Source organism: Mesoplodon densirostris, chromosome 11 (genome assembly GCF_025265405.1).
Source record: "Mesoplodon densirostris isolate mMesDen1 chromosome 11, mMesDen1 primary haplotype, whole genome shotgun sequence".
Taxonomy (NCBI): domain Eukaryota; kingdom Metazoa; phylum Chordata; class Mammalia; order Artiodactyla; family Ziphiidae; genus Mesoplodon; species Mesoplodon densirostris.
The window spans coordinates 11,697,052-11,768,571 of record NC_082671.1 but is presented as its reverse complement, the minus strand read 5'-3'; the positions used below and the strand labels follow the sequence as shown (position 1 = coordinate 11,768,571).

Genomic DNA, 71,520 nt, shown 5'->3' with positions numbered 1-71,520 from the left:
CAATGGTTCCCTAACAAAATTACTGGTCACCAGAAGGAGGGAACACAGCCCTTTGGCTCCCAGATAACTTGGGCAGGTTCCAAAACATTTCCAAGCTGTCATTTTTAAATTTGCACATACATAATTTTTTGAGATAATAATCCTATGAATGATTTGTAACGACAAGGATTATCCTTCGTATCTACTTTCCCATCGTTTCCATTGTGGTAATTGAGCCTATTCCTTCACAGGCTCGCTCCATTTTCCTCTTTTAGTGAGTCCCCTGCCAGCAGAGAAAACAGTCCTGGAATGTTGTGCTGAATGGAAAAGGCAGGAAAGCACTGTTTGACTTGGAATTCCATAACATGCGGCAGACAGGGTAGAGGACAGACTGGGCTCGCTGAACAGGGTGTTCTTTGGGGTCTAGGGAACTTGGTGAAAAACTCTAAGTTCAAAACAAATGGGAGGGAAGAGCAGAAGGGATGAGCAGGGACCAGCCTGGTGTCCCGATGTGCCTGGCGGAAAACAACGTTTGGGATACAGTTGCCTTGCCACGTGGCAGCCCTGCTTTGTTTCCCTTTGTGCCTTTTTTTTTTTTTTTTTTTTTTTTTTGCAGTACACGGGCCTCTCACTGTTGTGGCCTCTCCCACTGCGAGCACAGGCTCCGGACGCACAGGCTCAGCGGCCATGGCGCACGGGCCCAGCCGCTCCGCGGCATGTGGGATCCTCCCGGACCAGGGCACGAACCCGTGTCCCCTGCATCGGCAGGCGGACTCTCAACCACCGCGCCACCAGGGAAGCCCCTGTGCCTTTTTTTAAAAAAAAGAAAATACATCACAAGCCTAGGGACTAAAATAGTCATATTTAATTATAGTGTATAGGGAGGGAGGAATTAAGAGAAAAAACAAGCACAAAAGACAGTGAAAGACAGACTTATAAGAGACCTCAGGGAAAGAACACCATGTAGGAAAATGAAGTCAACAGATGGTAGGAAGATGAAGTAAAGAGATCTGCGCACAGTCTGGGTGCCAGGTCAATGCTACCTCAATCAGGGGGCTAGAGCAGAAGCTCGCTCAAGTTTCCTTCTAGGTTATGATACTTTGTTTATTGCAAAGAGGAATTTCAGCCCCATGCAGTGTGAGAGAGCAGGGAGCATGTAGCTGGAGCCACCTTGTCCCTTAAAGCCCCTCATCCTTTTGAGCCCCCAGGTCCACGTGTGTCCACATGAAACTCTTAGGACAGCGGTTTCCAAGGCCTCTACGGACTCTGAAGTTTGGTGATTCTGTGATTAAATTGTAAAGGAAGTTATAATTGCCCTGGAAATGTCTTTCTCCAGGTAAAGTGAGAAGTAGAGGGAGTAGCAGGCAGGGAATTTGTCCACGAGCGTCTTGGAGTATTTGTAAAAAGGAACAGAGCCAATGAGAAATGTAAGCAGGGAAGCCTCTAGACTTTTCCAGAGGGTCAATTACCTCCGTCTACTCACGTCTGATGATGACCAATGCGAGGGGCAAAAGCAACCTCAGATATACGCCTCTCTTTCGGCAATTTCCTCAAAAAATGAGGTGATGGGTAGTAATGGTCACAACTGATAATGTCCCTTCTCCTGAGGGACCTGAGGAGACATAATTGACCTATGATGCATCAGCCAAGGATTTCGTCATTGGCCAGGTCAGGTGTCATACTCCAAGGACGAGGTGTACAAGTGGGTCACTCAACCCACAAGAGTTAAAGCAAAGACTCTGGAAGGAGAAGTCTGGCAAAATGTGGAAATACTTATAGAAGACTCTGGACGCACCAGGAAGCCGGAACAGTGGGGGAATGGTTACCCTCCCACAAAGAAATTCTGTTCTGGGGTCCTTGACTGCACACCAAATACAGCCAGTTGCTGCCTAAATGTCTGCTCATGGCCGCAGGCAACTCTGGGCAGAACAGTGACTGGTCAGTGCTGACAAATGAGCGCTGGAGCTGGGGGAACAGATTCATGCACACCTCCTGCTTCTGGAGAGCCAGGTTTGGGCCCTGGTTGCTTTGGAGAAATTGACAGCACAGTCTGTGAGCTGGAGGCCGAGAGCCACTAAGGGGGCACAGCCCCTGAAGTGCTCTGGACAGCAACCTCTCCTGGAAGGCAGTGGAGTACTCGGTGCTTCAGATGTAGCTGATTGTCATCTCTGGGCAAGAAGCCACCAAAAAGACCCATGCCCGTAGGGGAGGGATGACATCATAATAGTACCTGTGTGCACCCAATCCCGTGCATCAGTGTTCATAGCTTTTATGTATGCCTTCTTGTCGGTGCTTAGGACAACCCCGTGAAGCAAATAGAACTGATATTATCACCCCATTTTACCTTCTTTTAAATTTTTTAAAATTAATTTTTATTGGAGTATAGTGGCTTTACAGTGTTGTGTCAGTTTCTGCTGTACAGCAAAGTGAATCAGCTCTATGTATACATATATCCCCTTTTTTGGATTTCCTTTCCATTTAGGTCACCACAGAGCACTGAGTAGAGTTCCCTGTGCTATACAGTAGCTTCTCAACCCCTGTTTTAAAAATAAGAAAATTGAGGCTCAAAGTGACCTAATGACACACTCCAGCTCCCACAGCTAGGAAGTATCAGAGCCTAGACTTTGGTGTCTAAATTAATGTAAGCCACTGCTTCAAAAGAGAAAGAAAGGAGCCATAACCAGTCCTCTGGGCTTTGCTTCAGAATTTACTTTCATTCATACTGCTGTGGATGTAAGCCCCAGGGAGAAAAGCATGTGGGCTCTCCTGAATAAGAGGTTCCCAATCCTGGCAAATCATTAGCATCTCCCCTGCTCCACGTCCCCTACGCGCAATGCCCCAGAATCACACTGGGTGGAAATGTGAACCATTCCTGCCCCAACACCGATTAGTACTTAATGTATTGAACACCCACGCCATCCTCACCAAGGCCCACCCAGCTCAATGGCCACCGAGAAAATGCTGTCTTTATTCTCAAGGAATTTACAGTCTTAGGAAGTAGAAGATGCATATCAAGTTACACATGGAGCAAAAGGCTTCACAAAATGCCAGGATTAGTAGGAATACCTGAAATCGAAATATTGGTGGACAATGTCTCAACTGGGGAAAAATCATTAGGGCTTGGTCGTACTTCTATGTCTAAAGCTAATTGTCCGAACAAGCATATTTGCCTTGCTCACCGTCATTAATAAATAAAAACGTATTTGCATATTTCACAGGCATGCTTAGATTTTGCGAGCCTTGTACCAACTACTACTGCAACTATCAGTAAGATGATGCACAGTTCCTTTTATCCTTTTAAATCACTTGTATGTCAATTATGACTCTTAATAATCAGAGCTTCTATGAATGAGATGTTTACTCTATGCCTGGCACTATTAAATGCTTTGTACTTGTTACCTCGTTTAATTTCCTCTAAGACCCTATGAAGTAGCTGCTATCTCCACAGTTCAGACATAGAAACTAGAGAGATTTTGAATAAACTAGTTCAAAGTTCTCTAAGTGGAAAAAGTAGATTAGAACCAAGATCTGTCTAAATCCAAAGCTCTTAAGAAGTTCACATTTCCTCATTTTAGCTTTACGACATCCTCATGAAATAACTAGGAAAGATTTGATTAACCCCATTCTAGAGATGAGGAAACAGATTTCTTCAAAGTTTCAATGACTTAACCTAAGAGTTTTGGCACTAACCCTGCAATTCCATTCTACCTACCATCCATCCCGTCATCTTTATATAGTGCCAGCAACTACTTATATCAAGAGAGAAAGCCAGAATATTATAATTGGCTTGGAGACTGAAGTATCAGTTGCATTTTTTAAACTGTTCTTTGCCACATGGGTAATATCACCTCCAAATGTTCAAATTCTACCCGTTACCCAGCAGAGAATGCAGATGGTTTAGAATCTTCACAGCCAAGATAGAAATGACCTACATTCAAGAAAACTCCTGTCCTGGACTCTCTCAAAGTCACATGATACCAGAGACAGTTGGAAACCTAAGCAGACTTAGTTATGTTGGAATCACTGATGACTCCACCAACTCCAAATTCCACCAGAATTCCTGTCTGCAAGCCCTGTCAATTCTGTTTGCCTCCATGGAGATTCACATTCTCTGAACTTCTGCCATATTTGCTAATCACCCCAGTAAGTTGGGCAAAATGTGTGTCCAGGACATGCTTGCATAGAACTCCCTTTAGATCTGCCATCCTACCATAACTTATCAGAAAGTCATGAATCATCATCTGTAAAGTCACATCCTCAAGGTCATCCTCATCAGTAAAATAATATTAATGAACCTACCTGGTTGCATTATGGGGATTAAATGAGACAATGAACCAAATTAATGATGAGGAGTTTAAGTGCATTAAATTTTATTAAGGGGAGTATGACTAATAAGTACATGCAATTGGATTTCTTTTTAAATTCTGAATTAGATCCTTTCTCAGCCAAATAATGACTTAAGAAAGAAAAAGACAAGAGGTAGGGTTATTCATATCGTCAATTTGGATCACCTTGTGCCTGTGATATCTGGATGGATCAGAGACAGATGGCAAGGCTGGGAACAACCTACCTTTCTGTATTAGAGGGAGGAAAGGCTTGCAGGATGAGGTTGTATTTTGCAGACCTTTGCTCCTTTACTCTCAGTATCCCTACCTATCCTATTTTTCTCTGTTGTAAATTAAAAGCAATAAGGCTCAGGCAGGACACACCTTCCTGAAAGAATATGTAATGGGCTGGAGGGTGAGGAGAGAAGTTGAAGAAAGTTCCGTTTCTACCACTGTGTTAGTTTCCTAAGACGCCTCCAACACGTTAACACGAAACTTGAGAGCTTAAAACAGCAGGGATTTACTTGCCCAGATTTCTGGAGGCCACAAGTCTGAAGGTTGTTTCACTAGGCCAAAATCAGGATGTCAGGGGCCCACGTTCCTTCTGGAGGCTCAGGGGAGAATCCTCCCCCACCTCTTCCAACTCCTGGTGTGACTGCCAGCATTCCTTGGCTTGTGGGACGTCACTCCAGTCTCTGCATCCACGGTCACATTGTCTCCTCTTCTCTTTGTGTCCAATCTCCCTCTATTCCCTCTTATAAGGATATATGCGATTGCATTTAGGGCCCCCCTGATGATCCAAGGTCATCTCCCTATCTCAAGGTCCTTAACTTCATCATACGTGAAAAGTCCTTTTTTAGCATATTAGGTAACATTCACAGGTTCCAGAGATTAGGATATCTAATATCCTCTTCTGGGGGGAGGAGTGCATGTTGAGGCGATCACAACCACTTTATCTGCTAAACACTGCCCCCAGCACTGTTTACACCACTTTCGCCAGATCTTGGAGCTGCTGAAGACTAGAGTACCCTCCTTGACTTGAAGAGGTTTTTCTCCAGACCACCACACAAAAGTCTCAGATACTATGACAAGCTGGGTTCGTTCAATCCATTTCAAGTCTGCAAATGATAACTGAGCAAGTACACTGCGGGGATTTCAGAGATGAGTAAGGTTTGTTCTTTGCCCCTAGGAATGAACCAGGTGAATTAGAAGAAACTGCGGTTCCACTTTGCTTTATGAACAATAACACAGTAAACGCGAGATAGATAAGAACGAAGACCAGGAGCCACACTGGGACAAAAGCCCTGGTCCCGAAAGGACTTAATGCCAGCTCTGGATGTGTTCACAACTATTCTATAAGCATAGCTGAGAACTGTTTAGGAGTCTCTAGACACTTTTAGTATTTTTTGGAGAGGTGAGGGCAGGGGACAGAAATAATTTAAAATTCATGGGAAAATTGCAATACAAATAATACAAAGAACTGTTATCCTTCCCCAAATTTATCTATTGTTACAACTTTACGTCATTTGCTGTATCATTTGTGCCCTCTCCCATTCTCTCTCTCATAGATAGATAAATTTTTCTGAACCTTCTGATAATAAATTGCTTACATCAGGGCCCGTTGCTCCTAAACACTTTATTGTTTATTTAGTAAGAATATGGATATTTTCTCACACAATCATAATGCAATTATCAACTTTAGTAAACAGTTAGCACTAATACAATACTTTTATTTAGTCAATTGGTATAAATTGACTCAATAAAATCCTTTATCTTTAGTTTTTTTCCTCCCTCCGTACAGAATCCAGCCTAGGATCAGGTATTTCCTTTAGTTGTCATGTGTTTGTTTTTTTTTTTAACATCTTTATTAGAGTATAATTGCTTTACAATGGTGTGTTAGTTTCTGCTTTATAACAAAGTGAATCAGTTATACATATACATATGTTCCCATATCTCTTCCCTCTTGCATCTCCCTCCCACCCTCCCTATCCCACTCCTCTAGGTGGTCACAAAGCACGGAGCTGATCTCCCTGTGCTATGCAGCTGCTTCCCACTAGCTATCTATTTTACATTTGGTAGTGTATATATGTCCATGCCACTCTCTCACTTTGTCCCAGCTTACCCTTCCCCCTCCCCATATCCTCAAGTCCATTCTCTACATCTGAGTCTTTACTCCTGTCCTGCCCCTAGGTTCTTCATAACCACTTTTTTTTTTTAGATTCCATATATATGTGTTAGCATATGGTATTTGTTTTTCTCTTTCTGACTTACTTCACTCTGTATGACAGACTCTAGGTCCATCCACCTCACTACAAATAATTCAATTTCGTTTCTTTTTATGGCTGAGTAATAGTCCATTGTATATATGTGCCACATCTTCTTTATCTATTCATCTGTCGATGGACACTTAGGCTGCTTCCATGTCCTGGCTATTGTAAACAGAGCTGCAATGTCATGTGTCTAATTCCTTTAATCTGAAATATTTCCCTAGCTTTTCTTTGATTTTTGTGACATTGACATTTTTTAGGAACACAGTTCAACTTTTTTAAGTAGAATGTTATATATTTATTTGTTTATCTATCTACCTACGTATTTATTAGTAGGGACTTATTAATTCCTACTTTTTTCAATGATTGGTTATTCAATGCTATTCTTAATTATTCTGGTGCTCGAACTGTACCAGATTTAACCAGTAGAAATCCCTTCAAGGTGGTTCCTGTGTCCTTGTGAATGCCCCTCATCATTTTTTTTTCATGCATTTCTTTACTTTCTGGCCAAATGTTCCAAGCTCATCATGTACCTACCTTGTCCCAGCTCTGGAACTGGCCATTTCTTTGAGGAGCTCTTGGAATTAGAGGCCAAGATTTGAGCTGTAGGTGTTCATTGCTACTGGCATGTCTCTGCTTCTAGGCCCTTTCAGTAGACAAAGCTAGAAAAAATATACATGTATTTATATACATACATACATAATACCATATACATATTATATTATATATACATACACATGCACAATACATATACATGTATACATATTTATGTGCACATGTATATGTATACATACATATGCATATGTGTGTATTGTATATGTATACATACATACGCATATGTGTGTATGTATACATGAAATCATGAGCTCACATTGATGCCTCTAATTCCAATCCAGCCCCACAAGGTTCCTTCTTGCCTTCCCCATTCCACATTTTGATGTCCATTTCCCATATAGGACTTCTCACTCCCAATAGCATCAACACATTCCTTCATTTGCCCAATGCCACAGTACATCTAAAATAGTTTCCAAATTTCTTGACACATCTTACCATGAGATGAATAAGATTATATACTAAGAAGAGTTCGGGAGTTGATTACAATTCTCCTCCACTCAACCTCAGCCAAGACAGAAGATAAACAGTCAAACAACGTGTTCATGAATTACTTAGATTTGTTCATTCTTTTGCTTTTTCTCCTTCAGTGTGGTTGAAATACAATTGGATTCATTCGTTTCAGTTTGTTTTGTTTTAGGCTTTTCTTTCCCTTCCCATCTTGTTTTAATTTTATTTTTGAATATGCGGAAGATTAACATGCTTCCAAAAGTCAAACTATACAAAAAGTATTATTCACATAGAAGGGTCACTCCCTCCTGAATCACTTCCATCCCCTCCCTCTGGTAAGTAATCAAGTTTATTGCTTTCTGATTTATCTTTCCTGTGCTTCTTTTGGTAACAATAAGATATATGTATGTTTCATTTCCGTTCCCTTTTTTACACAAAAGATGGATATATCTTCTTCTGTACTTCGCATTTTTTCAGTTAGTATTTCCTGGAAATCATTTGATACTAGTTCAGAGAAAACTCCCTTATTTTGTTTTTTGGGTTTTCTTCATACAGCTGCACAGTACTCCACTGCATGTATAGACCATATTTTATTCAACCCATCTCCTATGCTTGGAAATATAGGTAGTTTCCAATATTTTACAATTACAAAAAATGCTGCAGTGAATAACTTTGTGCATATATTTTTTCATACTGTTGGAGGTGCACCTTCAGGGTGAATTCCTAGAAGGTGGATTTCTGTGGTCAAGGGATAAAGCACATGCAATTTTGTTAAATACTGCCAAATTCTCCTCCACAGGGGTGGTACCATTTTGGATTCCTGCCAGCCATGAATGAAAGGACCTGTTTCCTCACAGCCTCATCAACAGAGTATATTGTCAAGCTTTATAGTTTTGCCAATCTGACAGATAAGAAATGATTTCTTTATAGTTTCAATTTGCATGGCTCTTAAATGAAGTTGAACGTCTTTTCATATGTTTAGGACCATTTATATTTCTCTTTTTGTGAACCACCTATTTCTGAATTTTGTGCTTTTCTATAGGAATTTTGGTCCTTTTCCCCCCTTAATTTTTAAAATTACTCTCTATATTAGGGATATTAGTCTTTTATCTGTCATACGTATTACAAATATTTTCTCCCAGTTTGTTTTGTTTGTTTGGCTTTTTAGTGTAGTCAAACTTATCAATCTTTTCTTATCTAGTATCTGGATTTTTAGATCATTAGGAAGCCTTTATTTACACCCAAGTTGTAGAGGAATTTACCCATGCTTTCTTCTGGTACTCGTATAATTTCATTTTTGCATTCAGATCTCTAGTTCATTTAGAGTTTGTTCTTATATAGGGTATAAAAATGAATCCAATTTATATTTTTCTAAATGGCTATCAGTTTGTGCCAACACCATTTGTTAAAAGATCATCTTTGCCCCAGTGATTATAGATATCACCCTTGTCAGATACTGGATGTCTACTTGTAGCTGTGTTTATTTCTGGACTTTCTCTTCTATTCCACTGGTCTGTTTGTCTAGCCATGCACCGGTAAATACCATATTGTTTTAGTTACAGAGGCTTAGCATGTTTTAATATGTTAGGGCTAATCCCCCCTCAGAGCTCCTTCTTTCCAGTGTTTTCCTAGCTAGTCTTGGGCATTTGTTTTTTCACAGGAACTTTAATATCAATCTGTCTCTTTTTAAATGCTCATTGGTATTTGTATTAGGGTTCCATTACATTTATAAATTAACTTAGGGAGAACTGACATCTTGATCAAATTGAGACGTTCTGAGAACGAGGCATACTATTCCTTTTGTTCAAGTTATTGGTACTTTGAGATCTGATGTTCTCTCTCGGACATTTACTCAGGTATCTTAGCTCATTAAATCAAATAATATTTATTGAGCAGCTATTACACCCTTAACACTATATTAAGCACAATAAAAATAAAGAAGTAGGTCTGTCCGCCAGCAGCTTAGAATCTCATGAGAGAGACAGGCTAACACACCTGAGGCATAGCAAGCAGCGCAAGAGCCCATGGAAAGAAGCTGGACCATAGTGTGCAGCTGGACCATCCATGCTATGCAAGCTCAAAGGAAAGGGAGAGAAATGAGGGCTAGAATAAAAAGGCAAGACTTTTGGCTGAATTGAGGCTGGAACTGTGTGCCCTGAAGGTCATGTAGGATTTACGTGGGGTGATAAGGAAGAAAAAGGAGTCCCAGCGAGGGGCACCCAAGTAAAAGCTCAGAGGTGGACTGAGCATGACACTTCACAGGGCAGAAAGTCCCCAGCCAGACCCTTGGCTGGAAAACTCTCTTCAAGCCTCAGAGTTACATCTCAGTGTTAACAGCCCCCAAATCCTCATTATGTACTTATTAAAATAATATTAGTGAACATCTACTAGTTTCCAGATACTAGTCCTTTAGAGTGCTAATTTCTGTACATCACTATCTTTTCTGGGAATAATGGTCTAGAGCTGAACTGTCCAGTAGCCCAGTTTAGCCACATGCAGCTACGCAGTCCTCAAAGCCCTCGGCGGAGTTCAACTGAGGCACTGGATTTCTAATTTTATTTCATTTTAATTTAAATTTTAAAAATGGAAGCAGGATTGCCCTGGCGGTCCAGTGGTTAAGACTCCGAACTTCCAGTGCAGGGGGCATGGGTTCAATCCTTGGTCAGGGAACTAAATCTTGCATGCCGCAAGGTGCGGCCAAAAATAGTAAATAAATAAATAAAAATAAATAAATAAAAATGGAAACAGTGTAAATTATTTTTCCATTGAACCCAACTTTATCGTTTGGGGGAAGACTGCACTTGACTTTGACGACAGCACTGCATAAGATATCATTGTTGTATTGCAGGGTGTATGTCCATTGAAAATTGTTAGTTATGTCATATCTCATTTCTCTTTGCCAGCACTGGTCTAGGGTCTTACAACCCCATGTGGTCTGGTCACTTTCACGTGGGACCCATCCCCAACCTTCAGAAGCTGATCGTTTACTAAGATGCCCAGGTGATTCTTATGCATAGTAATCAAAGCACTGATCCAGATGACAGAGAAGACACCTAGGCCTCCAACAGGTACCCCCGGAGTGGCCCCAGTCCTTCTGAGAGTGGGGGGATGAGGCAGAGGGAGCAGCAGGGAGACCCCTGCTGCCACTGTGATGTCACAGAGGCAGCCTCCTGTGTCAGCCAGCCCCACCTAATGGGTGTCCTGGCCGCAGGATATCCTCTTCATCATCTCCAGCCCACCTCACACCACCTGACCCCTCTGGGGGCAAGAGGGGCCTTGATTCATCTTCAACTCCATACTCATCCCATGCAACCGATTAAGCCAGAGCAGAAGAAACACTGAAACCCCTTTGCCTCAGAACTTCAAAAGTGAATGAGCAATTCCTCTCAGCTGACTCAAAATGTTTGTCCCACCCAGAAAGTAGGTACCTTGAATTCTGAAATCTCAGGACTATCTCATGTATAGTACTCTTACTGTTGGATTGGTAATAGGTGTTATACAAATTCATCAATTTATTTCACATGCTCAAGGTAAGGAGCTTGAGAACACATGGTAGGATTATCTGAAATGCAGTAAAAATTTGTTACTCTGGGGCTTCCCTGGTGGCGCAGTGGTTGAGAATCTGCCTGCTAATGCAGGGGACACGGGTTCGAGCCCTGGTCTGGGAGGATCCCACATGCCGCGGAGCAACTAGGCCCGTGAGCCACAACGACTGAGCCTGCGCGTCTGGAGCCTGTGCTCCGCAACAAGAGAGGCCGCGACAGTGAGAGGCCCGCGCACCGCGATGAAGAGTGGCCCCCGCTTGCCACAGCTAGAGAAAGCCCTCGCACAGAAACGAAGACCCAACACAGCCATAAATAAATAAATTAATTAATAAAGCCTACTTGGCTTTAAAAAAAAAATTAATTAATTAAAAAAAAAAAAAAAAAAAAAAAATTTGTTACTCAAGCCCAGTTTCTATTGATAAACCTGGTGATGTCCCTACCTTGGCCTCTTGTTTTCTCCTCATCTTCCATTAAAACTTCCATTTCTTCCTCCTTTGACTCTTATCACACTTTCCCTCTCTGCTCCCAGGGCAGCTTAGTGTCTTCTTCTTCTTTTTTTTTTTATTTATTTATTTTATTTTATTTATTTTTCCCTGTGTTGGGTCCTCATTTCTGTGCAAGGGCTTTCTCTAGTTGTGGCAAGCGGGGGCCACTCTTCATCGCGGTGCACGGGCCTTTCACTATCGCGGCCTCTCTTGTTGCGGAGCACAGGCTCCAGACGCGCAGGCTCAGTAGTCGTGGCTCACGGGCCTAGCCGCGGGGGATCCTCCCAGATCAGGGCTCGAACCCGTGTTCCCTGCATTAGCAGGCAGATTCTCAACCACTGCGCTACCAGGGAAGCCCTTCTTCTTCTTTTTTTTTTTAAGTTTTCTACATACAACAGCTTTCTTTTATTAATTAATTTATTCACTTTTGCTGTGTTGAGTCTTCGTTTCTGTGCGAGGGCTTTCTCTAGTTGCGGCGAGCGGGGGCCACTCTTCGTCGCGGTGTGCAGGCCCCTCGCTGTCGCGGCCTCTCTTGTTGTGGAGCACAGGCTCCAGACGCGCAGGCTCAGTAGTTGTGGCTCACGGGCCTAGTTGCTCCGCGGCATGTGGGATCCTCCCAGACCAGGGCTCGAACCCGTGTCCCCTGAATTGGCAGGCAGATTCTCAACCACTGCGCCACCAGGGAAGCCCAGCTTAGTGTCTTCTAGCTCTTCTTTTTTCCTCTCCATCTGTATGATTCCTGTTACAAAATCTGGTCCCCGGTAGAAGGCCCAATGACCATGGCAGCAATAAAGATGTGTATCACTCTAGTGAACAGAAAGAGATGATGAGGTAGCCCTATGGTCCCACTGAAAGCCAGCTCTGATTGGAAATCTGCTGCAACTAAGGAGGACAGCATGACCTTAGGTTCTTTCTGGTCTCAAAGAATCTGCAGAGATGCTTCCAGACCCAGAAAGACACTCACAGCCAGCAAAGATGTCTTGGCTTGTTTAGGGTAGAACCCACATCTGGAAGAGACTTGCCTCCCATTTTGAGAAAGTTGGGAACTACCAAATTGCAGCTCTCAGGGTTACTAAAAACAAAAGGCGACGTTCATTCTCCTATATCTTGCCTTTCTCAGGAAAGAAAAATGAAGCTTACAATTAGCCGGAGAAATAAAACACACAGAGCACTGTGGTGTGCTGTTCATGTCTCAGAAGAAAGGATAGGACGGGTTCTAGGAAAGAGACCCTTCTGGGGCCGCGGAGAAGAGCTCATGGTGGGCTCAGCCCACTTGCCTGGTTCAGAAGCTCCCTAAGTGAATAGAGCACAAATATGAGAACCCTCAGAAGTGGACAGGCATAAGACAGGAAAGCCAGCCACAGTGAAAAAACATGTTGTTGGTTTATGAGGAGAGATACAGAGGAAATATGGGAGAGTCTGTTTATCGGTATAAATCCGTGAAGTTTAAAGTACTCAATCCATCGCCTCATTCTGTGTGCGTTCTCATAACTGGGCCTCAATCTGGGCAATGGTTAAGGTGACTGGGCCTCCCCTTTGCTGCGGGGCGGCCAGGCCATGGCTCAGGACGTTTCCAATATTTACAGGCAGTGTGGCCTTGAGCGAGTCAGACTCTGGGAATCTGACTGGCGTCTAGAACGGAGCGGCCGCCTCTCCTTCGGGCTGGTTGTGAGGATTAAATGTCTGTGAAGGGTAAGCCGTCCAGGACACGGACGGGGTCCTTCCTCTTCCTTCCCACGTTCACTCCACCGCTTTTGATCTTCACAGCAGAACCGTGAAGGTCAAACTCTTTCTAATTCGCCTCTGAGAAAACAGTCGCTCGGGGAGATTAGGGAGCTTGGCCAAAATCTTTAGCCCCGTCCTGGGGTCGTGGGTGGAGCAGTGACTAGAACTCAGATCTGCTGAGGGTTCGTGGCCCCGAAGTTCAGCCTCTTGGACCCACGAAATGAGGCAAAGGCACGGCCTTCCTGCAGAACTGGAGCCGGGAGAGTAAGTTCAGGGGAAGGGCAGGGGGCGGGGAAAGCCTTGACTCTGGATTCCACGGCACCCGGCTCCTCCCGACCCTCGGCCCACCAGCCGGTGTTCGGAATTCAGGGGATGGGCAGGGTCTCCGCACTCCCTCCGCCCGCCCCGCCTGGGAGGGCCCCCGGGACGCCGCTCCCGTCCCCGCAGGAAGATGGAGAGCCCGAAGGGCCCTGGCGGGGCGCCCCACCCGCTCGGGACCTTCCGGGGCTCGGCCGCTGGGCGGAGCCTAGCCAAACAATCCAAAGCACGCTCCCGCGCGTCGCCATGGCAACGCGCGCCCGCTGCTAGGCGACCGGGAGGCGTAGTAAACCTTGGGCTGGGGTGTTACTCCGGGAGGGAGGGGGCTGCGGGGTGGCGGCGGGGACTCGCCTACGCTCGGGCCTCGCGCCTGCCGGGGGGGAGGAGGAGAGGCCAGGAGAGGAAGGAACGAGGGAGGCGCAGGCGGGATGGAAACGGGGCAGCCCAGTGCTGCCCGCCCGGGGCCGCGCCCTAAGCACCCCTCAAGAGGCCTCTCGCGTTAGACCCCCGCCCCACCCGTCGGTCCCCGAGACCCACCCCACCACCACCACCCTCACCCCCGCCCCAAGCAGGCCACGAGGGCTCTGTCACCCCAGCGTGAGCGATTGCCCCACAGGATGTGCAGATGGGCTGCCCCCCTGATTCACTCCAGCTGCTTGCGGCATGGAAGGAGGGCGGCTTCCTCTCCTGGAAATGACTGCATTAGCAAAAGCCCTCAAACAATTCCATTAAAAAGCGGAAAGGGAAAAGGCACAGAGGGGAGAGGCCCCCAGATGCTTTTCTTTGGGCCTTCCTACTGCACATAAGTAGGTGTTCCCAAAACTCCGGGACCCATGTTAGGAAGACAGGAGTCGTTTTTTATTCTGTGAGATCATAGGGTCATGTGGTTCCATGAGAATTAACCTGGCGCTAGGAAATCCCAGAGCTCAGTGTCCTAGAGTGGTGTTAGTATTTTGGATACTCGGCATGGGCATTTTAGTGGCATTAGTCCTCCCTTTAGGGCTGGGAGGCAGATATCAAAAATGTCCAGTGTGAACCTTCTTTATCTTCGTTAATAAATGAGTCACAGGTCAGGCATTGAAGTAAAAATTGTAATTTAGAGCTTCGAAAGCTGGGATGGTTCAAGATGTGTCAGCCGAAAGGGCTCCTATCAGTGGGGAATCACCGAGCTTGGGAAAGGACATAACATTTCCAATCTGTCACTGGCTTGTGAGCAATCTGATTGTACCCTGGTGTCTGTGGACTGAAGATAATACTGGTTCATGAGATCATTGCTGTTTTCTGGGCTTGGCTGGTCAAACAGCAGGAATGTTTCCACAGGTGGGAGGAAATGTATTGGCAGAGGGTCTGTGTGATGAAACTCTGGGTGCATCTGTGTAGAAAGGCATAGGGTGTTTCTGTGGACCTGTGGACCCTCTTTTTAGCTTCTCACTGCTCTTCTGTATGTGAGGCAGGAGGATTCATGTTTCCTCTACAATAGAAGGCTGTTTGGACACTTTTCTTCATTATCTTATCTTCACCCATAGTCTTCCTAATTGTATTCTAATTGTATTCATGAGCCTGGTTTCCATTTCACACTTAATTCATTCATTCCATTCATTTGTGGCTGTTAGGGCTAGGCTCTGAGGATTAACAATGAATAAAGCATAGTTGCTACTGTATCTAGAAACTTAGCCAAGTGGGCAGAACAGCCAAGTAAACCATATGATGAGTTACATGAGAGAGGCACGCAGTAGAACACGCACAGGAACAGAGAACAGGGTGGTGTAGATCAGAGCCAGTGACAACCGAGAAACATTTACTCTCCATTCCAGCCTTTTGTCTACTGAGTAACAGAAAGGAGTTAGTTAACAGGGCCTGGGTCAGAAATCTGACTCCTGGAAGAAGGACAGAGATACTACTATCTGTCCCAAACAAACCTCTCTTGGGACAAAATGCCAGAATGGGTATATTTAAAAAATAAATAAAAATGGGGGATCCTGTAGCCCCAGGCTTGGACCTGAGGGAAGTGGTATGCTATACAATCTTCCACTGCTCAGCATCTCAGCATTCTTACCCATTGTTTTAATCACTTCTAATCTTCAGTGTGGTCACAAAGCAAATTGAATTCCTGTTTACAAAGTAAGTGTGCCCGTCCCAAGACCAGTTTCTCTTCATTCATACCTAGTAAATGTCATTTTGCACAGTGCAGGGCGTGGTGACTTAAGACCTTAGCAAGACTAGGTTAGTCCCAGCCCTTGGCTTTGTGATGTCATAAATGTTCAGTTGCACATACATCCCTGTGAGGTCAATCCTGAGATGGTAAAAGTCCAGCACACCAAAATTCAATATTGTTTTCTGTGGGTTTTTTTTTTTTTTTTTTTTTTTGCGGTACGCGGGCCTCTCACTGTTGTGGCCTCTCCCGTTGCGGAGCATAGGCTCCGGACATGCAGGCTCAGCGGCCATGGCTCACGGGCCCAGCCGCTCCGCGGCATGTGGGATCTTCCCAGACCGGGGCACGAACCCGTGTCCCCTGCATCGGCAGGCGGACTCTCAACCACTGCGCCGCCAGGGAAGCCCTTCAATATTGTTTTGAGACGTGGACTCTTCTCGTCTGTCTTGAATCATGAGCTTCTGAGCCTAACCAAATTATATTTATGTGGCATGGACTAGTGATTACTTTTTCTGTCCTAAGAGAAGAAAGAGAAGAAAAACAATATATTAACATGCCCAAATTACAATGAAAGGAAGTGAGTAGGATGCTGGGCTCTGATTTTTGTGGCCAGGCAGAGAAACTCATGTTTTGTCAAAAAGAGGAAATTAGACCTTGTGGCCCAGGGTCCTTGGGGAGGGAAGGGGGGGTGGTCTCAGCACTGAGCACAGCGAGGAGGCAGCCAGCCAAGCACACACACTAAATGCACAGCCTCCTAAGGGGTAGATTCAGGCTTTGGGAAGGGGTAAAATAATATAATTTGAGAGGCCCTCTTTAAGAAAAAGAACACAAAATGACAAGTACAAATTAGGTAACAGCATCTTGGAAGGGGCCTGAGTCAGTGGGGGACCACAAAGCTGAAGTTTCACCAGCTACACTCTCGAAATCCACCTGTAGACCTCCTCATGTGACCCACCTGAGACTCTGCCACTCCCACCCCCTTTTCCCTGGAGAAGGCACACTTCGGGCTATTAAGACACAGAGGGCACGGTTTATGAGCAGAGGCAATAAAAACCCAAAGACAGAGCATGTGCCAAACGGTGACTCAAGCGGGATATGAGAAGTGTCTCCAAGTATTTGAGGGGTGGAAGCAGAGAGAAGGGAAAAGAATTGCTCACTGTTCTGGGGTGGAGAGGGAATGAGGATACGATTAAGTAGAGAAAAATGTGCGCAAAACTCGTCAGGAAACATTGGCTAACTGTTTTCTGTTCCTGCGGAGTTGTATTTCCCATGGGAAGTATAGGGGGACCTATTGAGTTACCGAAAACTAAAACTGGCCACCAAAAAAATGTGCCACAGCACACAGTCTTACAAGATGCCCTCAAGGGAGCAGCTGGATGGCCCCAGAGTTCGTTCTGAGCCCTGAATTCCAGAAGGCTGACGCACGGCTTCTATAGATTCGTCTGTGGGGAGGAGGCCAAGGGAAGAACAAAGAGCAAGAGCGCCAGCCTGCCCAGCGGGCAGCCACCTCCACCCACCTTTGCCAACTGGTGGGCGAAGCTCGTGTCCGAAGAGGGAAAATATGGGGAGACAGTGCCACCCAGCGTTGAGATGAAAACTGCAGCCTAGAGACCAACAGCCAATTCAGGGGTAAAAAGTGACCACGAGCATCCCTGCTCCCTTCTCCCAAAGGAGAGGGAGTTCTGTCACCGTGAAGAAAGGGCCATTTGGGTGATACAGACATCACGCCTGGACAGAAGTACATGTGTAAAACGTGCTGTTAAGAGCAGAGAACAGGGCTTCCCTGGTGGCGCAGTGGTTGAGAGTCTGCCTGCCGATGCAGGGGACACGGGTTCGTGCCCCGGTCCGGGAAGATCCCACGTGCCGCGGGGCGGCTGGGCCCGTGAGCCATGGCCGCTGGGCCTGCGCGTCCGGAGCCTGTGCTCCGCAACAGGAGAGGCCACAGCAGTGAGAGGCCCGCATACCGCAAAAAAAAAAAAAAAAAGAGTAGAGAACGTGCCCGGTGACAGACTCATTTGGCTGGAGTGTGGACCAATTCAAATGCTCCGAGGGAAGCCTGCCTTCGATTCCCTAAACCAACTGCACAAACATAGGATGGGAAGACCATGACTTGGCTGGTGGCAAATCTGGACGCGGTGGCAGAACGGCAGGGCAGGGTAGAGAGGCTTTCATGAAATGTCAGCCCAAAGGGAATCAAAGAGGTGTGAGTTTATGGTACATGAATCCCCTGGCTATATAGTTTTCAGTCTGTTCAGCTTTTTACTTGTTTTTTGGTCAGAGTGGCGGCTCCCAAGGTCCTCACATGCAGAACCGGAAACCAGAAGTCCATCCCTGGTTGGGTACCCAAATCTTTCTAAAATTACAGCTTCCTGGGCCTCACCCCAGAACCATGATGGCAGCTCAGGATGGAGCCCAGGAATCTGCATATCTTCCAAAGTTGCAAAGATTGTTCTGATGCTCAGTCAGAATTGAGACCTACGGTTCTTGAACAGGCAGCAGACTTTGAGGACTTTACAATCAGAATGGAATATAGAAAGCGTCATGGGAGGGGTACAGTGTGACAAGGACAAAGAAAAGGGAACTGTTCTTAGGAAGCAACATTTTCAAAGAATGAGTGACTTTTATTCATCTTGATGAGAAGCAGATCAGCAGGTAAAAGAGAAGACATTCCAAGAAGAAAGGGTATCTGTCAAGACGAGGAGGATGAAGTCACAGCAGCCTTCCCGCCTTCTCATCCCAGCTGGTACAAGTTTTGAGTACAGAAAGCACAACTTGTACTTCTAGGGGACTGAGAGCAAGAAGAGATGCAATCAAACCCTTACTGATTTGCCAGATTCATTTTTTTTTAAGTTTTAGAAATCATTTTTAAAAAAATAAAAAATTTTATCCCTTTGCCCAAAGATTGGGAGAGAAATGGTAGATGGCTATAGCATTGGTGACCCTGGGATTTATTTCTCTCCAACCCTCCTCCAACTGCATCCTCACCCCCAACCCTACCTAACACTCTGATGGTCTCAGGATGTTGTAATAATCCTTATTGCTAACTGGATGGTGGAGACCACCCACGATGCCAAAAAGCCTTTTCATACCCATGGCCTCACTGCAGGTCATAGAGCTTCTTAAAGGGATGGAAAACCCAACACGAGGGAATGGGAGCTTTTGTAGTAATGGTGACTCTGGAATATTTTGTCTGCCATAAAATCAAGACCAGTCCATTCGCACTAGTTACCTAGGGGATGGCAGTGAGATGGAAACTCAGTGATCATGTACTCTTTAAAGAAATTTCCCTCTGCGCATGCAGAGGTCCAGGTCCTTGCTTCTCATGCTGAATCCCAGATCCCCAGTGGCAAGCTCTCCTGTGTCATCTCCCAGAACAGCTGGGTCATGATTGCATTGTCAATTATTAAATGCCCGAGTTTCCTGCAAGGCACCATTTAATCATGAGGCACTCCAAAAACATATGAGATAGAGGGGAGGGGTGTGGGAGGGGGAGGGAGGAGGATGGAAAGGGAGTTTTCCTTCTTTCAACACTAAACCAAAGGGATTTGGAGCACAGATGGCATCTGCAGTCCTTCTGGACAAGCCACAAGAGGCTGACCATGGCCAAGGTAACCAGCTTCCCTCTCTCATTACTCAGAACATAGATTCCATAGCTGTTTTGCACCTGATTCTTTTAAGAGACATGCCAGTCTCATCAATTTGCTCTCCTTACTAGCCTGTGTTAAATCTGAGGGTTTTCTGTTAACCAACGTCAATGGAAGAATTACTGACATTTTCACATCTATGTACTTCCTAGGAGATCTGAGCAGGGAAGCCACACTCTATCCCTTTTCTAGAGAGTCAAGAGTCCCCTTGGCTTGGGGCTTATGAGTACATGCAAAGACAGAACTTGTCTTCTGGCTGCTACTTCTCCACGATCCCCTTAAGGAAACTGTTGCCAAATTAGATCGTTCTTCCAATTCAAAAAGTATCTGGATCCTAGTGAGAAAAGGCATATTTTGGGAGGAGGAATAAAATATGTGATGAAGGGCATGGCACTGTGGGTGTTGAAGATAATTCTTGAAAATACTTTTGAATGGATTCTCATTGGATGATCAAGATAATTCTTTTTTGTTGTTGTTGTTGTTGCGGTACACGGGCCTCTCACTGTTGTGGCCTCTTCCGTTGCGGAGCACAGGCTCTGGACACGCAGGCTCAGTGGCCAAGGCTCACGGGCCCAGCCGCTCTGCGGCATGTGGGATCTTCCCGGACCGGGGCACGAACCTGTGTCCCCTGCATCGGCAGGCAGACTCTCAACCACTGCACCACCAGGGAAGCCCCAAGATAATTCTTCAATGAGGCTCCTTGAGTCTGTCCTTGGTGGACACTCCTGGAAACAACCTCTCTGGGCTTCATTCTAAGCTCTTTTTCATTCTCTGTTTCTCAATTCCTTAATTTGGTTGTCACCTTAGTGCTGCTACAAAGTGGTTGTACTGTGGCCAGGGGTTCATTATTCTTATTTCGGAATAACCTGAAGAATAACTTACAAATATATATGATCTGAAATGGATTGAGGGTAGAATTAAAATCTGATGTGATGTGATAGTAGATAAATCTCCAAGCCATAAGTGATTGAAAATAAAGTTGTCAAAAATGTAGAATTGCATAAATCCTTAGTTCTACCTTTATACAGGATGATTGATGAAGATGTTTTACCTTGAAGTCTATTTCTTCGTCAAGCAATGGATATAAAAATAGAAAGGATAACTAACTCATAGTTACAGAACAATGACAAAAACCAATAGGATTTTCATAACTAAACACAAGAATAAAACATTCATTTGCAGGAAGCAGGGGGCCTCATCATGACTCCCATGTCTGGCGATATAAGATCATCTCCCTTCCAGATGCCATGGCTTTTGAGTCCTCAGCAGGGTCACCCAGAAAATTCTTGGTGGAGTTAATTTGTCGAGTGCTTTTAAAAAATCATATTAGCAAATTGCTTTTCAGAAGCTGTTTCATCATACGTTTTGCTTACTGGCTTTTTATATACATGTGAATCTGGTATATTTCTTATTGCCATTAAAAAAAAAGAAAACCTGCACTTTGTGGTATGCACTGTTTTAGTGCCTGGAAATTCTGAAGAACAAACTGTTATGTTTCTTCCCTGTTTAATGTAGAAAACGTTAAGCTGGAGATGATGAGAGGAGATGGGCCTGTCTCATTTAGCTATGGTTTTATTTACATCTCTTAAGCTAAGCAGATTTGGGTCTGATTAATTCTGATATGAGCGATCGCCTAGGAAGCTCAAGATGCTTTACTTTAAGAAGTGTCTGTCAGCAGCTAAGTATGGGCTTCTTCTCCATTCAGTATGTATTAATATAACAGTACAAACTGTTTCGTAATGCAAAGGTCTCAAAATCTGAGACCTGTCAGATTTCTTTATTTTTCTAAATCAGCTTAAATCTGGCTCCAAGCCACCACTCCCCAACACTGAAATATCTAATAGTGGCCTTTTTCAGCTCGCCCTTCTCTTAGGCTAAAAATGAAGAGGTCAGGGGCTCCAGCCAGAGCTACCCGGGCCACATTCATTCTGCAGCCATGCACTTGGTTACCCCCGGGGGTCAGGCACTGTGGCTGTATCAGGCTGTGGGCCCACCCCTGCACGTTCCTTGTCCACCCACCAAGGGCACCCTCCCGTGTCTCCAAGGTCACAGCACTCAGCGTCCAGCCTCCATGGGTACCATGCAGCCACCTGGCATTTGAGATTGTCATCTCAGGGGCAGTGGATGGAAGCTGGACCCATATCGCCACCTCTCTGAGAACCCATAGCTTCATCTCCTCTCCAAAGGTTGCAGCATCCCCACATCCCAGTTGGTCCACTGCCCTCTTATCCTCAAGGGCCCAGCGCCTCTATCTGCTCCCCCAGGGATGATCCACTCTAACATTCGTTGATAGAATATATGCCCCTTTACTCCTCTCAGAGGAATCGAATGCAGGGAGGAAGACATCCAAACCTTACGTTGTCACAGTAACAAATACCACCACAAGTCAGTGCTGCTACCTTTCAAGGAAGACAAAGCCAAAAATTACCAGCAGGAGCATTTGGAGAGCTCCCAATTCTTTTTCTCAACCAGATATATACTAGCTCAGTGGCTTAGTCTCATTATTATCTGATGCTTATTCAGATTATCCCCAATAAGCGTTTTAATATAATAAGGTCCGGCTTAAATAAACATCATCACTACGGTGCCTACTCTGGGCCGCTCCTGGACCCCGAGCTTCCTCGCGGCTACTTGGAGAAAACCCCCAGTGGGTCGTCGTGTCCGTCTTGTTGGAGGAAAGGGGATCAAGCTTAGGGAGCTGCAGGGGAGGGCACTGATCTCCCAGGAGGCTCTGAAATCAGGCTCCGCTCTTGTGTTTGTCTGTTACAGATGGAGCTCCCGAAGGCCTTTTCTGACCAATGGACATGCCTATCTGCCTTCCTCAACATGCTATCACTCAGCCTTTCCACAGCATCGCTGCTCAGCAGCTACTGGTTTGTGGGCATACAGAAGGTGCCCAAGCCCCTGTGCGGGAAAGGTCTGCCAGCCAAGTGCTTTGATGTGCCGGTGCCCTTGGATGGGAGCAGCACAAATGTATCATTCCTGGAGGTGGTGCAATACAGGTGGGAGACTGGGGATGACCGCTTCACCTTGCATGCCTTCCAGAGTGGCATGTGGCTCTCCTGTGAGGAAATCATGGAAGACGCAGGTGGCCCCTCACCCCACCCACCTGATATCTTTTCCCCAATAAGGTCCAAAATCCATCCATCTGGCGTTTCACCTCCAGTCTCGCTGGTTTCAAATAGCATTACCCTTAAAGGGTTTCATGCAGACTTTTTTTTAAATTGGGGTAGAGTTGTTTTACAATGTTGTGTTAGTTTCTACCGTACAGCAAAGTGAAATAGAGTTCCCTGTGCCCATGCAGACTTTTAACATTATGAGAATTTCCATCCCAGCGAGCTAGAGTTGCCTAGACAAAATGAGGAGAATATCATAGAAAAAGCCGGGGCTCTGCCCAGCTGTGACCTTATAGGAAGAACTTCATTCCTACAGGCCTTGATTTTCCCATGTGTGAGATGCAGGGATCAGAGTAGATCGCCTTTAAATAAGACCCCAAAAGGGTGTTCTCATTCTAAGTGTTCCTGCTACAGTTGAAAAGGTAGGGGAACTGAAGCCCAGAGAGGATCACTTGATTGTGGAAGTTGGAGCCAGACAGACCCTCCCAGGTCTCACGCCGCTGGGTCTCACACTCGCAAAGCAGGCGCTGTGCCAGCCCGTTAGGTAAGGGTCGTCCTCGGGTGGGGCGCAGTGGGGTTGAGGACACCCCCTCCTCCCTGCTCAAAGCATGCAAAGATTCCCCTGGTCGTGAAGTTTTTCTAAAGCCCAGAGAACTGTGTACAATTTGCAATCTGCTGCTTCTCCCGATTTAGGCTAAGGGGAAAAGGAGATGGGACAGGATTATAATTCGTGTGTATTTACATTTATACTTGAGTTATTATTGTGTCACTTAGCACTGCTGCAACTCCAGTCCCGGAAACAGTTCAGAGTCCTGCAGCCCAGTGGTACAGCAGGAGCAAAAGGTGCTGGTGAACCAATGCTGGGGACATTCCCCGGGGTGACTCAGGAATTGTACTCTTCATTATCAGGACTTGAGAGAGAAATTAATCTAGGATGACTCTGGCCTATTTTGTTCATCCATCCATGCATCCTTCCCTGCTTCCAAAGAGACATTTATTGCCTGCCCACCACCTGCGGGGCAGGCCCGTGTAGGACCAAATGGAGCAGTAGCTGGGATGGGACTGGGGAAAAGCCTGCATCCCTCGTCCAAGGCAGCACCTCATCACCTTGTACCTTGTCTGTTCCAGGGGAGAGGTGCCAAAGTTTCCCTGAACTCACACCACCAACCGAGAGAGGTGAGAAAGGACTACTGGAATTTGCCACGTTGCAAGGCCCATGTCACCCCTCTCTCCAATTTGGAGGGAAGCGGTTGATGGAGAAGCCTTTCGTCCCCCACGTTCCCTTGCGGCTTGGGGCAAGTATGTGGCTTCGATAACAAATTTAGTTGCCATTGAGTTGGGCCTCTGAGTATCTAAACTCTACTGTGATCTCTTGCTTTTCTCTTCTTCTGAGCCCCACAGGGTGACACAAACTCCTGCTGGGCTGACTCTCATTCCTATGCAGGAATGCAAAAAAGGAACAGCAGGGACAAATAAAGTCCACAAATAGAAATCCACCAACAGCTCTAACCTACTCCAGTTGCCAAGTAACCATGTAGAAAGCTTGGGTTTTTCCTTTCCGCCCCCCCCCAATAATGTTATCGTAACATAGAAAGAAGGGAGTCAAAGAGGGCAAGGCGGGGTTAAGGATGGAGGGAAGAGAAACAAAATGGATTGCTCCAAAATTAAACTTTAAAACAAAGGAGAAACAAAAATGATCACTAGCAAAGTCATATCCCTGCAAGATTTGGTGAAACTTGGATGATTGCCTCTCAAACCTCCCTAAGAGTATTTACAGTCAGTCAGGTGTACTTGGCTATGTATTGGGTACTGAGCAGAGTGAGAACAAAGAGCCCCAGGTCAAGGGCTGTCCCAGCTGCTTTCAGCTCCGTCTCCTCCTCTGGTGCCACGAGGCTCTCCACTTCTCATGGGCATTTGTTCACCGCCCGTTCAGTTAGTTAACGGTCAGGGTGAGGGTTCTTCTTCCTCTGGTTTCTGACGGAGATCCTAAGGCTACCACTGGGAGTCCGATTCGCCTACATCCGACTTGAACGCATCAGCCTCCTCCTCCTACTGATGGACTTGCTATTCACGGGGAACCCCAGCTGTGGCCTCAAGCTGAGCACCTTCACTGCTATCTCCTCCCTCTTGTCAGGTGAGCATCTCCAGAGCTGGAGAGGAGGGTGGGTGTCCTCTGCTGCCTTTGAAGCACTAGCCGGAAGGCTGGAGTCTCTGTCCCAAGGGAAGAAGGAGCCCCAAGGCAGTCTAGAGAATGGAGCCAGGAGATAAGGGCACAGGCGTCCTTAATTTTAAATTGAAATAACATGCGAAATGTTATATTAGATCATTATGTCCTTTGCTAAATGATCTCTCTCTAGGTTCTTTTCATTTGCAAGTTTTCTCATTATGTACAATACAGTTTGGTTCACTTTTGAGTCGTGACATACACACAGCTTTTCCACACTCTGTTGGATAAAGTGAGAGATGCGTGTAGACGAAGGATAGGGCCCATACTGGGGATACAGCTGGGAAAGAAGTAAAGGGAGCAGCAGCCTGTGTGCAGCATTGACTCAGAAATGTTCCCACAGCTTGAAACCAAACATCTGGGGAAGCGATCGCAAATATGCCTTCAAGGAGAAGCCCCCATTGCAGAGTAGTCCCCCTGGAATGTGGTGGCATCGGGGTAATGGAACGCCTCGACACAGGTTGTACCTGATGCCAGATGAGGAGGTTGCTCCCAAACCATATTCCCTGTACATGGCAATGCCAGCCTGTCTCTAAGGGAACTGCCTTCCTGTTTCCTCTGTAGGACTTCTGGGGATGGTGGGCCATATGATGTATTCACAAGTCTTCCAAGCAACGGCCAACTTGGGTCCAGAAGACTGGAGGCCCCATGCTTGGAATGATGGCTGGGCCTTTCAGTAGGTGCTCCTCCACCTTTCTTCTCTTCCCTGGTCCACGTCAACTAGATGCTTGGAATGATGGCTGGGCCTTTTAGTAGGTGCTCCTCCACCTTTCTTCTCTTCCCTGGTCCACCTCCACTAGATGCTGGCTCTGTGTCCTTCTGCTTTCTCTTCATCCCTCATCCCAGATGTCCATTCGTCACCCAGAGGGCTGGACCAGCAGGCCACACCCATTCTCTCCCCACCTTCTGAGGAGGTACAGAGTGGATTCCTCGGGCTTGTTTTTCTGCTGATAAAGCTGTAACAAGTGCTTCTTCACCTGGTATGTATGACGCCCTTGGGAAATGAAACTACTTTTGCATGGCTTACGGAAATGATGCTGTTTTATATGATTCAAGGTATTGGGAGACAGAGAAATGAAGAATTATTTGCAATCTGGATTGGAGTCCATTCCTGTGAGGGGCTCACTCTTCTCCTGGGACGAAGAGTGGCTTCATCCTGCTTCCATTCTTATTCCATCGAACTGTGTTAGAAATGAAACTTCCCCTACCAGTCTCTCTCTAACCCTTAAAGAACTAAGGGCTCAGTTAGTTTAGATTTCTCTTAAAAAAGAGGGAAGCAGCAACCATGATGAAACACACACATTCAAGGGAAACACCCCCTTTGTTTGGGTTCCTTACCTTCTCCCTTGAGGAACGCTCTCCACTCACTGCACAGATGCCGACTTGGACCTACATGAACCGTCTGGGCTGAGTGCTAAGCACTTAACAGCGCTGGAAAGACGGTCCGTGCCGAAGAGGCATATGGAAGCCTATATATGTCCGTCACAGGATCTCATCCACTTTTCTCATGGTATAATATGTGCTATTGGATTCAGGGGTCTTTGATCTCTCCATCAGCCACCCGATCAATTTAGTTCATTTTCCAGACTCATCGTTTCTCACCTTTTATCCATTTTCAAGCCATTCTGGGCATTTCAACTGCAGAGCTCAGACTTCAAAACTCCCATCAGAAGCATCCTCAGCCTGAGTCTAGTCCATCAGAGGCAGCAGAGAGGAACACGCAGTAGCAGCACGTAGCCTCTAAGCATCACTTGGCCTCGCGAAATACCCCCCCACATACAACCTACACCACTCCTGGTGTCCTGGGTTTCCCATGATCATGGAAGACTTAGGGGTTTGACTTCCCCAGTTTTTAGGAATGTGTTTGATACAGTTCCCTGGTGTCTTTTTCTCTTTGTTGAATCCATCCAGCTTCTCTTCATCTCCAGCATCTCTTTCACCCTTTATAAACTCCCGTAAGCCAAGAACCACAGTTTCCATAGTAGGCAAATTGCACTAGAGCAGCCTATAATAATACCTCGAGATGTGTGGTCAGTGTTTCCTGAATGCCTCTCAGAGGCTCAACTTTGTGGGCCCTAAGACAGCTAGGTGCAAAGCCAAGGAAGATGGAAGAGGTACCTGGCAGGAAGTATGTGTGTCAGGGAAAGGAGGGATGTCGTGCCTCGGGCTGTGTCCACTGTGTCCAGCTGAGCTACAGCTCTATGGAATCTTGGAGATTATACAAGGGTAACTGTAGCTTGGGAAACCACCATCCAAAAAATTGTGTGGCAGGGCGGGAGTGTGTGTGTGTGTGTGTGTGTGTGTGTGTACACAAACACATAAAATAAGCCACCAGGCATAAAAGAACACAGCACTTACACTCATCAGTGCAGTGAAAATGAATCCGTTAAACTCCTAGCCTGACTTTAACACTATACGAGTCATTGTCTTTTACTAGGAAACATCCAGAACCCACCCTAAGACAGACCAAATTCAGTCCTCTTGCCCACAGCTCTTTACCTGCAACGTGGTGGAAGGCAACACCATGAGATCCTTAAATCCCTAAGGCGGCATCGGCCTAGCTGACTAGTAGGAAGGGATCCCGGTATTTTTCTTTCAAACCCGTAAGAAAGTCAGAGTCTTACATTCCAGGTTTTTTTTTTGTATGTTTGTCCCTAGCACAGCCTGGGTTTCCTTCACCTGCTGCATGGCGTCAGCTGTCACCACCTTCAACACATACACCCAGCTGGTGCTGCAGTTCAAGTGCAAGCACAGTAAGAGCTTCAGAGGAGCCCCGCTGAGCTGCCTACCGCATCACCACCTATGTTTCCTTCAGGAGCTGGCGTGCACAGCCCACCCGAGGGGCCTTTGACCAGCTACCCCCAGTACCACCATCAGCCCGTCCGCTCCGTCTCTGGAGGAGTGGACTTCTCCTCAGAGCTACACACAAGGAATTTCAACACGGGACCAGCTGGGAGCCTCAGGAAGAGGCGGCCGGGTTATCTGTAGAGGAAGAACAGTGTTAGGGGTTGGTGGGTTTGGAGACAGGCTGAGCCCTACCTTACATGTTGCTTTGTTATCAACATGTGCTTAAGCCAAAGTCTGTTTCTTGAGCATGATGTTCAGAGGTTAAGAACAAGGGTATTTCAAGTCCAAGTCCAGGGGGTGTGTGCCCGGGTGCCCGGTGCCCTCGCTCCCTTTTCTGTCACAGCTTGGTCTCACTCCCACCTCCCACCCCCGCCCCCCGTGTCACTCATTCAGAAGTCCCTTCTCGCCTTTCTGATTGTCGGTTATATGCCAGGTTCTGGGAGATAAAAAGAGGAGTAAAATATAGTTCCTGCCCTTTAGAGGCCAACCAACTTGCTCATCTGCCCTGGATTTGGAAGAATGGAGGTGGGTGGTTGGTGGTGGCTCAGCTTTCCGTGGTGCACTTGACTTTTCCTGGAAGCCACACACTGGAAGTCTCTCCTAGGAGCCCTGACCTGTAGAACGGGCATCCTCCGCACTGCCTACCACGGTGTCCTGCATCCCCGCGATAGGGAACATATCACGTTAATTACACATTATCCTCAGAGCCATCAGGAGACTAGGACACATGAGAAGGCTCCTGCAGCCTGCGGGGACAGGCCAGCCCCAGAACGGCCCACTGAGGCCATGCGGACAGGATGGCGGCTCCCCAGCGACCAGGCTGCAGCCTACCCTCCCCTCTGAGCCCCACCTTGCATCCATCCACTCGCCCTTTCTCTTTTCCGTCAGGGAAAACCCACCATCCTTGATGGCTGAGAAGAATGAGAACAGCACACACGTATGCTCCTATACACAGTGTTTATTTGTTCTGTAACGATTCACATTTTAAACAGCGCTTCCTGACAATGTACCAGCTGGCTCTTATTTAACACAGGCAGTCAGGGCGGCCATTCACATTCGAGGTGGGGGGAACCGCACTAGAAGGGGAGCAAAGTCCCTCTGGGGGTGGGGAGGATGTCGTCTAGGGCAGAGGGCTTGTACGGGAAGGAGAAAGGAGAGACTGGGAGAAGGAACACCCTGGCATTCACTGAAGTCAAAACGCTTTCTAAGTAGTGCTCGATTGGCTCTGCTGGCAACCCCAAAAGAGAGGCGCACTTCCTATCTCTGAAGTCTGGCTGGGGGGTTGCCTGCGAGGAGAAGGAAGTTTAGGGACACATTTGACAAGAGACCAGCACGCACACCGATCCGGTGAAGCTTCCTCGATCTTCAGCCACCATTTACTCCCCCTGTACTGGCTGCAGGAGGAAGAAGGAAAACCTAGAGCTTGTGTCCTGTGTTTAGCAAGAGAGATTCAAACTGATCAGAGTCCAGACAACCTATGTGAAGTCAGTCTGCAAACACACCACAAAGAATGTAGCGCCGCTGTTCTCCCTGGCTGCTGCTTAGGTGTTTCTGGGACTCGCCCAGCATAAATATAGTCTCCTGCCCCAAACAGTCCTCCGAAACCAGATCTTCCGTAAACAGCTTTGCATTTGACTCCTGCCTGAAGTGGCTGGCAGCCCTGAAAGCCTCCACGTGGTAGAGAACGAGGTGGCCCAGCCCAGGCCGCCACTCAGGCTTCAGGTATTCGGTGGACTGTGAATCAGTCCTTAGAATTCTCTATTAGACTAAACTAGATCCTACGCCCTTCTAGCCAGGCAGATTCAAACCCTAGAAGTGAATCCGGAATCAATCCCAGACTCTTGGGTGTCTCCTGATTGTTCTCCCAAGTTCACAATAAGCTGGACCCACACGTGCCTTCCAAAGTGTTGAAACCAAATTTGCTTTCAGGGACTTCAGGTGGGGAGGGGGGCGGGAAGGGGGCAGAAACCTGGCGAGGCCAGTCTACAGGCCAGGCAACGTGCCTGCTTACAGCTCTGGCTACCAACCTTCGGTTACGTCACAACGCCTACCAGTGGGCAATTCAGACATACCCCTTTAAATCTGGCATCCCGATTTTCTGGAATCTCTTTAGTAACACAAGCTTAAAAGACACAGGCTCAAGTAAGGAGAGAAACCGAGTGCACTCGGATGACCTATCAAAACTGTTCGAGAAGAACAGCGGTTCTCCCCCAGCTAACGTGGGATTCTCTGCTATATAAACAATGACCTAGAAGTTTAGGGGAGAACCTGATAAAGTAACAGATTCATACAGAAGAAGGAAGAAATAAGCTCTGGAGGTAATTCTAAAGAACTTCTCCATTTATAAAAGCTATAGTGTTTACATAGACATTTTCTCAAAATAGAAACAATGACCTAGAAGTTTAGGGGAGAACCTGATAAAGTAACATGTTCATACAGAAGAAGGAAGAAATAAGCTCTGGAGATAATTCGAAAGAACTTCTCCACTTATAAAAGCTACAGCATTTACATAGACATTTTCTCAAAATAGAAACAACGACCTAGAAGTTTAGGGGAGAACCTGATAAAGCAACATATCCACACAGAAGAAGGAAGAAGCAAGCTCTGGGGATAATCGCAAAGAACTTCTCCATTCATAAAAGCTATAGTATTTACACAGCCATATTCTCAAAATACTCTGCTTCAAAGGCTCTACAAGGAAGTGGGGCTACAGGGCAGAATGGTTGCATGCTGGACTCAAGGAGCCAAAGTCCAGAAACAGCTTTGCTCTCATGCGATCAAAGCAAAAACATCCCTGAATAAAAAGAGCAAAATGAGAGGCAGAAAGGAGGAGGCCCACCAGAAGATGCTGAGAAAGCAGGGTGGAGATAAAGGGGCTGAGGCTGCCAGCCGCAGGCGTTCCTGACTTGAGTTTTCCTCTAAGCTGTGGACGGTGCACACCTGAGCACGTCCGAAGTGACCACGGTAAAATGGCCGTGACTGGAGGAAATACCCGAACCACGTCATAACCTATGGACCTTGTCAGAGGTGGGGCGTTTAAACTTCTCCTGTTCCCCTTCTGATAGGAACAGGGTCGTTGTTATGGTCACTGAATACAGAGCAAAGAAACATGTGAGGAGAGAGGAGACAGGAGCCACAAAGCAAGGAAGAGAGGAGGATTCTGGGTGGCTCGCGCCATCCCCGTGTCAGCCTCTCTCGCTACTGCAGCCAAGGTACAGGTAGGGGGAGACGAACAGGAGAAATGCCAAGGGGCCCTCCAAGTCAGAGGTAGGCTATCTGGGAGTCTCAAGAGGCCCAAACCAACCAGATGTGTTTCGGACGGATGAGAACCTGGGTCCCTGGAGCTTAGGACATACTTATCTAGAGAAGGTTTCGTCACCACACCAACAGATACACACTCAGGGCGTAACGCACGACAAAATGTTCCAGGGAAGGACTTCACTGGAATTTCCCAGCAAGGGTTCATAAATTAGACACACAAAAAATAACACAAGATTCACATTTCCAAACTATCCACACAGAACACCTAGAAGGGGTTCATTGGTGGGTTGGCAGGGCAGCACCCCAGCCGAACGGATCGTGCTGTTATCCAAGACCCTCCACGTGCCTTCCCAAGTGCTCGGCAACATTCACGCAGACGTGGTGCAGTGGCTGACAGAAGTCATCGTCCCCGGCTGGACAGAGACGGTACCATTCAGTTCACTTCTTCTGAAACTGCAGCGTCCAGCAGCCTAGATCTAGGGAGAAGATTGCAAGTAGCAATGACCTTAATTTTTATTTTTTGACTTTGTGGTAGGACTTTTATTTAATCTTCACACCATGAGAGAAAGGTATGCTTTCCATGTGATAGATGAGGAAACGCCGGCACTAAGAGGGAAGTTGATAGGTATAACTTTGGATAACCAGTAGGTGGCTGAACCTGTGCCCTAACCCAAGTTTTCTATTTTTTTTTTTTTACAACTTTATTGGAGTATAATTGCTTCACAGTGGTTAGTTTCTGCTTTATAACAAAGTGAATCAGTTATACATATACATATGTCCCCATATCTCTTCCCTCTTGCGTCTCCCTCCCTCCCACCCTCCCTATCCCACCCCTCTAGCTGGTCACAAAGCACCGAGCTGATCTCCCTGTGCTACGCGGCTGCTTCCCACTAGCTATCTACCTTACGTTGGTAGTGTGTATATGTCCATGCCACTCTCTCGCTTTGTCACAGCTTACCCTTCCCCCTCCCCATATCCAATGACTTTAATTTTTTTCACGGGAGGGACATGGAGGGACCCTAAACGTCAGAATATCCCTCTATTTTCCTGTCCTTTTGTCTAGCCTCAGTGGTTTGTAAGTGTCCCTCCAGAGAGGCCCAGAGACTTTACCTTTTGCCATGATACGCCCTTGAACACTGAACTAGACCGTAGTATTTTCAGAGGGGTGGGAGGGAGCGCTACATTTTGAGCAAGATAATTCTTCGTGGTATGTAACTGTCACAAGCCCTGCACAATGCTGGCGCAACAAGCCCTCACCCGGAAAAGGCCAGGGGTTAACAGTAAAAGCCAGGATCCCACACCTCCAAATGTCTCCTAAAAGAGACGGTACCATTTCCAGCTCAAAACAACTGAGTAGTAGTTCATGGTCATGAGGTACCCTTACAAAATAACACTGGTTGAAAATAACTGTTTCCTGATACCCAGCTACTCAAGAAGGCTCCCACTCCCCACATCTTCTAAAGAGCAGACTCGGGGTTGGTATTATCTGCCTTCAACCCTCAGTAGTAACCAAACATTTCTTTCACAAGCTCTTCACCTGGTAGGGAGAGTCAACGAACTTTATCCTAGAGAGGAATCTTCGCAGCTCCCCGCGGCCAATTTTGGGGGCTGTCTCCTTTAGCTGGACCACTTGGCCCTCCATCAGTGCCCACCGCAGACTAAGCTTGCTGACCACCAAGGGTGCTGGATGCCCTTCAGAGCTTGGCCCTGTTGTCCTGGTAACATAAAAGGCATCTTTCCAGAGGTCGTTGATCCCAACTGAGGAAAGACAAAAGCAAGAGCAGTTAACAAGGACAGGAGACTGGTTTGGTTCGGCAACTGGATTCATTCACTCATTTCCTCCTTCGCTAATTCATAGAAGAAGTTGACTGAGCACCTAATCAACGCAAGGCACTGACTAGACCATGGGTGCCCAGGGGTGCAAAGCAGCAAATTCTCAGCCTCTGTACCTGTGCTTCTCTGAAGCTACTTCTAAGAAAGCCCCAGATCAGGAAGTGAGAGGAATGGCCAACTGTGGCGACAATTTGGTAGAAAAGTGAGCACAACAAACTAGAAATTCTGAGAATTCCTAGACTGTCAGTACCTGGCGGCATAAGCTATGGACATAGCCCGTGTTTATTGTGCCTCATCTATAAACTAGGTATTGTAATAAAAATGGTCTTGATTCTTAATTACCATTACGAAACGTTCACTGAATAACAATTTATGCTACTATTGAAAAAGAGGTCATTTAGATCCAGTCACAGGATTTTGCAAACTCACACCTCCCCGCCGCGGCCCTGCTGAGCACAAAGCCGGTGGGCAGGAGTACTTGCAAGTTCCAGATGAGCTGTTCTTCCCAGTGCAGCCCAGTGGGCCCAGGGTCACAGCACCAACCTCACCTTCAAGGCAAACGAGTTTGTAAGGAGACAGCAAGTCTCTGAATGGCAAGCGAATACGGAAAAGAAGTAAAGAAAGGAACCATGGCCGGCCTGGCCGGCCCCAGCAGGACTGCAGACTCCCAGAGGCCAGTGTGGGACGGGACCCTCCAAGGAAGGGACCATTGGACGATCCCAGACCAGCTGCGGTGGCCGACTTTCCAGGGCTTTGCATTACAGGTCTCTAATATGTGATCCCAGTTTTGCTCTGTGATATTATTTAGATGCACATATAATGCAGAACACTTCCAAATGTTAACGGCGATTATGAGTGATCAGATTATGGGTGATTTTTCTTTTTCCCTTTTTCTCCTGGCGCCGGTTTCTACGCGATGGTCATGTGCACTTTAGTCCAAAGAAAGTCTCTACTGAGCCTAAACGAATGCCCTGAGGAAACATCCTGCCTCTGCTTTATCCTTTGCAGTGAATTCCAGGTCCTAAGCTTCTACAAGGTCGAGAAACTAGTCTGATTTGTATTCCCAGCACCGGGCACAGCGCCTGGTGTATGGCTGATGCTCAGTAAACATCTGCTGAAACATTAGCTCCGTGGACCCTTGGGGATGGGATAACACTGCCCTGCAGCTTCCAGCATGTTTGGAGGCTGCGGGCCCTCACCCCGTGAGCCGGGTGCTCCCCCCAGAGGGCGCTCTCAGGCGACTGCCCCGGGCACCAGGGCCACCAGGGGAAATGCATGGGAGCAGCTCGGCACACTCATCCTGCTATCACCTGCAGACACACACCCCCCCTTGGTGGGACGATGGTATCACCCTCACCACGGCCAGCACATCCCCTCCCCCTCCTCTGTGTACACAGACCCCACCGTCCCCGGGACTTACCCTCTGAAGCCGTCACGGTGCCGGTGGCATTGGCCAGATCCAGAAGAATGGAGGGGAAGGCTGGATGCAGGAGGTACAGGTGGTGAAGGCTGGGTGGCTCAGTTCCTAGGACGACATCCTGAAAACGAGCAACAGTGAGAGCAAAGGTCAGTCCACACACCGGCGTACGATGTCCCTCAGATGAAAGGGTGGTGGAGACGGTGGTGATTACTCATCCCCTGCGATCCCAGCTATGAGGGTGTGTTTGAGAGAAACTCCCACATACCAGAGACATGTCATTTCCAAGAGCTGAAAACACCGATTAAACACTAACTTCTTCAAACCACTAGAGCTAGAAAATGCTTTCTCGCTTATAAGAAAAAGAAAGGAAGAATGGAAATGGGCATGCCCCAGGAGAGAAACTGATGGGGGCCCTCGCAGTCTGGTGCCAACGGAGTGTTAGGAACAGGCTCTTCCCTGACAGCAGGCAGGGCGGCTTCGTGGAGGCAAACTCTGCATATTAAAAAAAATATATTGAGCCAAAGACATTTGCTTTCACTGGATATTGAAGCCAATCGCAAGAGTCAGGCTAAAAAAAATCACAAAAATCTTATCTGTTCCTGAAATAAACAGGAATGGACCAAACAGAACTCACTAATCATAAAATAAAAATTCCAAGGCCTTAGTGTCAATCTCCTGACCCCCGACGGCAGAAAAAAATGCACATCAGGGACTTCCCTGGTGGTGCAGTGGTTAAGAATCCACCTGCCGATGCAGGGAACATGGGTTCGAGCCCTGGTCCGGGAAGATCCCACGTGCCGCAGAGTAACTAAGCCCGTGCACCACAACTACTGAGCCTGCGCTCTAGAGCCCGTGAGTCACAACTACTGAGCCCACGAGCCACAGCTACTGAAGCCCGCGCGCCTAGAGCCCGTGCTCCGCAACAAGAGAAGCCACCGCAGTGAGAAGCCCACGCACCGCAACGAAGAGCAGCCCCCGCTCGACACAACTGAAGTGAGTGTCAGCCCTGCTTGCACACTGTCAGCAGGGGAGGGGACACGTGTGCGGGAAGCTCGCGGTGCGCTCCCACCGCTGTCACAGAGCAGGAGAGGGCTTTCCCACACACCTCAGGATCCCAGCACCGGCTCAGCTAACACGACAAGGAAATAGCCCAACTCCCTCCTCACTGCCCGTGGCATGGAGCCCAAACTCCTTAGCGTGACAACCAAGGTCTTATGCCTTTCAACCCCAATCTGCCTTCCCTGGCCTCCTACAATTATACGCCTATGCACCCCACGCTCCAAGAACATCTGTGAAACAAACACATGCTTCACTTGACTTTACCTGACCTTGGCCAATCTTATTCCCCCTTAGACGTTTTCCTCATGAGCCCATTTCCACACATGAAAACACTTCTTGTCCGGAGGTCCCCAACTCGATGCCACCTCTTTCAAGAAAAGCTCCCTAATCGCCCCCAACAAAATGACTACCCCCCTCCCTTTGTGCGTCCATCTAAACTTCCTATGTGCACCTCTATTACAGCACTGGTAACATGCCTTTGTTTTTTTTTTTTTTTTTTTATGGCTCACAGGCCCAACCGCTCCACGGCATGCGGGTTCTTCCCGGACCGGGGCACGAACCTGTGTCCCCTGCATTGGCAGGCGGACTCTCTACCACTGCGCCACCAGGGAAGCCCCATGCCTTTGTTTTATGGTCATTTATAGACACTTACATTTGACAGTCCTCTGATCCGAGCCCCTCATTTTATTAAAGGAGGAAACCGGGAAGTTAAATGTTAGGTAGATTGCCCACGTTCACATGTCAGGGAACCGCAGAGTTAGGACAACCATTTATGGAAATCTGATCCGAAAGCAAGGGACCATGTTAGCATCTTCATTAACGAATAAAGAGCATGAGACTCAAAATAGTTAAGTCCTCGAGCACAGGGCTAATGAGCGCAGGACTCTCCCTCTGTCAGGCTACCCGATCGCCAGGGACCATCCGTCTTCTCCTGCAGAGTGCAGCACTGCTCCTAGTTTACCCCGAGGTCCCTGGCACACAGTAGGTGCTGGTCAGCTGTGTGTAACTGGACTAAATCAGGATGAGTCTTACTCAAAATCCCCAGGCACCTTGTAGAGGTGGCCCCGTGCCTCCTCAACCCCGTTAAAGTGCTGCAGGACAGCATTTAAGACATTCTCAAACCTGCCTTCCGTGTATCGGAGCTTCTCTCCCGTGATCCCCCAGGTGAACCCTCACCTTCAGCCCAGCGTCCCCCACCACCTCTGCTTTGCCACCCTGCGGACCCGCCCATTTCTGAAATCTCAGCTGATTCACCTCAAAGCCCAGCCTCAGCCCCCATGAAACCCTCCCTGCCCACTGCGGACCAGGCATGGTTATTTCTCTTCAACAGCTGCAGCACATAGGAATCATCTGTAAATATGAGTCTAGACTTCACCCTCTGCCTACGCCTCCCACTGTCAGAAGCCAGTAGCTGGGAGCCGTTGTCAGCTTTCGCTGCTCAGCGGAAAGGCAAAGCAGACAGAGCACAGCTCAGAAGGAAGCAGGTTCCTGTCCTGCCCACCTGAGGGCTGTTTCGTCTCTACCCACAACTGCTTGGAAGCGCGGCTGGTCTAATAACACCTCCGGACCCAGTCAGCCCCGAGAGCTGCTGCCATCTGATTAAGTGACAGAGGGACCCTCCCAGGCTCACTCACAGGATTGGGCGATGCAGCTGACAGCCCTTCAGCCCAGAAGAGGAAGACAGACTTCTGGCCCACAGCGGCTGCTGAGGTGGCCGGGGTTTCTTCCATGTGACACGGAATGCTGTAACTCCAAGCGACCATGCCAGAGTCCCCATCCACCACCATCACCTGCAGAAGAGAAGACGGTGAGCACAGGCCATCCTCAGAGAGACAGCGGAAAACACAGGCGCACCCAAACAAAAACCCACGGACGTGCAAATACCACATATGGTAACAGGCGGAGCTTACCAGATGCAAACAACGGGGTGTTCAGAGAGCGCTAAATAGCAGCTAAGCCCAGGACCCTAGATAGAGTCTGAAGGACTGCAGCCTTCCCAGGTGAGAAGGGACATTATAAGTCATCTAGGCCTCCTCGTGTCCTCAGATGAGGAGATGGAGGCTCAGGGACAGGAATTGACGCTGATTATTCTGCATTCGGGACAGTCCTGGACGGAGCAGCCATCCCACCGTGGAGGGGCTGAAACCCGACCCTCATCCCTTCCTTCCAGCGATGCAGCTGCCACGATTATGATTACGGGGAACATGATTCGGTGACAGCTCTGTCCCGTCCCCTGGGCTAAAAGCTTTACAAGTTTGACTCTGTCGTGTGCATCCTGGCAGGTGCAGCTCAGCCTAAAGGGAGTCTCAAATTTAAAAGAGCATAGTCTGAACAGGCACAAAAACATAGAATTAAGAGAAACGTTCACCCCTTAGTTGCATCTCTCAAGGAATAATTAAGGGGATTAGATTTATAATCCCTGGCAACACTTGTGTCTCCTGTCACCCCAAATACCTCGCACCGCACAGTTCTAGAACAAAACAGCCTCTCCTTTGCCAAACTCCCCGAGAAACTCCCCCACCACCTGCAGCCCCAGCATCTCCATGACCTCTCTCCTCAGTGTCTCTGCCTTGCACCTCCTTCGACAGTCCCCTCCCTGTGCCCCCAGTGTCCTGGGCCTGCCGTTCTCTGCCCAGGATCAGACCCCGCTTCGCCGCGAGCAAGCAGAGGCCAGCAGTCCACGATTCCCTTCATTAGTCTCGGGGAGAAAAGAAGTCTAGAGACACTGCACTAAAACGCTTTAGCCAGTGACACATATTATTCCATTTAACGGTCACGACAACCCTATGAAGGCAAGTGGTCTTATTACTCCCATTTCACAGATGCGGAAACTACAGCTGGGTGAGACTGTGTCATCTGCCCAAGGTCACCGATTAGTAGTGGGTCAGGGACTAACAACCAAGCCTGAACCCTCAGCATCTCAGCTCTAAACCAACCCGTATGTACCCTTCTTCCTTCATCCTGCTGGGAAAGCCAACGGACATTTCAGTCTCTACCTGAATTATCTTTGAAACACACTCAGACACTGCTTCCCTCCTGTCCAGCACTGCTGGAAGGCTCTCCCCGAAGCGGTACTTGTGTCCTCTGATCTGTCCCCTACTCAGGACTAAATAACCCTAGGCTCTACGCCTCAGCTGAATTCCGCAGCCTGGCCTTCAGGCCCTCCAGCAGCTGAGCGCGTCCTGACCGCTCTGTTAGGAAGGCCCCTCCGCCCAGCCTCCTATATCCATCCAGCAAACCTCTTCTCTGCTCCTGTGACTCTGCACATCTAGCGCCCAACCGACGGGAAGCATCTCTCGACACCCTTCCCTCCATCTGCTCCCCACGTCCCTGTGGCGTCGTGCGAACTTCCGTTCCAGCACTTAGCATGACGTACGCGGCACAGGCACCCCGGTGACTGAACCACACGAGGCAGTGGCTTGTTCTCATTGATGCTGTGTCCCCACAGCCATCGTCTGCGCCCCTGGCACAGAACCTGGCATACGTGAGAGGCAGTGATTAAGAGTTTGTTGAAGTCACTCTCAGGGAACAGGGTACGATCATATATAAATACATATTTCATGCTGAAGATGAACCAAAACGCTCAGTCGATTATAAAAAAAAAGAAATTTTAAAAACTCGAATTCTGCCTGTAATGTTAAAGGAATGACAACTGTCTATCCAGTCATTAAATCCTCACAATGTACAACCTGACATAAAATCAGAATGACCTACTTGTGTCCTTGGAACACACCCTACCGTCTATCTCAGGGAGCTGGAGCCCCTGCCCCCGCCTGCCTGCCTGCCTGCCCACCCTCCTCCAGAAACGCAGTTCAGCTGCAAGGCTCTGCTCACCTTTCCTGCCTTTATGAAGTCCTCCGTAACAGCCTAGCCACCCCGGCTAGCCCACCTTCTGTGAAATCTAGGAGTATGTGTGCTGAAGTAGTACATTTATTTATACCTGCCTTTCCCCATCAAGAGACTTCAGAAGGCTCCTGTACATTGAGAATCCAGGAGGAATGCCTGCATAGGAAGGAGGGCAACTAGAAAAGCTGATGCTGTAGAGTTTAGCACTGCATTGTGACTTTTCATTTTATCCATTCAGCTAGCCTTGGAGCTCTTTGAAGGAAGAGACCATATTTTAGGTTCTTTTTATCTCTCACGATGCCTAGCGCGGGGCTGGACACCAAGTTTATACTGGATATAGGTTTTGACTGATCTTGAGTCCCCAGGTTTTACCTTTTTCAGCCCAACTCCATTCGGTATCTGCAGAAGGAAGTCTAACGTCTCATCATCCGTGAAATACCCAGGAGTAGGCTGGCTGCAAGAGAGAACAATGTGAGTAATCAGAAGCAAAGGAGGAAAAGAGGAGAACCGAACTCCTTCCCACCCCCTTCCCTTGCACTAGCCCTAGATATCAAGCAAGCATTCTGGGTGACTTTGAAACGTGGGCAAGTGGAACAAAAAAGCAGACATGAGGAGGAGCACACTGCCAACCTGTGCAGGCCTTGGAGGCTCAAGGTCCAGGAAGGTGTGAGATTTTGCCCCTGAAGCAGGACAAGGCCTTGTCTGGTTGTGATCAGGAGGTTGCTGCTGTTGGAATCCGGCACCTTCACCGTCTGGAGGAACTCCACTCCATCACTGAGTTAAACAAGACCCCGACAGTTAGTCTCAGGCTTGGATGAGATTCCTGCCCTGCTTATTCTGGCTTTTCCCCTCGGCGTACATGTTTGTATAGACCCTTGCATGTGTCTTCCACCCGTGTCTTGTCAAGCAGGGCACTCTGCCATTCCGGTTGAATCTCCTTTTCTTGGTTTCTTTAGAAACCAAGGAGCCCTAGAAAATTCAGGCAAGTTCAGAAGGAACTGACAGGAGAAGTGCATCTCACACTGGATGCTCTGGGAAAGATAACAGAGCTGAGGACAGGGGCAGGGAAGGAGACAGAGGTCAGGACAGGATGCCTGAAACTGTCATTAAGCTCGGACAGCTGCTCACGCTCTACACTGCATCCAATCACTTCTCCCTCTGTACAACCGGGACTACTCTATTTAACATCTGTCAAATGCACTGACACAATGTGATACTGCCTAAGAAAATGCTAGAAAATGATCTGAAGCTTCTGGGAGGAAAAGAACGAAGACAATTATTACCCAGGCCTGGGGTGAAATGAGTAAAATCCACGGTAGATAACAAACAATGTGCTTTTAGTTAAGAAATAAACAAGAAAAAAAAATAAGATTTCATGGATGCTGCCCTTGCTTCTGCCAAAGTGATTCTTCAACTAAGAGAAAAGTAAGGCCGATCCTTCAGCAGAGTTTTACAAGCAGCTGTGTTAAATAAATCTATCTCCCTACCTGAGGTTCCCCAGTCTCACCCTGCCCTGCTCTGACTGCCACGCCAAACAAATATCCTTCTTCGCCGCCCAGGTGCGAAGTGATCACACGCCATGGTCACCCACACGTAGACGTCAATGCTTTATGTCACCAAGAGAAGAGTAACTCCCCTTAACCAGATCAGAAGGTGGTATATGAAGGCCAGCACTGTTTTCCCCCCAAACCTCTGCCCACGTGTTCACCAGCCCAACCAGACAATGACTTGGTCTCACTGGGACGGGGCCAGACGGCTGCCCACCTGTAAATGTCAATGAGCTCAGACAGGTTGGTGGATCTCCGCCTCTCCCACTCGGGCTCGTCTATCTGCAGGGAAGGTGGTAAGCGGTCTCGATTTTGGGCCTGAACAAAAATGTCCCGCAGGGCGACAGCCTGGATACTTCCTAGCAGCACAGAAGAACCAACACGGAGAAGGTGAACTTTACAGCACTTTCCCAGGGTGAGGATGGGAGCGAGAGACCCAGAGCCTGGGCAGGTGGATGGGTCCAACACAGCCCGCCCGGCCCAGCAGGGGACGAGTGGGGAAGTGCTTAAGTGGACGCCGGGCAGAGCTTCTCATTGGAGAAGAGTGAATGCCCTGCGGCAGGGGGCCCGGGCAGAGAAGGTAACAGAGGGCCGGTGTCAGTGACTCCAGGCTTTCTCTACGTCACACAGGGAGGCCTCACCATACACCCATGGGGACAGTAGCAAAAATGAGCCTTGCTTCTTACCAAAGCCAAACAGGACGTAGGCAGCCCCGCTGGTGGTGATGTAAACCTGAGGGCCGATCAGGTTCCCCACTCCGACGATGTTGTACTTCACGGGTCGGCCCATGGGACTCCCTGTCCGGCCAGACACCAGCAGAAAGCACAGATCTGGCTGACGAAGTGAAAGACGGGTGTTGAATCCATAGAAGCCTTATCGTTTCCGAATCAAATCGTTTCTCTAGATAGTCATTGCTTCCTCATTAGCTAAGAGGTGAGAAACGCCTCCCGGAGTTGGAAAACCCAAAGCCAAGCCCACTTCGTTCTATTTCCCTGGAAGTTGGAAAGTGGGGCAAATGCCCCATTCCCTTGTTAGATGGTAGCTCGGGCAAGTTCTCCAAAGCACAGTTGTTGCTGACAAGCAGTCTCCTGAGGCAAAGAACTCTAGCCTAGAGCTAAACAGAGTGCAGCCGACCCCCGGTCTCTACCCCCACACCCAGAAATCCCCAGTAACATTTGGTCCCAGCAGAATCAGCGCAGGCAGTGTGCTCCCATCATGACACACACGTCTGGCCCGGCCACTATCAGCCTCACTATCAAGCAGAGATCAGCAAACCTCTTCTGTGACGTGCCAGACAGTAAATATTTTATGTTTTGCCAGCCAGATGGTTTCCGTAGCAGTTACTCTACTCTGCCACTCTAGCGTGAGAGCAGCCATAGATAATACATGAATGAGCAGGCGTGACTGCGTCCCAATAAAACTTAATGAAAACAAACTGCAGGCCATAGTTTGCCAACCCCTGCACTAGAGGATTTTCTCTTGGGAATAGAGTCACTGGTTGGGAAATAGAAGGACTACATCGATATCTTGACTTCAGTAAAGCTTTTGAAAGAGTTTATCATCATGAATTCTTATGGACAAGATAAAGAAATGTGGTTCTCAGTGTACCCTGAGAAAGGGCCAATGCCAACCCAGACGGAGGTTTCAGTGGAATGTCACAGCACCCAGCTATTATCTCATTCCTATTAATCATTCTTATCAAAGACCTGAATGAACAGAATTCAAGTTTATCACAAAGCTGAGAGCGATAGGTAATATGCTGTTTGACAAACTCAAAATTCCAAAAAGTCTGAGACTGGAAGATGGGTCAAAATCTGGAAGAAAAGATTCGGCCGTTAATTAAGACGTGGGTATTTTATGGTAACAAGACTTATCGTGGTGATCATTTTGAAATGTATAGAAATATCAAATCAGTAAGTTGTTCGCCAGGAACTAACACAGTGTTGTAGGTCAGTTATACTTCAAAAACAAATAAACTCATAGAAAAAGAGATCAGATTTGTGGTTACTAGAGGGAGGGATGGTAGGAGAGAGGATGGGATGAAGGCAGCCAAAAGGTACAAACTTCCACTTATAAGATAAATAAGTACTAGGGATATAATGCACAGCATGGTAAACATAATTAACACTGCTGTACGTTATATACAAAAGTTAAGAGAGTAAATCCTAAGAGTTCTCACCACAAGGAAAAATGTTTTTCTATTTCTTTAATTTTGTATCAATACGAGATGATGGATGTTCACTAAACTTACTGTGGTCACCATTTCATGATGTACATAAGTCAGATCATGATACTGCACACCTTAAACTTATACAGTGCTGTATGCCAATTATATCTCAATAAAACTGGAAGGAAAAAATGAAAGAAGTAGGGAAAAAAGACGGCATTTTAACGGGTTATAAACAAAAACTGATTCTTAGAAAGGCTATCACAGCCTTTGGCTGCATTTATAGATATACAGAGTCTATATCAAAAGAAGCAACAATGTCCTTATGTTGATATAACTGGTTATATTACAAATAGAATACTGTTTTCATTTATGGGTACCATATTATAAAAGAGATACAGACAAAGTGTAGTGAAAAAAGAAATCAAGAAAGAGAGGGGTCTGGATCATTTTGCATGAGGAACAGTGTGAGAAATTGGGACTGTTTAGCCTTGAGAATAGCAGGCTTTAGAAGCCTGCTTCCAGCAAAAGGGCTTTCATGTAGAAAGAGGATTAGATTCAGAGTATTCTATGGAGCTGAAGCCCGCACCATGAATGGAAGCTATGAGAAAGCAGATTTCTCACCAATAAGAATTTTCTAGAGTGGGCCAAGAACAAACTGGACTGTCTCACAAATGAGCACCATTGCCATCAGCCTGAGGACTCAGAGGGAATGGGTGCCAATGTATTTGGAACAGTGTATCAGCGACTGTAGCGCAGTGTGAGAGGGTTAACTTCACGGCCTCTAAGGTCCCTTCCCACTGACATGCTAGTCCAGATCCGTTCTCTAACCCCAACCATGTCCAGGTGTCCCAAGCCCACCTCACTCCAGCCCCAGATCTAAGAATGCCGCCCCTCTATATCATAGACCTAATACATCTCATTCCTCCTTCCACATCTGCAGCTCAGAGCAAACACGTTCCTCAGGTTCTTTTTTGCTGGTATAGAGGTCAGAAAAGTCAGTATGAAGGTGAAGCTACTGCTCTGAACCCACCACTTCTCCAAGATTTTTCTAGTCTTGCCTATCATTTTCCAGGCAGAATGGAGACTAGTCCATATCCCCTCCCTGCACCACCATATCCCCTCCCTCCACCACCAAAAAAGGCACAGAGTAGAAGCAGGTGAGAAGCCATTCCTGTAACAGAGCCCCCTTGCTAGGGAGGGTCCCTCAGTCAGACCTTAACTGTCATCCCGTCCACCATCGCTGGCTAGAAGACAGAGTGATGTCAAGGCCAAGATTTTTAAACTTGTTCGGGACACATAAACCTGTTCACTGTCTTGCTATGCTTCTGCTAACAACCATAATTCCTTTAAAAAGAAACTCCTCTATTTGTAGTGAGGTGGATGAACCTAGAGTCTGTCATGCAGAGTGAAGTAAGTCAGAAAGAGAAAAACAAATACCGTATGCTAACACATATATATGGAATCTTAAAAAAAAAAAAAAAAAAGTTCTGAAGAACCTAGGGACAGGAGAGAAATAAAGACGCAGACATAGAGAATGGACTTGAGGACACGGGGAGGGGGAAGGGTAAGCTGGGACGAAGTGAGAGAGTGGCATGGACATATATACACTACCAAATGTAAAATAGATAGCTAGTGGGAAGCAGCTGCATAGCACAGGGAGATCAGCTTGGTGCTTTGTGACCACCTAGAGGGGTGGGATAGGGAGGGTGGGAGGGAGACGCAAGAGGGAGGAGATATGGGGATATATGTACATGTATAGCTGATGCACTTTGTTATACAGCAGAAACTAACACACCATTGTAAAGCAATTATACTCCAATAAAGATTAAAAAAAATAATAATAACCTATATGGGAAAAGAATCTGAAAAAGAATGGATAAAATATATATGTATAACTGAATCACTCTGCTGTACATGTGAAACTAACACAACATTGGAAATTAACTATACTCCAATATAAAATAAAAATTAAATTAAAAAAAAAAAAAGAAACTCCCCGTACTTTCCACTTTGGGACCTTCTGAGAATCACTCCCTGATGGATGTCATCATTAAAATGTTCCCTACTCCCAGGTCTCTTTATTCACAGTGACTGGAATGCAAAAAGATTATGTGAAGAATTCCTGACATTTTGGTTCGGTCTACTTTGAGACCAGTTGAAGAAAAACAAACAGAAAGGACCCCTAAAGGTGACTAGCCTTCAGAAATGTCGCTCACTGTCTATCTTCTTTTCTCTCACCTCACAAACGTAAAGCCTCATCTGAGGTACTAGAGCAGGGCTCCTGAAACCTGTGACTGGTGGAGCTCTCTGGTGGTGCTCTTGACAGAAAACCATAAAGTACTGATGGATTTAATTCCATTCTAAATAATCTTACTTGCAGATTTTGTAACTCCACTCCACATATACACTACAAACATCACAACAAGGTCTAGTAACATTAAAATAAGCTATCAAATGAGGCACAACGATCGGGAGCCACATTTTCCCACAAATATTCCTGGCTGATTGTTGTCCACGAGCCTTTCCTGGCAGACTCACACTAGACAGTCTGAGAAAAAGTCTAAGAGAAAGTTTGACAGAAGCTCTGAGGAAAGCTTCAGGAATAAAAACTTAAAATTGAGATCATTCTGTCCATTAATATATTCTTTCCTGTGATTTATGGGGGGAAAAAAAACCTACTATTATTTTATCTGTGCAGAGAATAACTAGTTCCAGGTCACTGGAGTTCCAGCAAAGCCTACCTGAGAAGCATGATTTAGGGACCACTGTACCAGAACCAAAATCTGCAGGCACAGCTTAAACGACAACTCTTTCTTTGGTTGCTGTAGTTGTTACTTGTTTGACTTATAATTTTTTTTCTATATATATCTTATGAGCTTTCTATCCGTCTGTCTCATTGTTTTATAATTGCAATAAAAGTTAAATATATATAGTAAAACCAACAATGTGTACACTTGGTGAAAAACAGGCGCCACTCTGGGCATTTCATATATGTTAGTTCTAATTTTCATAACCATCCTGCAAGTAGAATAACATCCCTGCTTTACATACGAAGTAACCAGGGCTGGGGTAGGCTCTATGGCTTGCCCAAGGCCAAAGGGCAGTAGAGCAGGAATTCAAACACAGACCTATCTGGCTCCCAAGCTCTGCCATGCCGGTCAATGGAACCTGGAAAATGGGTTCATAATGGTAATTTATTCACTTAATTTCACAAAGAGAATTTATTTAAACCTAAGCCCTTGTAATGGGAAGGTTTCAAGCAGCATTTCTAATGATGATACTAGGAAATGACCAAAGTTGACACTTTCCCTGTAAGAGACAAGGACCACCTAACATGGAGCATACCTGCAATTCCCCAATGACCAGAACTGCGAGATCTCTAATGCCATCTTCATCCAGGTCTGGCAGCACCACGCCTGGGGCAGCCAGGGTACCGTTGGGTAAGTAGTGTGGGTCTAAAGTCCAAATGGCTTTCCCTGGGGAAAGATAAGTACACTCTTCACAATTAGGGATTTCTGCCTCTGCAAAAGGCAGATGCGATGCTCCCAGGCCGGAAAAGAGACTCAACAGGCTGAATGACAGACAGCAACTCCTACATACTTTTTCCTTTCATTTTTATCTTACTGGGGAGAAATGGAGCAGGGAGTATGAACTGAAATCCTCAAGTATCTGGCTAACAAGCCCATGTAATAACTTCACACCTGAATATTTTAGGTAACATGGACATGCTGAAGACTCTCTAAGAAAGAAGAGCCCACTTGTCTGGGGTGGAGGAATTGATCTGTTAGAGATGATTCCAACTCCTAAGGAACCATCCAGGGTTCTGTTTGGGCAGCCAAACAGAAGCTCAACTCGCTGCTTCTACCATATGTTCATATAAGTAGAGAAATCATAAAAGGGTTTCAAGATGAATTCAGTGCTGGAGTTAACTCACACGCAATTTTTTTTCACTCAGAAGAACCCCACTCCCAAATTCCAACCTTTACAACTAGGAAGGAGGCTATTTTACTCAGCTTCACTCAAGTCGAAGGTTAATGAGCATACTGGAAGTATAAGACTCTGTAAGGAGCCTTCATTATATTTGATTCTCTTCTATTCCTTTTGTCACATATGTCTGAATGTGATAAAAAGATAAAAGAGGCCAAATCAACATGCCTCCACAAACCTTAGTTTCTTCACTGGCATATTTTTCAGTGGTTAACGCCCAAGTTTACATATGAACCCTTGTGTGTCAAATATTGAATACAAAGAGAAAAAGCTCCATGGTCTTCTATACAAAGAACAGAGAAGGGAGATTACTTAGAAACTGAAAGCCTTGGGATAGGTTCTGTTTGGATAACTGAGTTTAGCCCCATCCTATCACCAAGCAGGTTGAACCATGGATCTATTACTCACGCTGCTCAAACCCTTTCTCCTTATTTCCCTTAATATCCACCTTGCAGAGAGGAAATCAGACCTCCCACCATGGGAGAGTGGAACGGTCCCTTCCCTACCAGACTGTTCTAACCTGAGATTAGGCCTCCCAGGAACAGGGATCTCTCGTGGTCAGTGATTTTTTTTTTTTTTTTTTTTTTTTTTTTTGGCTGTGTTGGGTCTTTGTTGCTGCGCGTGGGCTTTTCTCTAGTTGCAGCGAGCGGGGTTACTCTTCGTTGCAATGCGCGGGCTTTCTCATTGCGGTGGCTTCTCTTGTTGCAGATTCAGTAGCTGTGGCACATGGACTCAGTAGTTGTGGCTCGTGGGCTCTAGAGCACAGGCTCACTAGTTGTGGCACACGGGCTTAGTTGCTCCGCGGCACATGGGATCTTCCCGGACCAGGCACGAACCCGTGTCCCCTACACTGGCAGGCGGATTCTCAACCACTGTGCCACCAGGGAAGCCCCGCAGTCAGTGATGTTTACCTGATGTCGCGTTGAATGCGCTGAACATCTTGTGTGTCCCCGTCACAAGGCAGATGGTTTCGGCCACTCTCCCTGGCATTAGATCCAGACAGGTAATATCTCGGGCCTCCTCGGGGAGGGGACTAGACCAGAGCGTACTGCCATTCATCCCCGAAAGGCACACGAGGACAGCAGGTGGCCTTGAGACACCTAAAAGCACATAAGAGACAAGAAAGGGCAGGAGGCAGAGGAGATAAGAGGGAGAGATGAGCGGGGGGGTGGGGCTAGAAAACCAAAAGGAAACAGAGGTAAGGCAGCAGCTCAGACCTGTGCGCTCAGCTCCCTCCTGTATTTCTGGCAACAAGGTCTGCAAACAGAGTACCTGTCACACCTGTTCAACACATCTCGCATGCAGGACGACATCCTCCAGGCAACCCGTGTGCACCTCTACTCTCCCAACCCACTTGTCGTGTCTGTCACCTTAGCCCCCGCTGAACAGGGACATCCTTCAGGCTAAAGCCTGTCATGTTCACTTCTGCATCCTCTGTGCTCTGCAAAGCGCCGAGCACATCTAGCAGCCAAGTGCTTTCTGAATAAAAGGAACAAAATCAAGAATATGGAGGGCTTCCCTGGTGGCGCAGTGGTTGAGAGTCCGCCTGCCGATGCAGGGGACACGGGTTCGTGCCCCGGTCTGGGAAGATCCCACATGCCGCGGAGCGGCCGGGCCCGTGAGCCATGGCCGCTGAGCCTGCGCGTCCGGAGCCTGTGCTCCGCAACGGGAGAGGCTACAAGAGTGAGAGGCCCGCGTACCGCAAAAAAAAAAAAAAAAAAAAGAGAGAGAATATGGAAAAGGAGTGGTTGGAAACAAACAAACAAACAAAAAACAGGAAGCAAAGCTAGGCTCAGAAAATTGACACTGATCTAGAATATGTATAGAGCAGGAAGCAAAGTACCTGAATTCTAATCATCGCTAGCAAATGCTCCCTGAGAGCAAAAAACAATCTCTTTAAAAAATAAACCTGGGGAATAAAAAAGGTGATGAAGAACCTAGGGGCAGGAAAGGAATAAAGACACAGACCTACTAGAGAATGGACTTGAGGACATGAGGAGGGGGAAGGGTATGCTGGGACGCAGCGAGAGAGCGGCATGGACATATATACACTACCAAACGTAAAATAGCTAGCTAGTGGGAAGCAGCTGCATCGCACAGGGAGATCAGATCGGTGCTTTGTGACCACCTGGAGGGGTGGGATAGGGAGGGTGGGAGGGAGGGAGATGCAACAGGGAAGAGATATGGGAACATATGTACATGTATAACTGATTCACTTTGCAGAAACTAACACACCATTGTAGAGCAATTATACTCCAATAAAGATGTTAAAATAAATAAATAAATAAATAAAATAAACCTGAGGACTTCCCTGGCGGTCCAGAGGTTAAGACTCCACACTTCCAGTGCAGTGGGCATGGGTTCGATCCCTAGTCAAGGAATTAAGATCCCACAAGCCGAGTGGCACAGCCAAAAAGTGAAACAAGCAAACAAAAAACCCTGACGATTATACTTAGCAAAGATCAGGAGGTCCTCCTGGTCTAGAGTTCCAGAGAATCAGCTGATCTGGCACCAGTCAAGAAAGAATACTTGTGCAAACTTAATACCTAGCTGGCAAAGGATCCGAGCAGCTCACCTCTTTAACAAACAATCCTTTATGTCACTCAATTAACCTATCAGAATAATAACTTTCTCTCTTGCCAGTTTCACATTCACTTTCAGGATAGGGATACGGCCCACCTCACACACCTCCGCTTTTCACTTCTAGCAACAGCTAATAAGGATAAGGACATGTAGGTTTTAGAGCTTCATTGTACCTATTCCTCAGAACTGCTAATTAAACATACAACCTAAAAACAAGTGACAAACTGGTTTGCCCTTTCAGACCTTGTTGCCAGAAGCAGCGGTTTACATGACAAATCTCAGCGATGTATGTTACCCACCGGACTTCCCAGGGATGTTCTGATTAATAGACTGTGCTGTCCTTCCTCCCTCATGACCCTATCGACTCCACATCAATTGCGTGACTCGTCTTTTTCCCGGTGGTGACGGGTCATCCCTTTCCCTTCACGCCACGACTCCTTGAGGCAGAGACCACACTCCTCTTGTTTAGCTCAAAAGAACCAGTGCAGCTCTATGTAAGGTGCACAGCAGGTTGTTGGATGAATGAACAAATGAACAAACAAATAAGAAACACAATCCTCCTCATGTTCAGTGGCACAGATCTTTGAACCCACTGGCTGGGGCTATGGGCACAGCAATTTGACATAAGGGTCAAGGGCAGGAACTCCAGAGTCTACCGGCTATACCATTTGGATCCCAGCTCTACCGCTACCAGCTGTGAGACTGATCAAGTTCCTTAACCTCACTATCCCTTAGTTTCCCCAACTGCAAAAGGGGATAATAATATTAGTCCACATTATAGGTACATTGAGGGATAAATTCATTCATAATATGTTATGTACTTACAACAGTGCATAGCACATACAAAGTACCATGTTAGTACAGTTAGTTAGCGCTATTATTATTTTTATAATCTATAACCAAATCAGGCTGGTCCATATTGTGTCCAAACTCATGGCCTTGCCATCATGAGTCCTAATATGTAGCAAACCATGTAAAATACCAAATGACTGAAAAAAAAAAAAAAAAAAAAGTGGACGGGGGAAATTTTTACTTCAAAGGCTAATGAGTCCTAGGCAGAAAATAAACATAATTAAGGTTGAATCATATAAAAGTCAATTTCTAGGCTGGAGGTTCTTCCCATAAACAAATCTATGCCCAAATTGCTTCTGCATATTGCACAAGCCCCAGAAAGGTATTTCTAGTAACGTCAGAGAGGCATGCAGCCTAGAATTCTCTATAACATACCTAAATGTTTATTCCAAGGCCTGAATGATTAAAAAACAGTTGGTAGGCCATCCTCAGCCTCAAACCAGAGTTCCTGTATCAGTTTACAGACTTCAGTTCGAATGCACTTACATGGAGGCTGAAGGACAAACCAAAAGCCCCCATGTACCTATAATGAAAATGCAACTTTTTTTTTTTTGCAGTTGACATGTATCGGCTGGGGTCCCAAAAAACCCCAGCTCACTCAATTAGGGTAAGCTGTGGAGGTTTAATAAAGAGACTGTTTACAAAGATGTGGTCGAGGTGTAGGGAAACCACAAGAGACAGTACAGCCCCTCAGAACTGTTGCCACGCCCAGGCCCAAAGAGACAGGGGGAGGAAGCATTTCCTGGAATCCAGAAAAAGAAAGTCCTGTAAGAGGACCACCTTGAGAGAGGCTGTGACCTCTGATCAAGGATGTAGCCAGCCTGAGGTGGCCCGGGCAGAGGGGAGCCAGGGGAATAAATACCCTCTGGTCACTCTCTTCCTCTCCTCCAGCTTCTGGCCTGTGCTCCCCATTGGCCAAACCCAGTGGAAGTCTGCAGGCCTGGGACCTGACGTGATGCGTATGGGTCAGCCTCCCGTCCCGCGGGGAGCAGGATGGAGAGCGGAGATGGAAGAGCAAACAGACGGGGTCAAAGGAAAACACCCAGCCAAGAGGTATGTGTATAAAGATATGTTAGAACGTGAGCAAAAGCTTTCTGCCAGGGAGGGGAAGGTAAATAGAGTCTATGTTTATCATCATCTAAGAGGCCAGGGAGAACCGACTCAGAGAAAACTCAAGCAACCTAAGTGCTGCTGCTGTTCAGGGCAGGCGTGCGGCCAAGGAACCTCCTCCCTGGGTCTCAGGTTGGTCCCTGGACCGGGGCGCCCTCCAGCTCTCGTGCTCTGTGATTCCCTGAACCAGGCGTTATGGACATGCAGGAGCCTCCCGACGAGGCCCATCGTGGGTGCCGGGTCCCCGAGGGCTTTCTCCTCACTGCAGCCCGCTCCGGAGGCAGCCCCAGTGCATCCTCTGAGCTCACACCCTCCAGTCAACCAGCTTCTCCCGCCGAGGCCTCCCAAGACCCCCTCTTACCAGCGGTGCTCCCGTTCCCTGACGTCACGTAGGAGAGAAGCACGTCACGCAGGCCGTCTCCGTTCACGTCCGCCAGGTCCAGTGGAGACAGGTCCCCACCTGATGGACACATGAGAAACACAGGGTCCGCAGCAAGTTACACAGACCAGCCCCCTGCTCCAGGCTGGAAAGGGAATGATCCATAAAAACCAGGCAGACTTCTGGGTCCTAGCTAAGATACACAGACCCACTCCATAACAACCAGGCAGACTTCTGGGTCCTAGCTAAGATACACAGACCCACTCCATAAAAACCAGGCAGACTTCTGGGTCCTAGCTAAGATACACAGACCCACTTCTGCCTGTGCAAGGACAGCTAGAATCCCCGGGCATTAAACATAAAACCAACATGAGAAGACTCTGGAAGGCAGAGAGAAGGCAGACCGGCTGGGGACGGCGAGACCCAAGGAAGGACAAGCTGGTGGCTCCCCTGGGTTTTCTTTGGCCTCATATCCCAGACAGGGTGCTGCAGAAGCTGGCAACCCAGACAACAGGGACACACAGAAGGCCCCAGAAGAGTTGGTCCCCAGCCAAAGGACAGGAAAGGCACAGCCTAGCAAGACAGAAAAGTTTTCCACAAGAACTGCTCTAGTTCAACCCAACGCCACAGATAAAACTGTGGTCCCAGACAGCCCCATAGCAAAGGCCAAGAGGAAACCCTTGCCGGGCTGTAACAAGGTCCCCCTCACCCCACCAGGGTCAGGTCAGAGAAGGCCGGGTGGGGAGGCTGGACTCCCATCCCCACCTAGCAGCACTCAGGCCTCCACACATGAGGGAAGCCTATGGTTCTATCTCCACCAAGCATAAACGGGGCAGCCGCCCAGCCCTGGTGTCAGCAGAGGCCTGATGGGAGCCTGGACCTCCATCTCCACCCGGCAGTGACAAGGTAGGTAGTGTCACGCCCCAACACACGTCCAAACAGTGTGGAGTCGGAGGATGCTTGCCAAGTTTGGAGAGAACTCACATGTGGCTAGTGGAAGTGTAAACTGGTACACCCACCACAGAAAATAACTGAACAGAAACTCCTAGGGCTGGACGTGCACATACCCTGTAACCCAGCCATTTCACCCCCAGGTTTATGCCCTAGAGAAATCCTTACACACTCCAACAGGAAACATGCACAAGAATCTTCTTAGTGGCATTACTTGTTTTTTAGAAAACAGAAGTCACCTAAATGCTCATCGACAGTAAAGTGGATCGATAAATCATAGGACATTCATACCATGGAAAGTTAGTGGTGAAAATAAACTCCAGTGACAGTACATTGATACGGATAAGCCTCAGACATATTATTTAAATATGCTGAACAAAAAAGCAAGTCACAGACAACTACATGATTATATCAATATTTATATGAAATTCAAAAACAGGCAAAATTAAAGAATATATCATTTAGAGATGCATATCTGTGTGGTAAAACTTTAAACACAGGTAAAGGAATAACGACACAAAACTCAGGAGAGGAGAACCCTCTGGCGGGGAGAGGGAGATATGGTGAGTAGCGACACATGGGGAATTGCAAAGATCTTTACAAGGTCTTATTTCTTAAACTCGGTGGTGGATACACCAAGAATTCATTACTAGTCTTTACGCTGTATGTAAATATTACAAGAGCTAACTTAGAAAACACAAAAAAGGAAGGAAGAGAGGGAGAGACATTCTATGTGTAGGAACATATCGTAAGACATATCCACCCAGTTCTGCCTTAAGAGAAAGTAAAGATGAGAACAAAGAACTCATCAGAAGCTAATTCAGCTGGGATCAGAGAAGGGTCAGAGAGAAAATGTTTCTAGATCAAGATGATGCAGGGGTGTGGGCATACTGTAGGGAAGGGAAAATTTTTCCTCTGCCTTCTTAAGGTTTCTAGCTGAGACTGACACAAGACAGATGAACAAGGGAAAAGCACTCAAATTTTATTTAATAAAATTGTGCATGTGCATGGGAGTTCCCACAGTTAAATGAAGACCCAAAGAAGTGGCTAGGCCGCAGTGTTTATATCCCGCATAGCACGAAGAGTGGAGACTGGAAAAGTAACTAAAATGTATGAGGGAACTACAGGAAGATAAGAGTTATTCTAACAAGGTCTGTTTGTACAAATGTCTCTCTGCCTCAACCCCCTGTCTCTGGTGATAACAGTGTTCTTTCCTCCTGGAATAGGGAGGGCATCTTTCACCTGGGAGTTTCATCTCCTGCTTTCAGGAAGAATCGAAGGTCAGAGTGGCCCTCTTGCACCTGCTATTGGTCAAATGCCTTTAACTCAAAATAGTCAATACACCAAAGCACCACGGTGGGCTGGTGTGTTCTGAGCCCCTTCAGCCTGGTGCAGTTTTCGAGGGACAGGACCGTGCAGCACCGACAGTTAGATGAGATCCCCTATCTTGACCCAGAGCAAGCTGTTTTAAAGAAACCTGCTCCACAACCTACATGTCCATCAACAGATGAATGGATAAAGAAGATACAGTACACATATACAGTGGAATATTACTCAGCCATAAAAAAGAAAGAAATTTTGCCATTTGCAGCAACATGGATGGATTTGGAGGGTGTTATCCGAAGTGAACTAACTCAGACAGAGAAAGGCAAATACTGTACATCACTTATATGTGGAATCTCAAAAATACAACATACTACTGAATATAACAAAAAGAAGCAGGCTCACAGATACAGAGAACAAACTAGTGGTTACCAGTGGGGAGAGGGAAGGAGGAGGGGCAATGTAGGGGTAGGGGATTAAAAAAAAGGGGTTTACAAGAAATTACGTGTGTGAAACTTTTGAAAATTGGAAAGCACGGTAAAATTTAAAGACTCTTTCATTCAATAAAAAGAATAATAATAAAAAATAAAGAAACCTGCTCCAAAATGAGACAAAGTAGCCAAAATGACTTGGGTAGCACCATCCCAACCGTTAGGAGCAAGAAAGAAAAGTTGCAGCAAGGAAGCAACTCTCTTTTCCTTGAAAAGAAATTATTTGATAAACAACAAGGTCCCACTGTCTAGCACAGGGACCTATATTCAATATCCTGTAATAAATCTTTTCCATAGTGGAAAAGAATATGAAAAAGAAGATGTGTACAGAACTGAATCACTTTGCTGTACACCAGAAACTAACACAACACTGTAAATCAACTATACTTCGATAAAAAATAAAAAGAAAAAGAAATTATTTGAAAATTCAATTTAGATCAGGCTTCTACAATCAACAAAACCCCAAGGGCCCTACAGGAGCTGTGGCCTCTGGCCTGGCCAGGATTGGAGCTTCACTTTTCTCTGTAAACCGCCCTTCCCACAGCTTTGCTCTCCCTTGATGTAGCCTCGGCTGCACAGCAGGACTCAGCAAACCAGGGTTCTCTCCTCCCTGCGCCCAATTAAGACCTTCCCCAGAGACACACAGCGCAGCGATCCTCCCAAGTTTTTGGAGCCATACAGATCCATCTTTCTGTCTCATTTCAAATCCTAACCTCCTAACCACCTCCACACACAGGAGGAGAAATGCTAGATGACACACACGTTAATTTGTAAAGACTTGGAGGAAATTTTCAACATAATCAGAAGCTTGCCGGAATGACATGCGATCATGAAGTTTTACAGACTTAGAGCTAAAAATCCCGCAGCTCACCTCCTTGGGGACCCAAGTGGCGGCTCCACGTGCTGTGCAGGTCTCGGGGGGGACAGGGGATCAGGAAGGCACACACGAGCACCAGGACCATGGAGATCACCAGCATCAGCAGAAAGACGGATGTGCGCATGTAGGACACGATGGAGGAGGCCGCCTTCTGCTCCAGGCCCCCCAGGGGCTCCAAGGGGTACCCCTCTGTGGTGACCTCCGAGAGATGAGGCTTCCCAGCCCCTGTGACCTCAGCATCCGAGTCGGGCTCTGGTGCTTCTCCCAGCGGACTTTTCCCGTTCTTGACCCCTCCGTTCTTCTGCTGCAGATTAAGCACGAGATCATCTTCACTCTCGTCGCTGTCGGCCTGCGTGAGGGGGTCATACTCCCCCAAGTCCGGGCTCTTCTTCCCTGAAAACACAGAAAGCCAGCCGGTCAAGGAGAACCTGGAAGGAGGGACCTTCGGCAAACCCACAGCAACAGTAAACACCTAGGAGAACACACAGAACAGAACGGAACAAATCTACGTTGACAAGCCTGAACCTTGGAGCCGTCTATAAAATAGATTCCAGCGAAAAGGGGGAAAGAATGGGGGAAAAAAAGAAAATCAGTGCTCTAGAATTATTGCTTTCATGAGCTTAAGAACATTGGAAAAGAAACAGAGAAAGTAGCAAATTTCAAATACATTTTAGCTGGTTTTTTTTTAAAAAGCCCTCTCTTAATTTGTGTGACTCTCACTAACGAAAAAGATCAAAGCTCTTCCATACACCTGATGTGCATATTTCCTTCGATTACCTTAGACTGGTGATAGGCCGATCTTTCCTGCGACTCCTCTAAACTTTTTTTTTAACATTTTTTTAAACGAATGAATTTATTTATTTTTGGCTGCATTGGGTCTTCATTGTTGCGCATGGGCTTTCTCTAGTTGTGGTGAGCAGGGACTACTCTTCGCTGCAGTGCGCGGGCTTCTCATTGCGGTGGCTTCTCTTGTTGCAGACAACAGGTTCTAAGCATGCGGGCTTCAGTAGTTGTGGCACGTAGGCTCAGTAACTGTGGCTCACGGGCTCTAGAGCGCAGGCTCAGTAGTTGTGGCGCATGGGCTTAGTTGCTCCGTCGCACATGGGATCTTCCCGGACGAGAGTTCCAACCCGTGCCCCCTGCATTGGCAGGCAGACTCCCAACCACTGCGCCACCAGGGAAGTCCCTCTTTAAAGTCTTTATTGATTTGTTACAATATTGTTTCTGTTATGTTTCAGTTTTTTGACCCCCAGGCATGTGGGATCTTAGCTCCCTGATCAGGGATTGAATCCACACCCCCTGCGTTGGAAGGTGAAGTCTTAACCACTGGACCACCAGGTAATTCCCTCCACTGAACCTTTAGAACAACTGTTCTCTGCACATGGCTCCTCACAGGCCAATATGTGTGGCTTCCCTGTTGTCGCTATGGAAACCAATAGAAAGTCAAATGCTGAAAGTCATCTGGAGATGTCTTACCAAAAACTTACTTCCTGCAAGTCTATCGCCCTTTCAGTACATGTTTCAGTAAACAGTGGTTACCTGAAAATTGCTATTCTGAGCCTGCATGCCGAGAGGACTGGGATCCAGCCGGCACAAGGAGGTGGAGGACTTGTCTTGAGGCTGGTTTACACAACAAGCACCATGGTTTGACTTAGACCATATCTTTGCAGGGGTGGCAAGAGGCGGACATTACGGGAGGCTTAAGCCCACCTCTTCCTGAGCCACCCCTGGCCCTTGCAGCCAGCGACTGGATGAGTTTATGCCTTTATTTTAGGCTATAGCCAAATAAAAACCAAGAAAAAGTTTCTGGTTTTGGAAATTACCTGGTAAGCTATCACTAATGTAAACTCTATTGTTAAATCCTTTGCTAAGAAGACATATAGGGGTTTCCCTGATGGTGCAGTGGTTGAGAGTCCACCTGCCGATGCAGGGGACCCGGGTTCGTGCCCCGGTCCGGGAAGATCCCACATGCCGCGGAGCAGCTGGGCCCGTGAGCCATGGCCGCTGAGCCTGCGCGTCCGGAGCCTGTGCTCTGCAACGGGAGAGGCCACAGCAGTGAGAGGCCTGCGTACCGCAAAAAAAAAAAAAAAAAAAAAAAAAAAGATGGTTCCCAGACGTGAATACAGTCCCCAGGGTGCAGTGTGACCAGGGCAGAGAAGAGCAGCACGGCGTCCTCCCTAGTCAGAGAGGACACTACAGTTCAATTCCTGTAACCTAGGATCAGGCCAGCTTCCTTGGTAGCCCCATCACACAACTGACTCAACTAAAACTCCCACGCACTTTCTACACACACTCAAGCTGTCCTATAATTGCACAATTTTTAGTGAAAAATTCATCCTCGACACTTACTGAATTCAGTCTTGCTAGTCAATCTTGCTAGTCAGTTTCCACCCTGCAACAAACACAGCCTACAACAGCCCCTTTGCCAAAGTGAAATCATGAATGAAATACTGGCGAACAAAACGGTTTAAAGGAAATGCACTTTTATTATATGATATACTATCACAGGCAGGAAGAAAGCTCGACTGCACACGCTGCAGAAATCTGTAAATTCTTGAATAAATCTATAAAAATAAATTGCAAGCATTCTTTTTTTTCTTTCTTTTTTTTTAACATCTTTATTGGAGTATAATTGCTTTACAATGGTGTGTTAGTTTCTGCTTTATAACAAAGTGAATCAGTTATACATATACATATGTTCCCATATCTCTTCCCTCTTGCGTCTCCCTCCCTCCCACCCTCCCTATCCCACCCCTCTAGGTGGTCACAAAGCACCAAGCTGATCTCCCTGTGCTATGCGGCTGCTTCCCACTAGCTATCTATTTTACATTTGGTAGTGTATATATGTCCATGCCACTCTCTCACTTTGTCATTCTTTGAAAAACAAAGCCACTGTTGAACTGACCCCTCTAACAAAATTATGTGCTTCTAGTTAATGATGGCAAAGGAAGGCCTTTCTGTCTGTCTCTTCCTAAAACCAGGGGGCGGGGGGATAAAAAAAAATAAAATTAGGGGGATGAAAAAAAAAAAAGGGAAACAGCCACATTCCCAAACTAGAATTTATGAAGAACCGTTGCCAAAGGCAGTGAAACTTGTATCCAACTGAGTAAGTACAGTAAGAATAGGGACATACATTTCAAGTCTCCAGCAAAGAGCAGAGTTCACAGAACTAATAATGGTGATGACGTGGATGACAACTGCAAATGTACTGAGAGCTACTATGCCAGGCACGGGTCCAAGCATTTACAGGGATTAGCTCATTTAATCCCCACAACAACTCTAAGAGGTAGGTATTATTATTATTCCCATTTTCATCAAAAAGATGAAAATTTAGAGAGGTAAGTTGCCTAAAATCACAGAATTAACAAGAAAAGCCAGGATTCAACCTCAGACAATTTGATTAGAGTCCACAGTCCTAGCCAATCAGTTATGCTGCTTCCCTTGTTCCACGGATATAAAGCCAAACCAAATAATCTCTTCCTCAGAAAGACAAAGTTTGGGGTCCCAGAAGCACCAATGAGCCCCATTCAACACCACAGAGTCAAAGCGAGGTTAAGACTGAAGGAGAAAAAGCACAAGCTTCTGTCTCTATAAGAAGCAGGCTGGCAGCACGGCAGGTTAGAAAAAGCGCTGGAGGGCCTCCCTGGTGGCGCAGTGGTTGAGAGTCCGCCTGCCGATGCAGGGGATACGGGTTCGTGCCCCGATCTGGGAGGATCCCATATGCCGCGGAGCGGCTGGGCCCGTGAGCCATGGCCGCTGGGCCTGTGCGTCCGGAGCCTGTGCTCCGCAATGGGAGAGGCCACGACAGTGAGAGGCCCGCGTACCGCAAAAAAAAAAAAAAAAAAAAAGCGCTGGAGCACTGTCAGTTCTCGAGAGGAGGATTTTTTGGACAGTGTGGGTCCAACAGGGAGACAGAAAGCAGACAGTCATTCAAAGAGGGCAGTTTCATATAAAGAATTATTAGACAGTGATAGGAGAGTAAATATAAATATGGGAAGAGAAATCCAAAAGGTATCCTAGGATGGGGAGACTGTATCCCGGGAAGGACAAACTTGGTATTTAAAGGGTCCAGATCCACTTTCACAGATCAGGCAACAAAACTGAATGTGCAGCTCAGGGGCAATAAATTGATAACTGGTACAAGAAGCAAAGAGAAGTAAACACTAAGTCAGCACTCTAAGGCCCTGTGACGAACGCCAGCCAGGAGAGGAACATCTGCAAAGGAAGAGCACTGATGGGAAAGGGATCTGAGTTGACAGCCTAAATTAGGTTCCAGCCTCCAGCTGCCCCAGCTCCCTCAGCTTCTGCCCACGGGTCAGCCAATGGCTGGCTGTAAAACAGCCACCCATTTGGACATGAAGAGAAATCAGAAAGGAGCCGTCACTAGTACTTGGTCCATAAGCTACTGCAAAGTTCTACAAATACCTAAGAAAGAAGTTACAACAAAACCTAGTGAACGAAACCAGCTACAGAATGAATGCTGGACAAATTATACCACGAAACGGAAGAGGTAATGAACCTATACTTCCCCCTGGGATCCAAGAAATTCAAGAAATAGTCTTCTCTGAAATAAGGGCTCATAAGAAAAACACAGTAGTTCTAAGAAGAAATGACAATGCAATAGAGAAGATGAAAAGTAAACAAGGAGAGCTCAGGAAAACGATGGAAGAAAATAAAGCAATTTTAGGGACTTCCCTAGTGGTCCAGTGGGTAAGACTCCGCGCTCCCAATGCAGGGGGCCCGGGTTCAATCCCTGGTCGGGGAACTCTATCCCACGTGCGTGCCACAGCGAAGTCCCGTGTGCCGCAACTAAGACGTGGCAGAGCCTAAATAAATAAATAAATAAATATTTAAAAAAAAAACAATTTTAGAAAGGATATCCTTACTGGGGTCAGCAAAAAGAACCGACATGGCTAAAAACAGCGTCAGAGACTTAAAGGATAGACTGTGAAAATCAAGCAGGATGAAATGGAAGTAACAACAGTGGCTGGCAGTTTTGAGCACTTACTATGCTCTCTTCCAAACCCTTTTACTGTCTTAGCTCAGTAAATCTTCATAGCAACTCTTAAAGGTAGACACAGTACTAACTCCATTTTAATGATGAGGAAACTGAGGTTTGGAAGTTTAAGTACCTGGCCCATAGTTAAATAGCAAGTAAGTGATAGTACAAGGATTCAAACCCAGGCAGTCTGGCCTGAAGCCTGGACTAACTATCTCTGTGCTTCCCATGGGAAAGATCAAAGCTTTTAAAAGGACTAGAGAGAGGGGGCTTCCCTGGTGGCACAGTGGTTGAGAGTCCGCCTGCCGATGCAGGGGACACGGGTTCGTGCCCCGGTCTGGGAGGATCCCACATGCTGCGGAGCAGCTAGGCCCATGAGCCATGGCTGCTGGGCCTGCACGTCCGGAGCCTGTGCTCCGCAACGGGAGAGGCCACAGCAGTGAGAAGCCCACGTAATACAAAAAAAAAAAAAAAGGACTAGAGAGAAAGGGATAGATAGAAAGAACAAAAGTGATCCAATATATGCATAACTAAAGAAGAGAACAGAAAAGAAAATGGAACCAAAAATGACATTTAAAAGATATACCAAAAAGGTTCTGCAGTAAAGCAAGACCTAAAATTGCAGAATAAGGGGTCCACTGAGTCCCAAGAAAAACTGATACAGAATAATCAATATTGAAACATATCCTAGTAAAGGCACTGAACTTCAAGGACAAAGAAGGAATCATATGAGCAGGCAGGCCAAGGGAAAAAGAATCAAGTCACTAATGATGGGACAAAACTCAGGCTGCCTTCTCCACAGTAACATACCTTTCTAAACAACACTGTGGCAAAATAGAAAAATCCTCAGAGAAAGAACAGGGGGCCGCAAAGTCCAAGAACTGACCCACACACGACACTTCTGAAACAGAGGCAAGCATGCAAGAACACAGAGGCTTTCTTTAAGGGATCACAGAAGATTGCGACGTGTTCGTGCCCAAATTACAGAGGAAGATAAATATTGACTTTAACACTATTAATATATATTTTTCCAGAAACTGCAAAGACAAGCCTCAGCTTCATTATTAGACTGCAAGTTTTAATAAGAGAAGTCCTAAGTAAATATTTTTTTTTCTGTATATTCACAGAAAAAGAGGTATACGGTACGCTGACTTGCCTAAAATTATATTCAGGCTGAGGAGTAGACACCAAATCCTTGCTTCAACTTTCCCACCCTCTTGTCTGCTGATTTCAGCTACCACTCACATTTTTAGTCAATGAAAGGTTTTCAAAGAATAAAGAGAGGACACTGATTTCAGAATAAATCAACATAAATGAGCTTTCCATGGTTGTCACTTTTCCTTATAGGAAGACTGGGGTTACTAGGTAAATAGCATTCCCAAAATGGGATAGAGGAAAACATCAGTAGGAAAGACATGCAACTGTACCACCCCCAAGTGTTTTCAGGAAAACATACTATAATATATACTATTCCAAGACACTACACTTTACATAGACTATCCTATACACTCTACTGCAACTAAAGGTAAATCATTCGCATCATGAATTAGTTTATCCAGGGCACATAATCTTTCCAAGTTACATATAATGAAACAAACCATTACAATAACATTATGCTCTTATACTCCCTTCAGTGTTTGACCTTTAAACTTTTTTTTTTTTTTTTTTTTGCGGTACGCGGGCCTCTCCCTGTTGTGGCCTGTCCCATTGCGGAGCACAGTCTCCAGACGCGCAGGCTCAGCGGCCATGGCTCACGGGCCCAGCCGCTCCGTGGCACGTGGGATCCTCCCGGACCGGGGCACGAACTCACATCCCCTGCATCAGCAGGCGGACTCTCAGCCACTGCGCCACCAGGGAAGCCCTGACCGTTAAACTTTTAAATGGACTAAAAATATATATTCTTAAGAGATAAGTTACCCCACCCCCTGCTTTATGACTGTCACACTGCCCTTCTGTTACTAATTAACCTCATTCTATGCATGTGCACCAAACATCTTTCCATCTTGAGCTTGGTGAAAGGCTACGAGACTGAAATACGTCCCCAGCAACTTTTCTTTCTTCACCAGGTTGATGGACGTCTGTCATATGCACATTACATCAGGTCTTCCTCAAGGTAACACATTTGTAAAGATCATGGTGCTAATGATGAAGATAAGAATGGTTAATTAACACTTACTGAATACTTAACACATGTCAAATGTCAACAAACTTCTTAAGGACATCCATCTCTTTTACTATGCCAAATAACCCTACTGTGTGGCATACAGTGAATGTTCCACAATAACATTATTACATATGAAGAAACTAAAGGTTAAAGAGAATAAGTAACTAATCTGATAAAGAGTAGATTTAACCCAAGTCTGTCGCATGCTCTTCACCACCATTCTACTCTGCTTCCCTACACGTAAAAATAGTGAGGTGTCATTGTGGTGATCATTCTGCAATATCTACAAATATCAAATCATGAGGCTGTATACCTGAAACTAGTATAATGTTATATGTCAATGATACTCAATTAAGAAATAAAATAGTGAGAATGTTAATGAAGGTAACATGATACAGTAGCCCAAACAGGTCAGTAGCTTCACAGACCCAATTACATGGGATCCAAAAAAAAGCTATAAGAAAGCAACTTCTACCTAAAAATTGTATTTGGGGTGGAGGGGAGAAAAGGGCAAGAGGGAGAAAAGCAAAAGCACAAGCAAAATACAAAAAAACCCACATCACATAAAAGAACATATGGCCTTTGTACCTGGGCCTAAAAGTGCCAAACGCTCCTGAGTGCTCAGGGCCTTGCTGCCACCAAAACTCAGGCCCAACGACCAGACTGTGCTTCCCCTACCCTGTCGGCTGACCAAGTTACTGCAACTGAATACTCCAGGAGTAATCATACCAAAGCCTCCGCATGCAAAAGAGCTCAAGAGTTTCGAAAGCAGGATTCTGTCTGCATTCCCAGCCTTTGAGAATGACAATTACCTATGCTGGAGGCGAAGCAGGGGGGCAAGGAATCTAAAAGAAAACAAGAAATAAAGCTAAATATGTCTGACATCCCATTACCCCTTGGGAGGATATCATCCTACACTAAGGATACACAAGGCTACTCTCTTCAAAGTTAATCCTGCAGGCAGAGGGACATGTCCCCCATTCCATTCCAATGTTACATACACATTCCAAGCGAGATATTATCAGTGTTCCTTCCGATGTTCTAATGAGCACATGTGGAAAAAAAAAAAAAAGGTGTCTGAGGTCATGAAATCTGGGGACAGAAATGAAAATTCATACCAAGTTCATAGCCAACCCAGTGTCATCCGTGGCACAATGTAGCAGACTGGGAAATCCTTGAGAAACAGGACCCGGTAATCCCCCTGAAGCCTTATGCTGGATGTCCGCCAGAAACCCAACTAGCACTTTCTACCCAAGCTGGGAAAACAACTGTTTTTCCCACTAACATCTTAAGTTACCAACAAACAAATGTTTATAGCTTAATATTTAAAACTTATTTAGGTTAAACCATAAATTTTTCTAAAGCCTTAACGTCTAAAATTTATTTGGGCAGAATAAATATACTTTTATTAAAATAGCACGTTTCTAGTAGCACAGTCCCATGCTGGAGGTTTAAGAGGAAAAACAAAAACAAAAAACTTGGAGCTGCTGCCCAAAGTACTGAATTAGCTCTGGAAGTTGACATCACCATGAGTGCCTCCTGAAAGAATATTCCATCCATTATCTGCAACTTGCAGGTGCCAAATAATTTCCCTCATAAATGCTCAGGCTCGAGAGCCAGAAGCCGAACAAGTGGAACCAAAAGCCCAGTATCTAGAGTCAGAAGACCCCCCCGCCATGTTCAAGTCCAAGCTTTTCCAACACTGCTTGTGCGACCCTGGACAGGTCAATTTGCCAAATAACTCATTTTTTAGGAGGGGAAATGCCTGTCCCACCTACCTCAAGGCAGCATCAATGTTGTCATTAAGTGGAGAGGCTGCTCCAAGGGGTCACTCGCCATCCTGCCGCTCCCTGACCCCGCCCAGGTCCAGCCCAAGACGGAAGGAGTTGGAGACCCTGCGGTACCTCCTTCGCGTAGCTCGGGAAAGGATGCTAACCTCACCGCCCTGCCCTGAGGACAGTGGCGACGCGCGCCCTGACATTCGCCGCCGCCGCAGCGCCGAGCCACCATCCACACGCGCCTCCAGCGTCCCTCCCTCCGTGTTTCCCAGGCTCGCCCAGCGCCGGCGACCCCCAACCCGCCGAACGCCTCATTTGCCCCCTGGTGGCGCGTGGACCCCAGCCCGCGGGGGCTGCACCGCCTCGCCTCCCCGCGCCGGCAGCTGCGCCCGGGTTGGGGCCAGACCCCGATGGGCTTCGCCCCCAGAGTCTCGCCGCCCCATCTCCCCAGGCCTGGCAGGGGCGGGGTGGTCGCGGGGCTGCGGTTTCTTACCCGGGAGCTTGAGCGCCCTGGACAGCACGGTCGCCATGGCGGAGGCCCCGGTGCGCGTGCGCGCTCTCACGTCCTGCCGGGAAGTGTAGTTCGCAGTCGGTGTGCGCGGGGTCAGGACCTGGAAAGGTGGAAGCCGGACCGCGAGGCGGGGCCGGGAGGAGGGGCCGGGCTGCGGCATCCGCGCCCACATGAGCACTCCTTCCGCTTTACTCAGCCTCCTCGGGGACAGACCCCTTACTGGGCAGGTCACTCGGAGCCTCACTCTCCTCCTCAGTGAAATGGGGAAATAATACATCCCAAAGGCTTGCAGTGAGCATGGAATGAGATAATAGATAGTAAAGTAGGGCCGGGTTGTGAAATGCGTGTGGGCTTTGGAGTCAGACGGGATTTGAATCCTGCCTGCATCCATCACTCGCTGGGCCATCTTGGGCAAGTCACTCGGTATGGCTAAGCTTCAGCTTCATTTAAATGGAGACAGTACCACCTACTTCATGAGCGTATTGTGAGGATGATATTATATAATCTGTTTAAAACTGGGCCTCCCTGGTGGCGCAGTGGTTAAGAGTCCGCCTGCCGATGCAGGGGATACGGGTTCGTGCCCCGGTCTGGGAGGATCCCACATGCCGCGGAGCGGCTGGGCCCGTGAGCCATGGCCGCTGGGCCTGCGCATCCGGAGCCTGTGCTCCGCAACGGGAGGGGCCACAACAGTGAGAGGCCCGCGTACTGCAAAAAGAAAAAAAAAAAAAAAAACACGCAGTACACAGTAGGCACCTAGTCAATGTGTTTCTCTATGTTTCTTAGGTAAAAGTCGAGGTTTCCTGGAGCTCTAAGCCTCATTTCTGGTTACCAGTTCTTTCCAGGTAATCCACACAGCACCCTACCCCGCAGCTTCTAGCTTGAAGGGTCTAAGGAAGCAAGAACAGGCCTGCTTCTTCCCCGCAGGCACCAGGAGATCGGCATTTTACTCCAGGAATGCTGAAGATATTACTTATCTTAGAACTGAAACGGACCTTAGAGGCTCCTTGTTTTACTAAAGAGAAAACTGAGATCTATAAAGGTGATGTGACTTCTCAGTGTCAAACAAAAATTCTAAGATACCTGTCACTTGGACCGCTTCATTCCCGTGAGAAACTGTCCTAGGACAGTGCCGCGGTTACAGTCCCAGAGATTCTAACAGCGACCCTCACCACCCTTTTCCCCACGCAAAAATGTCACTCACTCCGACTGAGTGCAGATTTCTGGAGCCAGGCCACATGAGTTCAAATGGACTCCACCATTTCCTAGCTGCCAGATCTGGGCTAGTTGCTTAATCTCTCTCTGCCTCGATTTCCTCATCTGCAAATTGGGGATGAAATAGTTGCTATTCCACAGAGTAGTCTTGAGAATTAAATGGACACATGCAAAGCACTTAGAACAGTGTGTGGCACCTCGTGTTTTATAAGTGTTAGCACTTCTTTTTATTAACAATTTATTTTTTTTGACAATTTAATAACTTAATAATAAATTTAATAACACTTTAATGGGTTAATATTCTATTTGTTTATTCTTTCTGCATACTACAATGCCTGAAGCTTCTGCTGTTTTGCACTTCTCTGGAGGTATGATTAAAAACACATTTTACGGGCTTCCCTGGTGGCGCAGTGGTTCAGAGTCCGCCTGCTGATGCAGGGGACACGGGTTCGTGCCCCGGTCCGGGAAGATCCCACATGCCGCGGAGCGGCTGGGCCCGTGAGCCATGGCCACTGAGCCTGCGTGTCCAGAGCCTGTGCTCTGCAACGGGTGAGGCCACAACAGGGAGAGGCCCGCGTACCGCAAAAAAAAAAAAAAAAAAAACACACATTTTATATCTATGAGGGTCATCTAAGAGAAGCACCATTACAGGTCACAATAAACCAGTAGAGGCTTGCCTGAAATCAGATTAGCTAAGTGGAACACATTCTTGAGATATGAAGCCTGAGAAAAATAACCTTTAAGGTGAGTAGGATCCGTTTTTGCTGTAGGCTAGGAACTTGGGTTTCTAGGAGAGGGTGCAGGTGGACTGAAACAGCCAGGTTACACAGGAGAGAAGGAAAGGAGAAAAATCTGTCCACTTTTCTTAGGGAAAGTCCCTTCTTATGTGACGAAAGTAAAATAAAATTGTACAAAGTCTGATTAAAACTTTGCTGCAGGGCTTCCCTGGTGGCGCAGTGGTTGAGAGTCCACCTGCCAATGCAGGGGACGCGGGTTTGTGCCCCGGTCCGGGAAGGAAGGTCCCACATGCCGCGGAGCAGCTGGGCCCGTGAGCCATGGCCGCTGAGCCTGCGCGTCTGGAACCTGTGCTCCGCAATGGGAGAGGCCACAACAGTGAGAGGCCCGCGTACCGCAAAAAAAAAAAAAAAAAAAAAAAAAAAAAAAAAAAACTTTGCTGCAAACTGTATCATCACCCAAAGCACCCGTGTGGGTACACACACCTACATGTGTGCACATAAACATGTGTAAGGGTATATGCATCCCCTAGATGTGACATCTCTAGCCCCTTTTTATGCCTAATCTTTATGGCATTTCCTCTCCCCGCCCCCAATCATCACCCCAGTTTTGCCCAAATGATTTTCAGGGGGAAGCAGATGCCAGGAATCCCTCCCTCTGGCTCCCTGACCTTTCCTCCTCTTTGACACTCTGGCCCCCTCCAGAAATCTCTCCCATCCCCTCCACATTTTTTTTTTCCATTTTAACACGGGGACCACAGCTTAAAACAGTGATTCTCACATTTGATGTCCTTTTCTTCAATTAAAGGAAAAAATTCAAAGCAGCTACCCAACAAATCAGAATCCTAGCCTTTAACCTAAAGAAAAGCTGTGACATCCTCTCTAGTCTCCTGGCTGACTGAGTGCCTTGCTGCACAGACACCCGCTGAGGACGCCCAGGCTTCCTGACTTCCCAACTTGGCTTACCTCCCAGAGGAGTGAAACAAGGGTGGGCTGGGGAGACAAGCCTGTGGACAGCCTACCCTGCCTGACCGCTGTGCCTGCCATGAAGAGAAGAAACTCTATATCTGAAGATCACAGCTGAAGCCAGAAGAGCCTCTTCTCCCTACAAGGATCTGCAGTGGGATGGTTCTTCCCTAACCTTCCAAGCTTCCGATGCTTTGTGGTGGGAAGCCATATTTGCTGGTTCTTATGACCTTTGTGATGCCCCAAGTATTGCTCAAAAATCTCCAAATGTCCTACATGGGTTCATAAGCAAATCTGATCATCTGGTACTTCCCATTCCCTAGACACCGTGGCCTCTTCTGCTGGTCCTGCCCCTCCCACTAGCTTTTACCACTTCCTCTGGGAACAAGTACCACTGTGTGCACAACAGCTGCCACCCCTCCCTCCCAGCACTGCTATAACCGCCAAGCCTCATGGGCATTTCTGCCTCCTTTCAAAAACCGTTACTTCTTCCTGTATCTCCCACCAGTCACTGCCACCTCCTATTTGAGTGCTGTTGAAATGTCAGAGCTCTTCAGTGCAGTGACAACTGGGGAAGACTGTCTCTTTCTTCTTTTTAAGTTACACTTGATTAGAAAAATAAATGCTGTGCTGCCTGTTCTTCAAGGTCAAATGCAGTATTTTCATTAAACAGTGCTATTTATTTTTACCCAGTGAGTCAATCGGGGCAAGGTTATTGCTGTTATCAACAACCTCAAAAGTTCAGTGGTTTTAAAGAATAAGAGTTCATTTCTGCTCATGTCACGGTCAAGGCGAGGGCAGGGACAGGCAGCCCTGAGACTCTCTATTCCTCCAGTTCCTTCAGGGGCCCAGCTCCTTCTGCCTGGCGCTTCTTCATCCCAGGGCCTTCAACTCCCCCACTGGATCATTGCATCTCCTGATCATGCAGGAAGTTTTATGGGCCAGGCCTGGAGGTGGTATATGTGACTTCTACCCACACTTATTTGGCCAGAACTTAGACACAAAATATGTGTGCCAGGGAGGTATGGGCCCAGGAAGAAAAGGAAAAGTTTGGTAAGCATCAAGCCAGTCTCTGCTACACTAGTCACCCCACATATTTATAGGATACAGACCTAAGTTCTTGGTGAAGGGGAGGGGCCTCAGGCTCGGCTCTACTTGGAACTGCCCTCCTCTTCTAGGGACCTCTTCAGCTCCTGAGCTGAGCTTGTTGTCCTGAGTTAGGACTTGCCATGCGTCTAAAGTTAAGCTCTCCCGGGAGGCTCCTCAGCCCCTCCGAGGGTGGCCGTTCCTCTATCAGTCAGCAGGGCCTGGACAAGTCTGAACTCACTGGTAGACCCACCTCAGGCTCAGAGCAGTACCCTCTGCTACAGGGGTGCCAAAGAGATTGAATCAGGGAGCACTACGTATGAGATCAAAAAGCAAAACGAAAATACTGTAGCAAATAGCAATGACAGCAGGAAGATGGAGAAAAGCAAAAGAGGAGCTCAGCAAAGATTTGGGGGTGAGATGCAAATGTCAAGGATCCTATGACATCAGCCTTGCATTTGGATCAGGAAGTTCGAAAAGGGCAGGTACAAGAGGCATATTCACTTCTCATCACAGAGAACCTGACTCTACCACCAGGAGTTGCGTGGCTTATCACGAAGACAAACGGGTTTATGTTCCCAGAGCATCCTCTCATAAAACACAAGGGCTCATCCAGATTAGACTCATACAGACTTGCAGTCTATAAAACTTGCTAGACTAGTCTAGCCTAGACTATAAAACGTCTTCCGGGCCCTGAGATTGAAACAGATGCTGCTTAACAAGTCTCTGGCTGGAATGTATATTTAAGAATGAATGAAGAGATATGGGAACATATGTATGTGTACAACTGATTCACTTTGTTATAAAGGAGAAACTAACACACCATTGTAAAGCAATTATACTCCAATAAAGATGTAAAAAAAAAAAATGAATGAATGACAGTGTGATTAAGGACAGACTTACCCAGGCCACTGTAGCCCTCCTTCCTCTAGGCCCTCATCATAGTTTGTCCCTATGTGTTCCATTTACTGAGCACTTATCACCTACAGAGAAGACACTGTTTTGGACCCTTGCCAAACTTGATCCAAAACCCAGCCCTTCACCAGCTTCCAAAAAACAATCCAGTGGACCAAGCATATTGTGACTTGTGTCGTTTTCCTGAAGATTCGAGGGGGGAGAGAAGGGGTCACAGGGCGCATAGCATTTCACCGAAAAAACCATTAGGCGCGTCTCTTCTCCCAGGCCTCTGCTGCCACTCCACCACCATGTCTTCCTCCACGAGGACCCTCTTGGGTCTATCCCACTTTTAGGCTTTCCCCCCTTCCCTTTCCTGCCTCCTGCTGCCTTTCGCCTCCACAGGAGGCTGGAATCTCACCCCCATCCTCCAGTGGGCAAAATCTGCTCATGGAAGCTGTCACTTCATACAAGGGGATTCTCACACAATGTTGGTTTATACTCACAACTATCCTACAAGGTGGGTATTACCACCCGATTCTTACAATGAGGATATGTGAGCATGGATAGAATAAGCCACTTGCCCAAAGGCACAGGGTTGCTAAGCACTTGAAGGAGGATTTGAATGCAGGTTTGTTTCATCATAAGAAAGAACATGGCACATGTGCTACAGTTTGTGCTTTCTTCATCCATGGCACATGTCAATCACACACCCTGCACCGTGAACCTACACACAGCTTTGGAATCCTTAACCCAGCTTTCCCGGGAGCCACTATCTATCAATTTGATTCAGCCTAAAATTTTAAAACTGTTTGTAATCCCTGCTTCACTTATAGCATACTAACCAGACTAAAAACCCCTTCAAGACAGACTTCCCTGGTGGCGCAGTGGTTAAGAATCCGCCTGCCAATGCAAGGGACACAGCTTCCAGCCCTGGCCCGGGAAGATCCCACATGCCCCGTAGCAACTAAGCCTGTGCGCCACAACTACTGAGCCTGCATTCTAGAGCCCGTGAGCCACAACTACTGAGCCTGCATTCTAGAGCCCGTGAGCCACAACTACTGAGCCTGCGCTCTAGAGCCTGCGAGGCACAACTACTGAGCCTGCGCTCTAGAGCCCACGCTCCACAACAAGAGAAGCCACCGCAATGAGAAGCCCGCGCACCGCAAGGAAGAGGAGCCCCCGCTCGCCGCAACTAGAGAAAGCCTGCGTGCAGCAACGCAGCCCCCCAAAATAAATAAATAAATTTATTTTTTTTAAAAGACGGTACTTGATTCATGATAGGTGTTCAGTGTTTGAGTGTGGCTGATATTTGGCCAACATTTGTTCTAATTGGTTGGGAGTCCTAGCTGATTAGTCAGACATGTTCTGATTGGCCAGGACATGTACTGATTTGTTAATATTTGGATTACAACCCTGGTTGAGTCTTTTTCTGTTTTTTTAGACTTTTTTAAAAATTTATTTTATTTTTATTTATTTTTGGCTGCGTTGGGTCTTCGTTGCTGTGCGTGGGCTTTCTCTAGTTGTGGCGAGCAGGGGCTACTCTTCTTTGCGGTGCACGGGCTTCTCATCGTGGTGGCTTCTCTTGCTGCAGAGCACGGGCTCTAGGCACGCGGGCTCAGTAGTTGTGGCTCAGGGGCTCTAGAGTGCAGGCTCAGTAACTGTGGTGCACGGGCTTAGTTGCTCCGTGGCATGTGGGATCTTCCCGGACCAGGGCTCGAACCTGTGTCCCCTGCATTGGCAGGCGGATTCTTAACCACTGTGCCACGAGGGAAGCCCTGGTTGAGTCTTTTTGGTT

The 71,520-nt window shown here is 47.0% G+C and overlaps 2 protein-coding genes across 3 annotated transcripts; one reads left to right on the top strand and one right to left on the bottom strand.

Annotated features, from left to right (window-relative positions):
• Positions 1-22,262: 22,262 nt before the first annotated feature.
• Positions 22,263-27,847, top strand: GSG1 (germ cell associated 1). The gene is given in 7 exon segments (XM_060113186.1): positions 22,263-22,590; positions 23,747-23,794; positions 24,573-24,752; positions 25,407-25,518; positions 27,501-27,667; positions 27,670-27,806; positions 27,809-27,847. Coding segments are annotated over 7 exon segments (1,002 nt in total). The 5' UTR covers positions 22,263-22,271.
• Positions 27,848-28,638: 791 nt separating this feature from the next.
• Positions 28,639-64,896, bottom strand: FAM234B (family with sequence similarity 234 member B). Of its 2 annotated transcripts, XM_060113544.1 has the most exons (13): positions 64,813-64,896; positions 55,373-55,771; positions 51,719-51,817; positions 47,724-47,912; positions 46,171-46,301; positions 41,342-41,489; positions 40,873-41,014; positions 39,739-39,882; positions 39,481-39,562; positions 36,897-37,052; positions 34,204-34,321; positions 32,488-32,708; positions 28,639-31,426 (listed from the first exon to the last, which is right to left on the bottom strand). In XM_060113544.1, exons 1-13 carry the CDS (start codon positions 64,847-64,849, stop codon positions 31,421-31,423), a joined length of 1,872 nt encoding a protein of 623 aa, XP_059969527.1. In that variant the 5' UTR covers positions 64,850-64,896; the 3' UTR covers positions 28,639-31,420. The 2 variants fall into 2 exon arrangements, with proteins under 2 accessions (XP_059969527.1, XP_059969526.1); XM_060113543.1 differs by lacking the exon at positions 28,639-31,426 and having other exon boundaries at positions 31,788-32,708.
• Positions 64,897-71,520: the final 6,624 nt, after the last annotated feature.

Excerpts from the sequence above, each read along its gene's own strand:
- FAM234B (XM_060113543.1), bottom strand. The coding sequence starts at position 64,849 with ATGGCGACCGTGCTGTCCAGGGCGCTCAAGCTCCCGG. Across the intron at positions 55,772-64,812 it reads CAGGGCGCTCAAGCTCCCGG|GGAAGAAGAGCCCGGACTTG; the intron begins GTAAGAAACCGC and ends CTGTGTTTTCAG. Across the intron at positions 39,563-39,738 it reads AGCCTCCAAGGCCTGCACAG|CCAGCCTACTCCTGGGTATT; the intron begins GTTGGCAGTGTG and ends TCTCTCTTGCAG.